The sequence below is a fragment of the Theropithecus gelada genome, chromosome 3, assembly GCF_003255815.1.
Source record: "Theropithecus gelada isolate Dixy chromosome 3, Tgel_1.0, whole genome shotgun sequence".
Lineage (NCBI taxonomy): Eukaryota > Metazoa > Chordata > Mammalia > Primates > Cercopithecidae > Theropithecus > Theropithecus gelada.
The window spans coordinates 75,047,124-75,119,212 of NC_037670.1; the positions used below are offsets into that span (position 1 = coordinate 75,047,124).

At 37.2% G+C, this 72,089-nt stretch overlaps 1 protein-coding gene across 1 annotated transcript; it reads right to left on the bottom strand.

Moving 5' to 3' along the window:
* Positions 1-4,905: 4,905 nt before the first annotated feature.
* On the bottom strand, positions 4,906-57,981 carry NME8 (NME/NM23 family member 8). The gene is made up of 18 exons (XM_025378785.1): positions 57,847-57,981; positions 57,519-57,751; positions 56,259-56,298; positions 56,123-56,180; positions 55,818-55,924; positions 49,175-49,246; positions 44,390-44,506; positions 43,189-43,255; positions 42,228-42,301; positions 41,025-41,117; positions 38,737-38,933; positions 28,997-29,172; positions 21,276-21,420; positions 20,494-20,601; positions 17,313-17,464; positions 10,657-10,801; positions 8,149-8,386; positions 4,906-5,068 (listed from the first exon to the last, which is right to left on the bottom strand). The coding sequence occupies exons 3-17, from the start codon at positions 56,289-56,291 to the stop codon at positions 8,164-8,166; spliced, it is 1,767 nt and encodes a 588-aa protein (XP_025234570.1). The 5' UTR covers positions 56,292-56,298; positions 57,519-57,751; positions 57,847-57,981; the 3' UTR covers positions 4,906-5,068; positions 8,149-8,163.
* Positions 57,982-72,089: the final 14,108 nt, after the last annotated feature.

Genomic DNA, 72,089 nt, shown 5'->3' on the forward strand with positions numbered 1-72,089 from the left:
AATAGCCTTAGTTCTTACTTTTCAGCTGTAAACCAATGCAGTCTGATCACACTTTTGGTTTCTCTCCTTGGATACCTATAAGATTGTGTATTGCATTCTTACAACAAAACCCTGGACACCTGTAAGATTGTCTATCGCATTCTTACAACAAAGCCCTTACTAGCTTGAGGGTGTTTCTGGTTGGGGTAACCAGTCCCTGAGTAAAAAAGAAGAGCACGTTTTTACTGCAAGGATGTACCTGTTATTATTACCAATTCAAAAAGCAAAAATGGTTATTTGGAATCATGCAATGAAAAGGTTGAATAAGACCTCAGAAGTCATAACCTCGCTTGTTGGAGAAAGGTTGTATAAGTTTTTCTGATTTCTTGCACATAGCTAGAGACCAATTCAGGCCCTCAAATTTCCTGAATTTTGATTTACCAGTCCAAAGTCCACTGATTTTTTGGTAACATAAATCTGGGCTGCTAGAGGGACCACATATTTATCACCATAGAAAGCAACAGGATAACGAATTTCTGCTTCTTGTTATAGTCTGATTTATGCTAATACTGACCATATTTCCTAATGGAAAATACTTTTGAAAAGCAGTTTACACTGAAAGATGTATTACATCATAGGGAGAGGCATGCCAACCAACAATACATCAGTAATTAACTGATATTATTAGCCACAATATCAGTTAATTGTCAACTGTGTGATTTAACTGATAAGGAAGCATGCCATGTTCTCCAGATGAATGAAGTACCCAAGATAGAGTAGCTACTTTAATTTAAAGCACCCCAAAGAAGATGCTGAACCCTAGGATAGCAATGGAATATCCCCCCTTATTATTCAAACAACAGAGATAAGCAAAAAAAAAAAAAAAAGAAAGAAAGAAATAAAACAAAAAGACCCAAAATGTCAAAATTAACATTTTGGTGTGAATCCTTCTGGTCTTTCTTTCTGTTTTGCTGTATCAACTTAATAAGGCAGCATGAAAACTGCTCCACATAAAGAATGCAACAGTAGGTTTATATTGGACAGTTGCATAGCTTGGATGTATCAGAGTCTATTTTACCAATAATTTGTGAAAATGGACTTTTAAATGTGGTTCAGAAGTCATGCCAGGGTAAGATAGGTGTTTGTGACACAAATAATTTTCCTTCATTATTGAATACTAAAGACCATAAAAAATGTTGCCATAAGAGAGTGCAAGGCATAGACTGGGGGCAGTGGCTCACACCTGTAATCCCAGCACTTTGGGAGGTTGATGTGGGCAGATTACAAGGTCAGGAGATCGAGACCAGACCATCCTGGCTAACACGGTAAAACCCCGTCTCTATCAAAAATACAGAAACTTAGGTGTGGTGGCAGGCGCCTGTAGTCCCAGTTACTCTGGAGGTTGAGGCAAGAGAATCTCTTGAGCTGGGGAGGCAGAGGTTGCAGTGAGCCAAGATCACGCCATTGTACTCCAGCCTGGGAAACAGAGCAAGACTCTGTCTCAAAAAAAAAAAAAAAAAGAGTGCAAGTCATAAATGTTTTCTGTATTTTGTCTAATGAACATGTATTACTTTTATAATTATCAGATGCTACAAAAATATTATTAGAGAGGGATATATAGAATGTAGTTTGGTTTAAAGACATTTAGACATGCTAGTTTGAGAACTATTCCCTTGATCATACGTGTTTTCATCTGGGTTTTCAGAGAAGCAAATGCCAAAACAGAATTAAATGTGCAAAATGCCTGTGAGAGAGAATGAGGAGGGATCTAAGTAGGGCTGGAAGAGTTGTCAGAACACAATGGATGTCCACTCTGAGTGAAGGAGAGAGGGAAGAGAGAAGAAAGGTTGAGTAGAAGCATTCCAGACTGCTGCAAAGTCTAAAGAAGGTTTGGCAAGGTTATCTGGGAGTCTGAAGCCAGTCATCTGTCAAAAGAGTCCCTCTTCTCCCAGGGATAGCTCTAAGTACCCTGTTGTGCTCAGTCACTGACTGAGAGCAACCCATCGGTAGTGTGGTCTTGCTGCAAAGGTGACAGTCAATTTCAGGGTGCAGAGCTAGAACCCTTATCATTATGGCCTCTGCAATTGGAGGTTGTGATTCACATTCTCATGCTCAGCACACTATGACAACCATAAAAATATTAGCATTTGATCACTACACTTTTCCACCAGAATCTATAAAGTAGCGTCAAGCAACAGAATGTCTCTGTCAACTTCTGTAACTAGCAGCCGTACACTATTCAATCCCTAAGCTGTGGGCTTTTGTCTTCGTGCTTTTTCATGTCTTTTTCTTTTCAAATTTATTGAAGAAAGACTATGTTGATCATCACTACAGATCTTACAGTATTTGTTTGCTTTGCTACCTGAGAGAAATTTCTATCTCCTGGGATGTAAGAAAATATTTTTAAAGAGGTAATTAATGGCAAGAACAAAGCCATGGTGTGTAATCTTGCCTTTAGAGCATAAGTCTTATATATTTAGTTGTGATATTTGTATGAGAACAATTTTATAACTAAAACATGCAACTGCAGTATCTCAGTGAGAACAATTTACAGTGGCTAATATGGCTTACTTTAATGACATATTATGAAAAGGGAAAACAGTTAAATTGTTTATTAACAATTAAATTCAGCTAACAGAGCAGGCTTATAATCAGAGGACTATTCCTAAATCTCATAAAATTATAAGAACTTGAATAATATAACCAGGTGCAAAGAACTGAAGTTAAGCAAAAAAAGATAGTATTAGGAATAAAATGTCACCATGGTACCAAAATAAATCTAAAATAATGTTGTTGATTCAAACTGATGGACTTTTAAAATTCACTAGCATTTTAATAATAATTCTAATCATTTATAATATTTATTATGTCATTGAAATATTTCAGCAGCTGAAAAATTAGGCAGGCAATTGCTGAATCATCTTTCTCGTTTTTTGAAAAGCATAAAATGTCTGGCTTTGGAGGTCATCCAAAGTAGCTTCCAATGTTTGAGCAGGTTCAGACACAGTTCAGATAGGCGTCAGTGTCAGGAATCCCTTTCAGTGTCCAGAAAGGGCACCAAGACAGTCCAGCTAGAGGGCCGCAAATAGAGGACAACATATTTTACAAAATCTGTCCATCTTCCACAGGGCATCCAGGGAAGGTACTGGAGAGCATTAGGCTCAAATCAAGAATGCTTTGGGTGTCCTGTCATGGAACTGGGCTGGATGGACTGGGTGTAGACATCAGAGAGACTCTGGCTTTAGGGTTAAGGTGCATAACTGAGCCAGTACTAGAGAATGGAGACTGTTCTGTCTGGGGGAAGTCATGTAGACACTGACCTCATGCCAGTGAAGTCATCCTCGTGTATTTGGTTGATGGGATAGAGGTGTTTTCAGCACAGATGTCCCATTGCCTACTTACTAAGCCTGTCCCTGAATTCGGACCCACATCCCCACACTCCTGGGTATCTCAGCAGCTGACAGTTCTCAGCCCCAAGCTCCAACTTTTCCCACTGATTTTTCAGGTCATACTTGCCTTAGCCACAGTGGTCCAGGTCATGCTTTTACTACCTAAAGTCCAGCCAAAATTCAAGACCAGCCCATTTGGCAGAAGCCCTGGTGACTTTCTAGCCTTTTAAAATCTTTCTCCCTTAGGTGCAAGGTGCCAAGTACTGCTAACCCCAGTCCTTACACGCCTACCTCTTGCTATTGTGTTCCACCTACTAAACACAATCCCCTCTAGACTAAGACGAACTCAACTTAAACCGTAGTTGGATAGATCTCTTTAGACATTGATTGTTAGATTTCTGGCTACTTCAGTTAGAAAGAAATGGCCTTTCTCTATATCTTGTGTATGAAATCTTTGTACAGCTTTAGTCACATATACACACAACTGAGTGTAGCTTGCCATCTGCTGGTGAAATACGATATTACTTTTAAGAGAGTTTTGTCTTGTTCCGTTTTTTTCCCAATGCATTCGAAGGTCTGGATCATCCTTGAGGTAATAGCAGTGTGCCACTCAGCACAATCATATTATGAATATCCAAATACTATTAGGCCATGGAGAGCATCAGATAATAATACTCAACCTGCGGGAGCAGGGAAGGTGAAGGAAGTGAGGAAAGTAAAGATACTGACTGTACTTATTTCTCTGCACAATCTAAAGGAAGCCATTAATTGATTTGCCTTATTTTTTAATGCATTCTGAGAAAGATTGAGAAATATCCTTACTGATAACTCCCATGTACGTAATTAGATTTTGTATAATTTAACACAGTTCACAGGCATGCTTCTCAAACGTTATGTTGGAATATGAAAGTAATGCAGTGAGTAATCTGTTTCTAATGTAGAGGGATCAAAGTTTGTGAGCGTCTTATTTTTATTAATATTAGAGTTAAGAAATTAGATTGAAAACTTAATCATTCAGCAACATGATTCTTACTCATTTGCAATCGAATATTTCCCCTGAGTGGAATGAAAAGGAGGGTGTCACGGCTAACATGCTGGGAACCACATATTACTCTGGCTATGGGCTTAAGAGCATGCCACTGCAGAAAATATCATTCAGAGTACATCGTGAGAGAGGAAAAGAAACAAAAAGAAAAACAAAATTGGCTTATTACCTTCTTGCATTTTCTTACCCTCAGGGAGTTAGGTACACTGCCTGGACTGTTGGACTGTACTACAGTTTGCAAACTATATAAATCTACATGTCATCCTTTCCTCATTTTCTGCAAGAAAATTCAGAGTCAAAACTTTGACCAATTTTAAATATACATTAGGCAGTGTGCATTTGTATTTAAGTCCACTCCTGGCTTTATTTGATCTCTCCTACTCTCTTCTTCCCCACATTCCATGTTCCTCCCTCAATTATCTAGTTGTATATTGTGTGCATTTATATACCTTAAATCTTTTCTGGAAGATCGGGTAAAAATAAACATTAAGATTTGTTTGGGGAATACATTTTTATTCTTATTATGCATAGCCATTCATTTTTGTATCTTGAGATGAGTTTTTCTCCAAAGCATGTTTTTCTTATTATTCCTCCCAGGAAGCTGTGCCAAATGGTTACATATTGATGTGAACTTGTGTATTATCTTCTCAAACTTCTAGGAAAAGAAATAATGCACTTAACAAAATAAATGACAGTGCTATACACTAATCTTTCAGCAGTTACCAATTTCCATATTGAAGTGTTGCACACAAATCACAGAACTGGGAGATGGGCCTTAACCTTTACCTATAGACAGTCTGACTGAGCAAGTAAGCAGTCATCAAACATTTACAGAGCAATGAGTTAATGAACAAACATTTGTGACAGGGTTAAAAATATTAACTTGTGCGTAAGCTTTCTACCCAACCCGTTCAAGGATTAAGAATTGCTGGTTGAACCAAAGGTTAAGAAGAGAATAGGAAGGGGCTGAGAAAAATGCCAGGACTGATTGTGCAGCGTCTTCTGAACATGATGGACAGGCTGCAGTGTAAAGGCGGGGGTTGTGGGGTGGCCTGGGAGAGCAGCTGGGCGTTCAGCAGGACTCTCAGGTCAGAGATGCCCAAGAAAGGGTTTAGGGAGTTTTGTTATTGTTATACTTTGTTTGAAACAAAATTTCCTTTATTTACTATCTGTTTAAGAACTTTATTAAAGGCTTACTTATTTTTCTTCAACTTTATTTTAAGTTCAGGGGTATGTCTACAGGATGTGCAGGTTTGTTACATAGGTAAATGTGTGCCAGGGTAGTTTGCTGCACAGATCATCCCATCACCTAGGTGTTAAGCCCAGCATCCATTAGCTATTCTTTCTGATGCTCTCCCTCCAGCCCCCACCGACAGGCTCTAGTGTGTGTTGTTCCCCCCACGTGTCCATGTGTTCTCATCATTCAGCTCCCATTTATAAGTGAGAACATGCAGTGTTTGGTTTTCTGTTCCTGCATTAGTTTGCTGAGGATAATGGCTTCCAACTCCAACCATGTCCCTGCAAAGGACATGATCTCATTCCCTTTTATGGCTGCATAGTATTCCATGCCATATATGTACCACATTTTCTTTATCCAGTCTATCATTGATGGGCATTTAGACTGATTCCATATATTTGTTATTGTAAATAGTTCTGCCATGAATATATGTGTGCATGTATCTCTATAATAGAAGGATTTATATTCCTTTGGGTATATATCCAGTAATGGGATTGCTGGGTCAAATGGTATTTCTGGTTCCAGGTCTTCGAGAAATCAGCACACTGTCTTCCACAATGGTTGAACTAATTTACACTCCCACCATAAAGGCTTACTTTTAATTAAAGATTTCGATGTTAGGATTACATGCATTTTCTTTTAAAAATGTAACACTAAATTTTATATCATTTTGGGGCGAGCGTTGAAGAGTTTTCTTGCAAGAGCTTTTTGTGCTTGTCTGAAATAATTCTTCCTTATTTCACTATTTTTGTTACTATTCTTTTATCGTGGCAATATGTCGGGGGTGTGTGTATTAAATTTGCCATTGCAACCATTTAAGTGTACAAATCAATGGTATTAATGACATTTACATGGTTTGCAAACATCACCACAAACAATTTCCAAAATATTTTGTCAACTTAAAAAAGACTCTGTACCCATTAAGCAAAAACTTACAATTTCACCCTTCCTTCAGCCCCAAGCTATAATTTACTTTTTATCTCTATAATTGCCTATTTTAGGTACCTCATATAAGTGGTAACATGCAATATGTGTTATTCTGTGTCTAACACTTCATTTAGCAAAATTTTTTTGAGATTCATCCATGTTGCAGTATGCATCAATACTTTATTCCTTTTAATAGCTAAATAATATTCCATTGTATCTTTATACCAAACTTTGTTCATTGTTCTGTTAATGGACACTTGGGTGATTTCTTCCTTTTGGCTCTTGTGAATCATTTTTCTATAAACATTACTGTACAAGTATATGTTTGAGTCCCTGTTTTCAGTTCTCTTGGGAATGCACCTAAGAATATAATTGATAGGTTAAATAATGATTCTATGTTTAACCTTTTAAGAAACTGCCAAACAATTATCCAGAAGATGCACCATTTTATATTCCTACCAGCCCAAGGTGACTGTGGGTTTTTCCATCACTGTACACTGTACAATCATTGTACACTGTACACTGAAACTTTGGCCATTCAGGTAATTACTAAAAAGTCAGGAATAATAGATGCTGGTGGGGCTGTGGAGAAATAGTAACACTTTTACACTGTTGGTGGGAATGTAAATTAGTTCAATCATTATGGAAGACAGTGTGGTGATTCCTCAAGGATCTAGAACCAGAGACACCATTTGACCCAACAATTTCATTACTGCGTATATACCCAAAGGAATATAAATCATTCTACTATAAAGACACATGCACATGTATGTTTATTGCAGCAATAGTTACACTAGCAAAGACATGGAACCAACCCAAATACCCATCAGCGATAGACTGGATAAAGAAAATTTGGTACATGAAATACTATGCAGCCATCCAAAGGATCATGTCCTTTTCAGGGACATGGATGAAACTGGAAGTCACCATCCTCAGCAAACTAACACCAGAACAGAAAACCAAGCACTACATGTTCTCACTCATAAGTGTGAGTTGAACATTGAGAATGCATGGACACAGAGAGGGGAACAACATATAGCAGGGCCTGTTGGGGGGTGGGGAGCGAGGGGAAGGATCTTAGAGGATGGGTCAATAGGTGCAGGAAACCACCATGGCACACATATACCTATGTAACAAACCTGTAATTTTTTTTTTAGAACAAATAAACATAAAAAGAAGAAACTTTGGCCATTCAAAGCGGAGAAGTGGAAAAGAGTTGAGTAGAGGGACTGCATGAGGCTTTTTATGTCATAGTAGATGACACCACAGCTCAAGACCAAGGTGTGCGAACCAATGGGTGCATTGCTTGCCCTGTTGTCTCCATCCCTGCAGCCTGGATGCAGCATCCTCCGCCTGGTTACAAGCAACCAGAATCCCCAAGGTCATCAGCATCTACAAGGCTCAGGTTTGAGGCTGTGCAGCTACTATGCAATAGAACAGTGTGTCTCACAGGAAATAAAGTTTGATTCAGGAATTTGGGAAAAGTTCTTCTCTTTTTAGGACAGGTTTGTCCTAGCCTCAGTCACTGCAACAAGCAAATAAAATAAAATAATAATTAAACAGGTACGTACTTCACAGTATATACTTTAGTTTTCCTCAGGATTCTCAAAGAGTCTATTAATAACTTCTTTTGCTTCATAGGCATTAGATGCTCCATGGACAACGTTTTTCAACTTACTTATTCCAAACCGGGCTCGGATGGAGTCAGGGGAAAGTACTTTTGCTTCTTCTGGGTCTGTGGGACCCATCAATCGTCTCCATTCGGCAACAGCATTCCACTTGGTCAGAATCATGACCATAGATGGACCTCTGCAAAGAACGGTGCTTTCAGAAGACCCAGCCTACTGAAAACTGTTGACACTGCAACAAGTTTGCAAACAAGGCTAAAGACAGACCACTGCACCCTGGGCCAGGGAGCTCCCCTTTATTCTTTGTCCTTATCAGTGCAATCATACACTTCCTTTTTTTCATTTCTCCCTCTTCTAATAGGTTTATATGCTAGGTGAGTGCTGTAATTTCATTCTACACAATATTTGTCAATGAAGTCTTATTATTTTGCTACTATGAGGTTTGTAAATAGAGACATTGTCATGGATTCAGGACTTGTTACTTTATGGTTGTCCTGCAGCCTCTGACCCCTTCAGGGATTACCTCCAGTTCAGACAGCCACCTTGCTCAGGCCACCCTCAATGCCAGGATGGCCTACCTTCAAGTAACTGAGTGATATGTGCGTACAACAGCCTGGTCATTTCAACCAATACTGGACAACTCTGATAGACCAATCTAGCTGTGGTTAGCAGAGGCTGTTGTCTGGCCTGCACTACATCTTGACTTGCCCTCATCCCCATCCTGCTTCTTTGCCCTCTCTTCTTCGTTGCATCCTTATTCAATAGCCTGAATAAGAAACTCTTCCAGTTTCCCAGAAAATGCAACCTGCAATGAGTACAAAAGTTAGTTTTCTAAGCTTTCATGGTGCAGCCTTAGGCTTCTGCTTACTATTTATATCTAAATAGCACATATATTCCATTAAGTTTTGTTAACTTTATAAATTCTGCCTTCCTAAGCTCATTGACAAATGGTCAAGAATGGAAAAAAGGGAAAATGTGCAATTAAAGAGATTTCTTATACGTATTTTATACATATGTGTGTGTGTGCATGTGTGTGTATATGTACAGTCACGTACCTCTTAATAATGGAGATACATTCTGAGAAATGTGACATTAAGTTATTTCATTGTAGTGCAAACATCATAGAATATACTTACAGAAACCTAGATAGAATAGCCTCTTACGCACCTAGGCTATCTGGTTTAGCCTATGGGTCCTGGGCTATAAACCTGTATAGCATGTTACTATACTGAATACTGTAGGCAACTGTAACACAGTGTTATTTGTGTATCTAAACATATATGAACAGAAATGGTAATGCATTGCATTACAATGATCATGATATCACTAAGGCAATAGGAATTTTTCAGCTCCATTATAATCTTATGGGACCACTGCTGTATATGTAATTCATGATTGACTGAAATATTGAACTGCAAAGCATGACTGTATAGAAAATTTTTGATGTTTAATATATATAAAATAGAAAAGACATTTAACTCACAGTAAATCGATAATGATGTTCACATAATTATGAACTCTGTGTAAACAATAGTTTTGGAAAGCAGCAGTTAAAAGCAGAGACTCCCTGGGTTCAGGACCCAGCGAAACATGAGTTTTGTGACTGTGGACAACTTCTAGCCCTGGGCCTCTGTCCTCTCAAAATCAAAGTGGAAATTCTAGTAAAACTCCTTCATAGAGTTGTTACTATAAGAGTCAAATGAAATAAAGTGTGTACAGCTCATCACAAGGCCTGGAATTAAGGAAACAATAATTGTTAGCCTTTAATTTCTATGCGGTGGTTATAAAAGTATGTGTTGTCAGGAACAGATGTATCATGTGGAAAGAAGTTTTAAAGGAGTGTATTTCTTATCGTAATCTTTATGTTATTACGATACATAGAGACAAGATATCAACACATGTAAAAGGTATCAACACATGACAAGGTATCAACACATGTAAAAAAAGATGTGAATAATCATAACTAGTGTTTATCAAGTGTTTAATATCTGTCATGCACTGTTCTAGGTACTTTCAACACATAAATTATGTAGCCCTCCCAACAAGCCTATTAGATAGATACTATTATTATCCCCAGATAAGGAAACTCAGGCAACAATTAAGTATGTTGGCAAAGCAGGGGTTTGAACTGAGCCAGCCTCTGTATATCTAATGCGAAGACCTAGAGAAACTAGAAAGAAGGAAGGAAGGAAGGGAGGGAGGGAGGGAGGGAAGGAAAGAATGAAGGAAGGAAGGAAGCAAGGGGGCGAGGAGAGACAAAAGGAGGGAGAGAAAGGAAGATAGGGAGAGAGGTAAGGAAATAGAAAAAGGATGAACCGTGAATGTTAGCAAAATGTCTTCTCATGAATGAGATTAGATGAAATGTTTCAATTAATTTTTGCATTTTTCAAAGTTTCTATAATGAACATTTACCACTTTTATGATGCAAATAATTACGTATCAGAAACTTACTCAGATAACATTTCCAGTAAATCTTTATAAAAGTCTTTTCCTGTTATTTTTGGATAAATGTTCTCTATTTGCTCAGGAGTTAGGGACATTTTCTTCACCTGTGTCAGATCAAATCCAGCCTCCTTAATCATATTCAGAATCTTCTCTAGGAAAAACAGATATTTGATAATATTGCAGATTGCTTCACTTTTCCTTCATATTCAAGTAGACTGAAATAACTACGGAAAATGATAGTTTAACTTGCATGTTGTGGTTTAACACGGCAAAACTCTGCTAAACTAAATTAAAATTCCAAAGCACCAAATTGACATTCAGAACCTTAGTATGTTAGCATAGATTTTCTAGTCTCTGAGGTTCACCTTTCCAGAAACCACCTGAAACACCTAGTAGACCACAAGAGTAGAAGGGGGAAGGGGAAGGGACATGCTCTCATGCTAAGAATAAAGATGTATTTTCACTTTCATGCTACAAATGCCAAGGAATTTCTTGCTAGATATGGATTGAAGGATAAAGCCAATCTGAACTCTTCTGCCTGAAGAATCAGAAACCTTAAGGGAATTAAACAAAGCAAATGTCAAAATCTCACCAGCAGCCTAAGTTTTGAGGGCTACATACTAGAGACACAGGTGAACCAACTGAGAAACTGGGAGCTTTCTGGTAAAACGGCCTCTTCTTTGCTCTGGATCAAAAACACACAGAGTGGTCTGGGAGCTAAAGGCAATATGATTAAAACCAACAGACAGCCTGGAGAAGGCTGGACTTCTCCTGCTGGAAGGGAGGTGGCCAGGATCTGCCCTAAGACAGGCACTGCAGAAATGAAAGGGAAGAAAACATAAACCTTTCCTCAGAGACTAATTGTCTCAACAGAGAGCAAGGCCTATAAAGATATCATGAGAAAGTGATCATTATTATAGAGTAATATATAAGGTCCCCAGGACCGCAGGTGAGAAAACATTTAACTTTCTCTGGAGAGGTCAGGCATGACTTCACAGAGACACTGACCTTTGTGTTAAGCATGGAAAAAATAAGGTGTGATCACCAAGTGGACAAGTAAGGAAAGTATATTGCAGGCAGAGTGAGTAATGTATGCCAAGGGCAGAGGGCAGGAAGAAGTGACTGGGTGAAAATATACTGGAGATGAAGTTGGCCAAGTAAGTAGAAGAAAGATTATCAATAATTATGCCCTGTGAAGAAATCTAGACTTTCCTCTAAAAACAACAAGGAACATTTAAAGCATTCTAAGCAATAACATATTCAGATCTGTGCTCTAAAATGATAATTTCCTTTGCACATGAAGAATGAATTAGTGTAGGAGTGGGTGATTGTGGCATTGCAAGCAAGGTATTTGAAGACTAATGCAGTTTTTGGAAATCAATACTTCCTGGTAAAAGGAGTCACATTGGAAAACAAAAGTCTCTTACAGTTCTTTTTTTTTTTTTTTTTCAATACTTTAAGTTCTAGGGTACATGTGCACAACATGCAGGTTTGTTACATATGTATACATGTGCCATGTCGGTGTGCTGCACCCATTAACTCATCATTTACATTAGGAATATTTCTTAATGCTATCCCTCCCCACTCCCCCCACCCCACAACAGGCCCTGGTGTGTGATGTTCCCCTTCCTCTGTCCAAGTGTTCTCATTGTTCAATTCCCACCTATGAGTGAGAACATGCGGTGTTGTTTGGTTTTCTGTCCTTGTGACAGTTTGCTGAGAATGATGGTTTCCAGCTTCATCCATGTCCCTACAAAGGACATGAACTCATGCTTTTTTATGGCTGTGTAGTATTCCATGGTGTATATGTGCCACATTTTCTTAATCCAGTCTATCATTGATGGACATTTGGGTTGGTTCCAAGTCTTTGCTATTGTGAATAGTGCCACAATAAACATACATGTGCATGTGTCTTTATAGTAGCATGATTTATAATCCTTTGGGTATATACCCAGTAATGTTCTTAGATAAAGACAGCAAGTGGCTTAGGGTAACATTCAAGATAAACAGAGAGTACTGTAGGTAGTGAGACAGATTCACCCCCTGCAAAGGCCCTACCTATTAAGAAACTACCTAATTATATTAATAAAAAACCAAGAGAAAATCTGACCTGAGAAATGAAATGAGCTAACCCAAACCTTATTAATCTTTACTGAACAATTAAAAAAGATAAAATTAAAATTACTTTTAAAATTACTATTTAAAAAATGTCTTCCCCTGCTAAAGAAAGAAATAAAAGAAAGAGAATGAAGAAGGAAGAGAGGGAGGAAGAAAGCCAGCAGAAGGATGACAAATATCCCCCAAACTGTAACACGACACCCTAATGTGAATTAAGCAGTTTGAACATTAAAAAAATCATAAATCAGAACTTCAAACTCAAAACTAGAAATGGCCAAGCAATAAGTAGATGTGAAATAAAAGCTGCACTCATGAAAGACAAAGATAAAATAACAGAAATAAACTAGGTGTCTAACTTAAAACACAGAGAAGGACATAGATAACAGAAGTAAAAACAGCCAAGTAAGGGATAGCAAAATAAAGAAAGAGAAGTCAATAGGAAAAGCGATAGATACAGAAGTTAGGCAAAGATAAGTATGTCTACACGTGTGTGTATGTAGGGGTGTGTGTGTACATATCTGTGTATATATATAATTAAATACTATACATTACTACATTTATTTAAGAAATTTGACTTCATCTTACCAAAAGAGAATACTTTTAACTAAAAACTGGGTAAGTCAATCTAACCAATCAGAAACTTCAAAAGAATCCCCTGTTAGTTCCAGTTGGTGAAATCCCTAAAGAAAAAAAGAAAAGAACCGTGGAACAGAACTAATATTTAAAACTATAAGGCAGGAAAACCATCTTGAAATAAGAGAGGATAAGAATCTAGACAGCAAAAAAGACTAACATGTATCTGGAAAAATAAACCAAGAGTGGTCAAATCTCAGACATATGTTAGTAAAACTACTAGCCTTGAGAAACAAACAAAAATTCATCCCTTCTTCTGGGAAAACACCATATTACTTACAATGAAACAAAAGTCAATATGGCACCACGCTTCTTGAAAGAAATGCAGGAAACAAGAATAGAGATACCCTGTCAAGAAACTCCAAGAAAAAAATGTGAGCCTAGGATTATTTTTATCCAGCATATATGTAAATAATATGTTTTCTAACAAAGTACATTTAACATTTAACACAAGTTCAAAAACTAGGAGAATAGCTCAAGAAAAGAGAAAGATTAAGTACCTAATTGTCACAAAGGTAAAAGGGTATCATTTAAAGCAGAGAAAACAAATATCCATCCCACATTTTTTATTGTTGCTGTGTTTTTGTTTTAGGCTTTTAGCAGCCTGAAGCCATGGTTTTTTATTTCCGTCTCTAGTGATAACCAGAAAAGAAAGATGAGGAATGGGCTTTACTGGCCCGATCGGAAACAGAAACTGAGAACCCATGACTATATTCTTTCCCTTGGACAATCCTGGCAGATATTACAATAAAAATAGCTTCCAGAACAAATAAATTTCTCAAACACAAAAGAAAATGTAAAAGACCACACAGAGAAGAACATCAGTAAATGAAAAAACAACATGTAAATATAACTTAAAATAATAAGATGTTTGAAACTAAACATATTATTAACATAAAATAAATATATTATGTGAATTTATCTCACCTACTAAATTTTTTTCCCCTGTAAGATCTAAAACAATAAAACTACTAGAAGAAAATATAGGTGAAATGCTTCATAGCATTGGTCTTGGCAGTGATTTTTTTTTATAAGACCTCAAAAGCACAGGCAACAAAAGCAAAACCAGACAAATGGTATTATATCAAACTAAATTCTACCTAGTGAAGAAAAAAACCAACAGAGTGAAGATACAACCTACAGAATTCAAGAAAATATTTTCAAGCTATGCATCTGACAAAGGGTTAATATACAGCATATATAAGGAACTCAACTCAATAGCAAACAAACAAAAGCCAGAAAAAAGGATTCTGATTTAAAAATGGGTGAAAACCTGAATGGACATTTCTCAGAAGAAATCTGTTGGACATACAATGACTAACACATATATGAAAAAAGGCTCAACGTCTCTTAAAAAATTAAAAATAGAACTACCATATATGATCCAGCAATGCCACTATGGGTATATATCCAAAGGAAATAAAATCAGTACATTGAAGAAATATCTGTACTCACATGTTTACTACAGCATTATCCACAATAGCCAAGATTTGGAACTAACCTAAGTGTTCACTGATGGAGGAATGGATGACGAAAGTGTGATATATATACATAATGGAATATTATTCAGCTATAAAAAGTAATGAAATCCTGTCATTTGTGGTAACATCGAAGAACCTAGAGGACATTATCTTAAGTGAAATAAGCAAGGCACAGAAAAGACATATACTGCATGATTTCACTCATATGTGGAACCTAAAGAAGTTCATCTCCTAGAAGTAGAGAGCAGAATGGTGCTTTCTAGAAGTGGGGAGGGTATGGGGGAGGGAGAAGTTGGGAGAGATCAGTCTATGGGTACAAGTTCTGGTGTTCTACTGCATAGTAGGGTAACTATAGTTAATAATATTGCATTGCACATTTCAAATTGGTAGAAGAGGAGATTTTGAATGTTCTCACCACAAAGAAATGATAAAGTTATGAGGCAATGGGTATGCTACATACCCTGATTTGATTATTACACAATATGTACATGTATCAAAACATCATAAGGTACCCCATGAATATGGACAATTATGTTTCAATTTAAAAAATTAAAAATACACAAGTTGTGTACTGTTTTATTACAGTAAATTTGGCTGTTTAACATATATTTTGAGAGAAAGTCATGAATACAAATCCATCTTTATGGATTTCATGTGTGAGACAAGCCTAAAAAGAAGTGATTCAAAAAGGTTAAAAATAAATAAATAGGCAAAAATATATAAGGCAAATGCAAATGATAAGAAAGCAGGGCGTGTGGTCTTGATAGCAAACAATACAGAATTCAGGCCCCAACGCATTAAATGAGACAAATAAGAGCTTTGTTTAATGCTAAAAACTAAATTTACCATGAATAGTTTTAAATATCTAGGTATCAAATAACATGGCCACCACCATTATTAATCAGAAAATACAGGAAATACAGCCAACAATATACTGAAAACAGGTGACTCACACCTCTAGTTTCTGACAGATCCTTCAAATTCAAGACAGATCAAGTTGGGAAAAAAAATAAATCAAGATGAATCAAACGGTAAGGCTGGTTTTATCTTATATTTAAACTTTTCACCATGATACCGGTGATAATATTTTTTCTCCTCATACACGTAGAATCTTCACAAAAGTTTGCCATATGGTAGTTCAACAATATCATGATAATTTCAAAAAAAATGCAAGCTTTTTCTTCTACCAGAATTAAAAAAAAATCTCTTTAAAATAAATTTATTTGTTGAATAACTCTAAGGCCCAAGGGAAAATATAAACCAAAATTACAAAATTTCAATAATTAATTATCAATAATCAATAAAGATAATGAAAACACTATGCATTAGAACCTGTGGGCTATAATTAAAGCAGTAATCATATGAAAATGTATAACTTTAAAAATTATTATCAATAAAAATTAAAAGTTGAAAATAAATAAGTTTAATATTCAACTCAAAAAACTAGAAGAAGAACATAAGAAAAAACAACTAGGAAATAGAAGGAAGAAAATCATGAAGATAAAGCCAAAAATAGTAGTTAGAAAAGAGAAAAACATAGAACTCATGAATAAATTAAATTTTTATTGTTTGAAAGAGAGCAAAATACAAAATGGTAAAGTAGAAATAATCACTGAAATGGAGCAAATATAAAATAATGATAAGAAATTACTTTACAAATTACATAGCTGGAATAGATACCTTCCTAGGAAAATGTAATTTAACTATATTTACTCAAAGGGTGATAGAAAGCTTAAATACAGCAATTTCCATAAAAGAAACAGAGAAAGTGATCAAATAATTATCCCACAAAACAAAACAGGCCCAGATTTTTTGCAGGAAAATTTTGCCACACCTCCAAATACCAATCTCAGTGCTGCTTACACTCTTTTGGAGCACTGAAAAACATGTTCACATTCCTTATGAAGTATTCCATCGATTTCTAAACCTGATAGATATCAAACCAAAAAAATGGAAAGCAGAGATCAAGCTCACTTTCAAGTCTCAATACAAAAAAATAAACAAGTGAAATATAAGCAAATAGTATCCAAAAGTATATCTAAAAATGCATCATAACTAAGCAACACCTATATAGGAATGGAGGATATAGTTCAATATTTGAAATATCATTACCATGATATTCCATATCAATATATCCATGGAAAAACTAACTCATCATTTTCATAAATTCTGAAAAGGACTTCAGCAAAATTCAATACTATTTCTGATTAAGAGAAAGACAAGGAGAAGGATGAGGGAGGGAGAGGTGAGAGAGGTAGCAAAAGAAAATATGACAAAGTTAATTGTTGAATCTAAATGAAGGATATACGTATTCATCGCAACTTTTTTGAATTTTCTGTTTCCTGTTTTGGTTTTCTGCTTGTAAATTTTTTAAGTGTTCACAAAATTTGGAGAAAATGTATACATTGACTTTTATTCTTAAATATTTACCTATTTGTTCACTTGTTGCATGAGGTTTAATCAAGCCTAAAGTGCTTTGAAGAGGAAAGAAATGCTGTATTTCCCTTTCAGCGGTTTCTAATGAATCACTGCCATACAACTGGTTGACCGGCAAACTGTCCATCGCAAATTGTGCACATAAACTTTGAAAAAGAAGTCAGATTTAAAAGCTATTGGAACAGAACAGAATAATATAACACAATTTATCTAAGTTGTTCAAAAGTTATCAAATAACAGCAAATCATTCCAGATCTTGACACTGTGCAAAAGGAAGTGAGTACATGGTGACTTAGGGCATGCTACTTCTTTTCAAGGAGGTAATGGTCATTAAGAAGAAAGGATGTGATCATTTAAATCATCATGACAATGAATATTGACAGATAACTATGAAAGAGCAATGAATGCTGATATGGTTTGGCTGTGTTCCCATCCAATTCTCATGTTGAATTGTAATCCCCAAAATCCCCACATGTCATGGGCGGGACCTAGTGGGAGCTAATTGAATCATGGGGCAGTTTTCCCCACGCTGTTCTCGTGCTAGTGACTGAGTTCTCAGAAGATCTGATGGTTTTACAAACACCTGGTATTTCCCCTGCTAGTACTCATTCTCTCTCCTGTCACCCCGTGAAGAGGTGCCTTCCGCCATGATTATAAGTTTCCTAAGGCTTCCCCAGCCATGCAGAACTGTGAGTCAATTAAACCTCTTTTCTTTATACTACCGAATCTCGGGTATTTCTTCATAGTGGCATGAAAACAGACTGACACAGATGCCCTACGCAGTGAAAAAGCTCAGAGGGTAGAATCCTTGTTGCACTATTTGCTAGCTATGTGATATTAGGGAGCTGCTTAACTTCCCTGTTCTTTAGTTGTCCCAAATATAAATATGACAATAAAACCTGTTTCAGAAGGTGATTTTGCAGATGCAATCAGATGATGCCTTTGAAATATATGGTGCGTGTATTGAACTCTAAATAAATTTTCTTTCACCATGTGATAATGCTTCATATTATCAAGCATTACATGGCATTTGACTCTAGACCAAAGATACAAAATTATAAACAATAAATCCAGAAGATACTGTAAGGGAACCCCCCAGGTGAGCAACAACAGCAATAAAAGAGAAGTAGACAGGACAGCTTTGTGGGAAGAGGCGAGAGTGAAGTTGATAATACCAGACCAACCACATTAGATTAGACAGTTTATTGTTATGCTTTCTTTCCTATAAATAAGTATGTATCTTCTGAATCAGTTGTTGCTCTTTGGTTTTTTTTTTTCAGTGGTCCTTTTTATCTGTCTTTCTATCTATCTATGCATATTTTAGTAGCAAATGATGCTCACTGCCCATTTCACCTTTTTCCCTTTAAACGGTCCAGGGCAGTCAACTCAACAAATTCTAGCTATGGTGAATAATGTTCCTTCCTGCTAACACCAATGTGGATTCTTCATATCACAGGAAACTTGGTTTTCTGTCCCCAGCTTCCAGATCCTCTTCTTTCCTCTCTGGTCTCAGTGACTCATTCAGGATTTTGTTTGTTTGTTTTTGCTTTTTTTTTTTTTTTTTTTGCCTTGTCACCTTGACGTTTCCATTCTGCCCTTGGCTGTTCCCACACCTCCGATTTGGAGATACTTTCAGCCCTAATCCCTTGGACTCTGTGATTGCCAGGGATGAGGGATTTGCACAATGATTGAATGAAACAGCCAGAGCCATCCCGAGCACTTACTCTACTCAATGCAGAGCATTCTCCTATCCCCTGTTCCGCCGTCAAACATGATTATTGGAAAATGTCAGAGGAGGAATAGTGGGATAGAGGGAGTAATGGGTAACAATGAGGGGTTGCTGTGCTTCTCTTCTATGCAAATTATCGTATTTTGGGTAAAAGAACGCCAGCATAGCATCTAATATTCAGGCACAGGAAAAGGGTGACGTTCCATTGAAAGAGTTATTCCTAAAGCAACCGTAAGTGCTGGGTGGAGCCAAGGGAAGTGGAAAAGTGGGGATCAATTGGAAAGAAAGATGAAGATTAATTGTGAACTTGTGGCAATTTTCAGTATGATAGTGGGGTGGAGATGGGGCAGTAACTGAGAGCCTCCACACTTGGTGCCATAGTGTCTAGACCAGTGTGCCTACAGACACAGGCCTTGTGTTGATAGCAATCCTTCTCTCTGGTAGCATGCATTGCACTCTATGCCACATTTTATTAAATGATTCCATGGCACTCTGCTCACACCACTTGCAGAGGTTCTATGCTTATTATCCTTCACAATCATTGGCACATAAGCAAAGACATAACTGAGTAGGGCTAAATAAGGGGCAATACATGTTCATGCAACACAAGCCAAATTTAAGTATATCCTACCCAAAAGAAAGCACTTCAGCTTTCATGTAAGTGAGGCTTCATAACTATTGCTATTTATTGTGTCAACATGTATGTCAGGTTTGCAGTGCCTTAAAGAACATCTATATTCTTACACACTTGAAGGGGGTATGAGGGGAGTCCTTTCTTTCTTTGAACTGAATCTTAGCCTAAAATCAGCACAAAGAATTCAAGGGAATTGAAATTCAATTTGCTTCCATCAGCTTCATGCCAAATATGGAGATGCATGAGACACTATTTCTATCCTGCAGATGATATTAAGCCTAGCAGGTAAGCTCAGAAAATGCAGAAAGAGTTTCCCCTATATGCCAGGTAATATGCCAGGGGTCAAGTTGATTACAAAGTTTAGCTGATTTCTAACATTAATCAATAAGCTAAGTCAATAAATGTTCCCACTAAATTGTAGAGTACATATTCAATTAGTCATCATTGTCTTAAAACTCATGATCAGTTAAAGAAGCTACAGCTGCCACCACAACCTTCCAAAGGAATTTCTCCTAAATAGCGGGTAGGGTGGATATTTCTCCCAAGAGATGACCTGTTGACTGAAATATACACCTCTTAGCTCCCGGCCCCAAGCCTAGCATCTCACAATGGTCTCTTGCAAATCCTTGGCCATCCTCAGCCTGGCACAGGGCTGGACCTCCAGTCATAAGCAGTCCACTCCTTCACCAGGAAAGGTAGCTTTCCTGAGAAGCTCCCTTGGACTAGAGCTGTGGTTCCATTACTCTACATCTAAAAAGGTGTTTAAAATGGATCCCATGAAAACAGATAGGGACCCATGGTATGAATCCTACCTGTCTGGAAAATATTCAACAGCTTCTTCAACAGTTCTTGGTCCCAGTAATTGTTTCCAGTATTGCAAGCCATTGTCTCTCAATAAAACAAGGGCTAGAGATGGACCACTATTAGAAAAGAAAACAAAGAAGAGGTAATAAGAATTGCAGTTCAGTAATTAATTATGTATAGGCAATACAAATGCATGTTGTTAAATAGATCAAAAACATGTAACATGTAAAATAATCTTTTAACAGAGGTTTGAAATTAGTTTCCACTGATAAATTTTCAAGAGCATATCTTTAAAATAGAAGCAGAGAAAGGAAGGGAAGGGGAGGGCCATGATTCTTGTAGATGTTTCTTTAATTATTCCCATGGTCCTGCTGGTTTACATGCCCTTGCAGGATTTCTGCTTCAATTGCGATTTCAGTTATTCTTCTAGCACATTTCTAGCAACTTATTCTTTCCAGAACTAGTTAACTACAAGATTACAAAAGCTCTTGAGAGTCAGTCAGTTCTCTGCTTAAACTTGATAGTGTTGTACACCCTGGACTTCTAGTGTTCAACTCAACGGGACTCCATTAACTTCCTCTGAGACCTTCCTACTATTCCAGTAACATTCCTGGAAGACTAGAGAAGGTGAGCAGAGGATTGGGATGGGAGCAGGACTGGTAGAGAAGTAAACTCAGAACGTGTTTACAGACTTGAGGAGTTTGGCAGCTTAAATAGAAACCAGACTTAGGAGAAAGTTTACATGATTCAAAAATAAATCAGACTGAGTTTTCTAAATCTTGAATTCTACCTGGTCATGTTTTCTATAAGTTTATTAAAATAGTTTTCATTTTCATATTCCTTGCACAGTGCTTGTGCTTCTTTTTCCGATAATACTAGTTGCCTTTGCTCCAGTATTTTGAAGTCTTCATCTCTAATAGTATGCAAAACATCATCTAAATAAAAACAGTCACATAATAAGTTTTAAACTGGTAGATTACTGGTTATGTACACAATACATAATATACTATCATGAGGGCATACAATGCACTTTTTTCTCATACAAAATTTTGAAAATTTGCAGAAATAGCTTCTTAGGTTTTAATTTAAGGTGAACAGTGTCTCTTAACATCTCATTATGATGCATTTCCAATTTTTCATTGCATAGGAATCATGCATACATACACATACACATATACAACACACACACACACATAGGTATCTCATTAAATCTTTTTCTTGGGTGTATGCATGTGAATATGAGTGTGTGTGTATGTGTGTGTGTGTGTAGATAGTAACCTAAATAATCAACCAACACAATTATGGAAGTCATTATAAATAATTTTTGTGTTCAATTACCATGATTTGATTTGTCCCATTTGGGGAGAAACAAGTTGATTGAATACCTGAAAGTATATCTCAACCTTCTTCTCTCTTGCCTGCTTCCCACTACAGAAACCTAGAAAATCCAATACTCATACCTCCATCCTTCCTTACAGATAGTGTGGTAGTGTGATCCAGCTATGGTCAATGATATTTATAGGAAATACACTGGGGAGTCTTCTGAGAGAGGCACTCAGGGAGAACGTCTGTCCCACACCAACTTCTGCAATTGCCATATAATATTAATAGCTTCTTGAAATGACTCATGATAAAAGCTGAGGAAAAATATTCAGGGAAGGTAAATCTGCATAAAGCTAAAGAAAGTAGATTTAATGGAAGAGTAGGTCGATTGTCGACCCTTGAGAATCCTGGTGATTGCCTTCCCTAATTTGCACTCTCTCAGTTAAGTGATCACAGACAAGTTATAAACCAGGTGTAAAGAGGGTCCTCACCATCCAACGGATAAATTGAAAAATATTAGTGAGTATGCTTTATTTGCAAGACAGCATTGAGTTTCTTTGAACTCACCACTAGAGGATTGTTTCACTCTAAATTCCATGATGAATATAATAATAAATATTTTATTTTGCTTGCACTATGCCCACGAGAATTTTCAAACATCCTTTCAAGCATTCCAGTAACACTTCCCAATGCAGTATTTGGTGACAGGTATGAACACATACAGAATTCCTGGTTCTAGATAAAGGCTTCTAGCAATTGCATAGAAGTTTCATGGAATAACCTGATGCATAAAAAATCATACTTCAAAGCCTTAAACACCTTGTTGACTTTTCTTTCTTTCTTTCTTTCTTTCTTTCTTTCTTTCTTTCTTTCTTTTTAGATGGGGTCTTGCTCTGTCACCCAGGCTGGAGTGCAGTGGCCGGATCTCAGCTCACTGCAAGCTCCGCCTCCTGGGTTCACGCCATTCTCCTGCCTCAGCCTCCCGAGTAGCTGGGACTACAGGCGCCCGCCACTTCGCCCTGCTAGTTTTTTTTTTGTATTTTTTAGTAGAGACGGGGTTTCACCGGGTTAGCCAGGATGGTCTCGATCTCCTGACCTTGTGATCCGCCCGTCTCGGCCTCCCAAAGTGCTGGGATTACAGGCTTGAGCCACCGCACCCGGCCTTCTTTCTTTCTTTCTTTCTTTCTTTCTTCCTCTTTCTTTCTTTCTCTCTTTTTCTGTCTTCTTTCTTTCTTTTTCTTTCTTCCTTCTTTCCTTTCTTTTTCTTTTTCCTCCCTCCCTCCTTTCCCTCCCTCCTTCTCTCCTCCCTCCCTCCCTCCTTTCCTTCCTTCCTTCCTTCCTTCCTTCCTTCCTTCCTTCCTTCCTTCCTTTATTTCTTTTCTTTTTCTTGACAGGATCTCACTCTGTCGCCCAGGCTAGAGTGCAGTAGCACTATCTCAGCTCACTGCAACCTCCACCTCCCAGGTTCAAGTGATTCTCCTGCCTCAGCCTCCCCAGCAGCTGGGACCACAGGCATGGGCCACCACGCCCGGCTATGTTTTCTATTTTTAGTAGAGATGAGATTTCACCATCTTGCCCAGGCTGGTCTTGATCTCCTGGGCTCAAGCAATCCGGCTGCCTGGCCTCCCAAGGTGGTGGTACTACAGGTGTGAACCACAGCACCTGGCCCACACCTTGATACCTTACTTCTCATCAATCACAGGTAAATTTCTAAGTAAGGTGCTTAATAGTTAAATAAATGTGTAAACATCAGTTCATTCTTAGATATCTATATAATTTTGAAAAACAATTGAGCAAAAATAAAGGGAAAATATTTTGCAAGTATCTAAATAAATCAAGCCACAACTACCAAGAACAAAAACGGAATTATCCACAAAGGAACAAAAACCAAGCTGACAGCAGACTCTTTCTCTGCAATACAACTTTGTGCTCACAAATTTGATAATTCAGATAAATTGACCCATTCCTTGAAATACGCTAAATATTAAATACCAAAACTCACACAATGAGAGCTAGGTAATATGATTATCCCTATATCTATTAGATAAATTGAAATAATCCTTAATAACATTCTGAAAAATACAGCACCGGGACCAGATTATATCACTAGTGAATTCTACAAAACGTTTAAGGAATAAATGACACCAATTATCTGGAAACAATTTATTTTTTTTTTCCAGAAAATAGAAGCAGAGGGAACACTTTCTAACTCATTCCATGAGGCCAGCCTTACCATAATATTCAAAAAGATATTACAAGAAAGAAAAACTACAGATCAATAGCTCTCATGAACATAGGCGCAAAAATCCTTAACAAAATATTAACCATTCAAATTTAACAATGTATAAAAAAGTTACAAACCATGACCAAGCTGGATTTATTCCAAGTACGCCAGGGTGGTTCAACATTTGAAAATCAATTAACATAATCTCCACTAACAGGTTAAAGAAGAAAAGTCATATGATTATATTAGTAGATACAGAAAAATCGTATGACAAATTTAATACCAATTCATGATAAAAATTCTTACCAGAGGAGGAATAAAGGGAAACTTTCTCAACTTACTAGAGAACATCTTCAAAAATCCTACAGTTAACACTGTCCTTAATGGAGAGAAACTAGAAGCTTTGCCTCTAAGATCGGGGAAAAAAAGCAAAGCTGCTCCCTCTCACTACTCCTCTTCAAATTCATACTGGAAATCTTAGCTAAAGAAATAACACAAGAAAAGGAAATAAAAGGTATACTGATTCAGAATGAGGAAACAAAACTATTGTTGTTCTTCACAGAGGACATGACAGTCTCTGCAGAAAATCCCAAAGAATCATCATCATCATTGCCAACAACAACAACAACACAAAACTTCAGGCACTGATAAGAGAATATTATAGCAAGAGTTCAGGTTATAATTAATGCACAAAAGTCAATTTATTTCTATATACCAGAAATGAACAATTGGAATTTGAAATTTAAAATGAAACAATCTATACTAGCACTAAAAAAGAAAATACGTGGGTAAAAATCTATCAAAACACGCAAAGAATCTAAATGAAGAAAACTACAAAACTCTGGTGAAAAAAATCAAAGATCTAAATAAATGGAGAGATATTCCATATTCATCGATAATAAGACTTAATATTAAGATGTCAGTTTTTCCCAACTTGATCTGTAGATTAAACACAATCCCAACCAAAAACCGAGCAAGTTATTTTGTGGATGTGGAAACTGACAAACTGATTCTCCAGTTTATATGAAAAGGCCAAAGATGTGACACAGTATTGAAGGAGAAGAACAAAGTTAGAGAACTGATACTACCTGACCTAGCCACATCCATTAATGGAACAGAGTAGAGAGCCCAGAAAAAGACCCACACAAATATAGTCAATTGATTCGTGACAAAGTTGCAAAGGCAATACAATGGAGGAAGGACAGTCTTGTCAACAAATGGTGCTGAAGTAGTTAGAAATACCCTCTCAAAACAATAAATCTAGACACAGACCTTATACTATTCATAAAAATAACTCAAAATGGATGATAGACCTAAATGTAAAACACAAAACTATAAACTTTCTAGAGAATAACAGAAGAAAATCTAGGTGACCTTGTGGTTAGCAATGAGTTTTTAGAGACAACACTAAAACCACAATCCAGAAAGAAATAACTAATAAGCTGGATTATATTAAAAATAAAAACTTTTCTGTGAAAGACACTTTTAAGAAACCACAGAACAAAAAACTTGGAGAAAATATTTGCAAACCACATACATGATAAAAGACTTGTATTCAAAATAAACAAAAACACTTTCTACTCAACAATGAGAAAAACAAACAACTCAATGAAGAAATGGGCAAAAATTTTAAAGAGACAACACATCATCAAAGAAGATACTGAGATGATTAGTAAGCACATGAAAAGAAGCTGTGCATAATACGTCATTAGGGAATTGTAAACAAGGACATCGGTAAGGTAATATTATTTACCTATTAATGTAACTAAACTCCCAAAAACTGACAATACCAAATCCTGGCACAGTTGTAGAGCAACAGGAACTCTGATTCATTTCTAATAAAAATGGAAAGTGATACAGCTGCTTTGGAAGACATTTTGGCAGTTTCTTACAAACGACGCATAATTTTACAGCATGATCCTATACTCATGCTCCTAGATATTTACCCAATTAAATTGAAAACATACATCCACACAAAAACCTACATATGAACACCTACAGCAATTTTCTTCATAATGGCTGAAAACTGGAAGCAACCAAGATGCCCTTCGATAGCTAACTACATCAATAAACTTAGTTGCATACATACAATGGAATATTATTCAGTGATAAGAAGAAATGAACAATCAAGCCACCAAAAGACATGGAGGAACACAAAATGCACATTGCTAAGTGAAAGAAGTCAATCTGAAAAGGCTATCCACTGGCCGGGTGCGGTGGCTCACACCTATAATCCCAGCCCTTTGGGAGGCGAGGCAGGGGGATCACTTGAGGTCAGGAGTTCTAGACTACCCTGGCCAACAGGGAGAAACCCCTCTCTACTAAAAATACAAAAATTAGCCAGCGTGGTGGCACACCTGTAATCCCAGCTACTTGGGAGACTGAGGCAGGAGAATCTCTTGAACCTGGGAGGCGGAGGTTGCAGTGATCCAAGGTTGCACCACTGCACTCTAGCCTGGGTGACAGAACGAGACTCCATCTCAAAAAATAAAAAATAAATAAAAACATATATATATATAATGAAAAGCCTATATGTGGTATGATTTCAACTCTAAGACATTCCGTAACATATCAAATAGTAAAAGGATCAGTGGTTGCCAGGGGTTAGGAGAGAGAAAGGGATTGGTATGTAAAACACAGGGGATTTTTTAGGGTGATGATTCTATTCTGTATAATACTGTAATGGGAATACCTAACATTATGCATTTGTCACAATCCATAGGATGCACAAAATAAAGAGTGAAACTTAATGTAAACTATGGACTTTAGTTAACAACATTGTAACAATATTGGTTCATTAACTGTAAAAGTGTATCACAGTAATACAAGATGTTGATAGGAGAAGCTGGGAGGGAGCAGGTATATAGGAATTCTGTAGTATTTTTCTTAATTTTTCTCAAAGTCTACAACAATTTAATTTTTTGGCTTGATTTTTCTGTAAATCTAAAACTCTTCTATAAAGTCTGTTTATTTAAAAATAACATATATTTGAAAATATTATCTTTTTTAAATATTAAAAGACATTCAAAATGGCAAAAAGACAAAAATAAAACAAAATCTTCCAAAAAAGAGAATCCCATGTCTAAATCGTTTTACTCACAAATTCCAGTAAACATTTAAGATATAACTCCAATTTTATACTGTCTCATCCATAAAATAGGAGTGATTGCTTCTCATCTCACTTTATGAACCTGCATTACTCTGACACCAAAACCAGATAAAAACATTACAAGAAAATAAATCAACACGTATCCCTTCTGAATATAGACACAGAAATTCTCAAAAGAATATTAGCAAATCAAACCCAGCAGTGTGTAAAAAGGACAATACGTGACAGCCAAGTCAGATTTTTCTGGAGAATGCAAGGCTGTTTCAACATCAAAAATCAAAATAATCCAGCATATTATCAAAATGATGGAAAAAACACAATCACATCAATAGATACCAAAAAAAAAAAAAAAATAGAGAAAAACACAACATCCATTCCTCATAAAAATTCTCACCTAACTAGGAAGAGGTGGTAATTTTCTTAATCTGATGAAGGACATACACAGCTAACACACTTAATGGTAAAAGACCAAATGCTTTTGCTGTAAGATCAGGTACAAGGCAAGGATGTCTCCTCTCATCACTCCAATTCAGCATCATGCAGGACATGTTAGCTAGCTCAACGAGGAAAGAAAAAGAAATAAAAGGCATACAGATGGAAATGAAGAGGAACAAGTATCTCACTTTGCAAACCCTATTACTGTGTATATCAGCGATTTTCAGCCAGAGAGATTTTGCTCTACAAGGGGCATCCTCCAGAGACGTTTTTGGTTGTCACAATTTGAGAGGTAGGGCAGTGGGGAAGGGGGATATGATACTGACTTTTAGTGAGTAGAGGCCAAGGATGCTGCCTCACATTTTACAATGCACATAACACAGTCAATTCTCCCCCCTGGACAAAGAATGATCTGGCCCAAAATGGAAGCAGGTCTGAGGTTGAGAAATCCTGGTCTACACAGAAACGCCAAGGAAACAATGTCAAAGCTCCTTGGAAGCTCCTGGGTAATTGGACAAGTCAGAGAATAAAAGGCCAATATAAATATTAATGGTAATTATGTTTCCATATATTAGGTATAAAAAAAGAATGAATAGTGTTAATTTATGACTCATGTTCTTGTTCTGCCATATTCACTCTGCTATAAGAATGTGGGGTGAGATGAAAAGAACTAACTCTTTATGTGCCAGGTGCTTTATTTGTGTTTTATCATTTCAATGTTCTGAATTTTACACGTGAAAAAATAAACTTGGTAAAATATCTTGTTCAAGTCACACTATCAGTTATGGTAGATCCAAGCTTTGAATTGAGGCATTTCAGACATAAAAGCTTTCAATCTTTACTATGTAATAATTCCTGCAATGTTAAAATCTACTCTAACAAATTCACAGGTTAGAAAATACCTTGTAAACTCTTCAGCTACAAATATGTTTTATTCACTATTATTAAGATATTAGTAAGTTAATACATTGATTTCTTTCTTTTTTTTTTTTTTTGAGATGGAGTCTTGCTCTATCACCCAGGCTGGAATGCAGTGGCGTGATCTCAGCTCACTGCAAGCTCCTCCTCCCGGGTTTACGCCATTCTCCTGCCTCAGCCTCCCGAGTAGCTGGGACTACAGGTGCCCGCCACCTCGCTTGGCTAGTTTTTTTTTTTTTTTTTGTATTTTTTAGTAGAGACGGGGTTTCACCATGTTAGCCAGGATGGTCTCGATCTCCTGACCTCATGATCCACCCGTCTCAGCCTCCCAAAGTGCTGGGATTACAGGCTTGAGCCACCGCGCCCGGCCAATACATTAATTTCTTAAGGTGCTTTTTCTTCAATGTTAAATTTTAAAACAATATCTTTAAATGTAATTATACTAGGGTTTATTCAAATCTCATCTATAAAATACTTAAACAATTTATGCTTGATTCCCTACCTTTCCTTTCATGAAAGAGATTTGGTCGAAGTAATGCCAATGTCTTTTCTAATTTCATGCTTTTCGTTTTTATAAAATCAGGGAAGAAAGTTTCCATGAACTTAGAAACATTAGTTGCATTCTCTTCAATGTCACAAAACTGAGCTACATGCTGTCTTTCCAGATATTCTTGTAAACTGTCAAAATCCAAAATACAATTTAAGATTATTGTAAACTGAAGTTTATAACCATGCCAACAAATTAAAACTGATAATATGTTCATAAACTACTAGAAGTTAAATAAAACAAAATTAAATTCCATATAAAGATAAATTGCATCTCCCTATTATATCCAAAAATATGATACTTAATTCAACTTTTTATTGAGCCCACTATAAAAATTACTTACATGATATCATCTATGTTTGACTTTATAAGAGAATAAACAAAGATCAAAATAAAATTTTGTGTCTTTAAGGAAAAATTTTTCTTTTCCCTATGTAGAACTTTCCAGATAGTTTTTAATTTCCTTTTTAATCTTGTCTTTGAACTAAAGGTTATCTAAAAGTGCATTTAATATTTTCAAATGAAAATTATCAGTTACTTTTTAATTGTTTATTTCCAATTTTATTGGATTATAATCAGAAAAATATGTGTGGTAAAATTTTGATTAAAAATGTGTTGAGGTATTCTTTGTATAAAAGAAAAAATTATAACGTGTAAGGTTGTATATATGTTTATGTTTCATATATTATAATTTATCTATCTATATATACATATATATATACACACACACACACACATATATGGGGGGTTTTTTTTGTTTTTTTTTTTTTTTTTTTTTTTTGAGACGGAATCTCACTCTGTCACCAGACTGTAGTGCAGTGGTGCAATCTCAGCTCACTGCTACCTCTGCCTCCCAAGTTCAAGCGATTCCCCTGCCTCAGCCTCCTGAGTAGCTGGAACTACAGGCACGCGCCACCAGCCCAGCTAATATTTTTTTTTGTATTTTCGTAGAGATGGAGTTTCACCATGTTGCCCAGGATGGTCTCGATCTCCTGACCTTGTGATCAGCCCGTATCAGCCTCCCAAAGTGCTGGGATTACAGGAGTGAGCCACCGTGCCCAGCCAATTTATTATATATTATTTATGGATTATATATTTTTAATTCCTCTACATCCTTACTTATTCTCGTCTGCTAGCAGGTATTTTTTCCAGTTCTCCTTATTTTTCCAGTAATTCCCTCCTTATGTACTTAGCTGTTATGTTGGTGGGGGCACAATTTTTTCTTTTTTTTGGTTGCTATATTGTCATAAATGTTGCCTTCTACATCATGTCTTTCTTTATCAAATTTAGCAATTTTAATGATCGATGTTAATACTTTATTTTTCCTGGCTATTTTTTGGCCATCCCTTTATTTTCATCTTTTTTTTCTAAACAGAATATAGATGAGTAAAGTTGTTTAAATTTTTTATTTTGAAAAACATTAAATTAATAGAAAAGTTGCAAGACTAGGACAAAGAACTCCCATTTATACCCTTCATCTAGGTTCACCAACTGTTAACACTGTCCCGTATTTGTTCTCTCCATCTCCTGCTTTCATCTCCCAATGTGTGTTGAGGGTTTGGGGGGCTGTGCAGATCCATTTGAGAGTAAGCTGCAGATATTTTAACAATTCACCTCTAAATACTTCAGGAAATATTACATTGCTACAAAACTATTACCTCATAAACAGTCTATATTCAATTTTCACTAATTTTCTAATATCATCTTATCTATAGTAATTTTTTATATTAATCCATGATTATATATTGCAAGCAGTTGTCCCGTCTCCTTAGTTTGCTTTTATCTCCAACAGTGACTCCACCTCTTTTGTCTTTCATGATATTGATATGTTGAAGAGTCCAGGCCAGTTGTTTGTATACTTCCCTTCATTTTGGATGGTGTCTAATTATTGGATGGCCCAGTAGTTTCCTTTTACATTCCGGTTATGAATCTTTGGTAGGAAAACTACCTTTGTGAGCCTGTGTCCTTCTTGGTCCATTACTTGCTCCATCACATAGGAGGTGTATGATATCAGTTTTTCCCATTATTGGTGATATTAATTAGTTGATATCCCCCATTGCCTCTACTGAAAAGCTACAATTATCCCCTTATAATTAATAAGTCATCTCTGAGGACATTATATGAAATTGTGTATATATTTTTCACACAATATTTTTAAACTCAATGATGATTCTTGTGCCCATCATTAATATGGTGGTTTTTAATTTAGTTTATTTTTTTAACCTTTACCTAGTAATCTCTATATGTGATGGGAAAACTAACCTTTTCATAGTTAGCCTAATAGCCATATTCTTGTCTTTATTTTTTTCATCTTACTTTATCTAGATTATTTATTTTAAATTGAGATTTCTTCTTTTTTCCCCTATTTTGCTGGTCTGAGCAAGCTGCTATTCATTTCATGTTTTTCCCTTGTGAATGTGGAAGTTCTACTATACTTATCCACTGCACTAATGTTTACTGTCTTTTTCCGGCCCCTGTTGTCAGATGCGTATGTCCCAAATATTTCTTGCGTTCTGACACACTACCTCCCAATTTTAATGCTCCAGTTATGCCCTTTCTGCAAATAAGAACCTCAAAATACAACTGTCAAAATACTACCTTCTTGATCTTTAAACCACTTTGCCACATACACCCAGAAACTTCTAGGTTTTGTTGAGATAATTTAGAATCTAGAAGAATTTTCCTCTATTTCTAGAGTCTTTCATCAGCTGTTATATTATAAAACCCAGAATTATGGACTGTATGTGTCTGTGTGTGTGTTCAGAGATTCCAAGTTTCGCTGATAAGAATTGTTTTTCTTTTTTTTTCCTCCCATATTTTTGATTTGGTTAAGTATATCCTCACATATTTTCCACAGGAGTATATAGGTGATATACTGCTAAGTATGTCCTTGAAGATCTTCATTTGCTCTACCAGGTAAATATCTTAGCTTTGTAAGAATGCAGGGGTTGCAGTCTGTTTCTTCCAGTAGTCCTAAAATGAGCCTTATGGCAGTCAGGTATTGTTCCCTTGTAACTTATTCTCAATTGCTGCCAAGTATGCAGTTGGTGGAAGAGATCCACCTAAAGTGCAAGTGCAATTTTAAACCAATAATAAAACCAATTAAAAGTCTGGTTGCTTTTTATCAGCACCATGTACCAGCACTCCTAAACATTAATGATAATGCTCCTATGTACTCTTGGAGTTCGCACATATTCATTACTTATCCTTTCGTAAGTAGTGTACTATACACGGTGCTCTACATAGAAGCAATCCCAAAACAACAAAGCTATTGGCAGTATTGCAATTTATGCAATGTACTGTAAAATGGGAATTTCACCTGTCTGTTTCTATTAAACATAGAGTGGAGATCAATTTTCAGAACATCATGGACAAATCTTCAAAAATTAAGACTTTCAAAAAGCAAAATCTGTACTTCATTTCTGTGACAGATTAATATATACAGGCATACATGTATTTTATTGATAAAAACATTACTTAAATAATCTATCACTTTTTTCCTTTGGGACATATATACTCACATATTTATATATTCAAAAAGTCCATGAAAGACTATTTTCTTTTCTTTTCTTTCCTTTTTTTTTTTTTTTTTAGACAAAGTCTCACTCAGTCACCCAGGCTGGAGTGCAGTGGCACGATTTTGGCTCACTACAATCTCCGCCTCCTGGGCTCAAGCAATTCTCCTGCCTCAGCCTCCAAAGTAGCTGGGACTATAGGCATGGGTCACCAGGCCTGGCCAATTTTTGTATTTTTAGTAGAGATGGGGTTTCACCATGTTGGCCAGGCTGGTCTCGAGCTCCTGAACTCAAATGCTGGGATTACAGGCATGAGCCACAGCATCTGGCCCATAAAAGACTATTTTCACTGTCTGTATTTTTATTCTAGCATAATTGTTTGCCTCATTCAGTAACTAGTACTTAAAAATAATTTCGTCATACAGAGGAAGAGGATGTTAGGAAGATGATCTGCTCTGGGTTTCAAACATATGAAGTATACAGTTGCTTATTCTGTCTGTCTGGAAACAGTGTGCAGTGTTTCTTCCCAGGATGTTCCTATATTTGTGTGTGGGGTGGGGGTGGGGTGGCATCAGCTGAGGGTGGACTATTGTAAGCCGTTGCAATTGGCAGACAAATGCATTTATTCTGGGAAAACATTTCCCCCATTATTTGTTGAATTACAGTTTGTCCGTCTGTTCTCTGTGTGGAGTTTCTCATTAGCACATTGGTCCCCTCAGTATATTATCCAGATTGCAGACTTCTGCTCTCATAATATCTGTCTAATTTTTTGTGTGTACTTTCAGCTATTTCTTGCATCTGACTTTCCATGTCATTAATTTGAGTCTCAAACAATGATCATACCCACTAATTATCCACTGGACTTACAATTCAAATCACAATTTGTATAATTCAAATTTGAAAGGCTGTTTAAATGTATACCTAGCAACTGAATCTCAAGCCCTATTTTTATTGCTATTTTATTTAAGGATTTTTCTGTCCCTAAGCAGATCTTTTTCACTAGACTTGTGTTGTGATTTTTGTATAGGCCTTCCTTTCTCTGGCTGCCAATCTCCCTTAGACAGGTAGTCATTTTTCCTTGTTGGCTCACGGGGGCTCAGGTCTGATTTTTGACATAAGTGTTGGAAACCCTGTAGTTGGAAGGCAAGATGACCTCTAGGCTACAAGCTTGCGCTGTAGAAGACAGTGGGTTGTTACTCTTCTGCAGGGCCAATCTGGAAAGGTACCCAGAGAGCTAGCTAGGACAAGGAATTCGGTAATTCTACTCAGTTCCATCCTGGCCCTTTAAGAGTCAGGAAGTCGGGCCGGGCGCGGTGGCTCATGCCTGTAATCCCAGCACTTTGGGAGGTCGAGGTGGGTGGAGCACAAGGTCAGGAGTTCGAGACCAGCCTGGCCAATAAGGTGAAACCCCTGTGTCTACTGAAAATACAAAAAAGTTAGCCGGGCTTGGTGGCGCATGCCTGTAATCCCAGCTAATCGGGAGGCTGAGGCAGGAGAATTGCTTGAACCCGGGAAGCGGAGGTTGCAGTAAGCCGAGATCGCGCCACTACACTCCAGCCTGGGTGACACAGCGAGACTCCGTCTCAAAAAAAAAATAGCCTAGGCCGGGCGCGGTGGCTCAAGCCTGTAATCGCAGCACTTTGGGAGGCCGAGACGGGTGGATCACGAGGTCAGGAGATCGAGACCATCCTGGCTAACACGGTGAAACCCATCTCTACTAAAAAAATACAAAAAACTAGCCGGGCGTGGTTGCAGGTACCTGTAGTCCCAGCTACCCGGGAGGCTGAGGCAGGAGAATGGCGTAAACCCGGGAGGCGGAGCTTGCAGTGAGCTGAGATCCGGCCACTACACTCCAGCCTGGGCCACAGAGCGAGACTCCATCTCAAAAAAAAAAAAAAAAAAAAAGAGTCAGGAAGTCTCAGTGAAGTCCACAAGTCTGTTATTCTCAGGTCTGTGGCTGTCTGCAGGTCCTTGTTTTCTGGGGAGCTCAGGAGCTCCTCAAACTCACAGTGGAGAAAACACCACACCACCCTCACCTTCTCCTGCCCTGGGGACCTGAACAGAGCTCCAGAATTCACTGATAGCCAGCTGCTCATCAGTTCAGCTTCCCTTTGACTCGGAGAGGAAAGAAAGCTTTGCAGATGGGAGTAGAGTCAGGGTATAGAATTCAGACTGCCCTGATCCCAGAAACACCTTTAGGGATTATTTTAGGAATTGTATCTACTATGTTTAATTTAAATGAGAATACCATAAAAGAAAAAATTAAGTTCCCTATAGCTATTACAGTTATAGGGACAAATAGAGAGGCTACTGAGAAGAGAATAGATATTTTCTAAGGACAGAGGAATACAATATAGTGGAGGTGGTTGGAAATGTCACCTTCACTCTGTCATAAAGACTTAAAACTGAAAGTGACCTCAGAGGTCATCATTTAATTCTTCCCCATCTTTGTATCTCTAGGATTTGGCATATAGTAGGACTTTAATAAATACTAGATGAATGAATCAACACATAACAGAATAAGTGAATGAATGAGAAGATTCGACCAGTTATTACGTGTGTGACTCTGAGCAATGCAGCTAATGGAACCACACCTTCCTGATCTGTAGAAAGACTGGAAAGCAAAGATAAATGACACTATCCTTTGATTTCTTAAAACAGGCTGATTAAAGAGACAGACATGTAAATAATGTAATAAAAAGCCATCATGAAGGAAGCTGGAATGTGAACGACAAACGAGGGTACCTCTGCCCTGTTTCCCTGGCTCTTCTCCATCCTTCTGCAGCCACTGGAGCAGGGAGACCATCAGTGGCATGGAGAGAGTTTCCCCACACCATGTGAATTCATAAGCTGTGAAGTGTTTGTCTCCATAGGAATAACCAGCCAACAAAGCTCTGGGGCTCTGCTGCTCTGTACACAGAGGGGTCATGTGCATGGGAGGGGTCACCAATCACTCCCAGTTCAATTGCTCTGCTTTTAACTTCTCTCCTGTCTCACCCTCTCCATCCCCACCACCCAGAGAGGAGAGTAAGCAGGCTGGGAGACAGGGGAGAGGGGGCAATAAAGAGTGAAAGTGAACAACTGAATAAATTACTCATGAGAGTTTTTTGTCCTTATTCCTTTAGATTCTGGACATACTTGAAAGATGTCACATGGAAGTGACAGTGCCTTTCAGGCCCTCCCTCCAAAACAAGAGCTGTGAAAACAAGAACAAGCACTATAAGGGCCAGGGGAAAGCTTCCCCTCTGTCCTCTCAAGTTTCGCTGAAAAACCAACAGGCATCAACAACAAAAAGTAGATTAGTTGGAGAAAAAGCAGACAAATTTGATTAACATGTACACAGGGAGAACCACAGAGTGAGTACCCACCCCCAATGAGGTTCAGAAGCTTATAAACCAAGCTTGTCCAACCTGCAGCCCGCTGGCTGCATGAGGCCCAGGAAGGCTTTGAATGTGGCTCAACACAAATCGGTAAACATTTTTTTCTTTTTTTTTTTTTGAGATAGAGTCTCACTCTGTTGCCCAGGCTGGAGTGCAATGGTGCGATCTTGGCTCACTGCAACCTCCACCTCCCGGGTTCAAGCGATTCTCCTGCCTCAGCCTCCTGAGTAGCTGGGACTACAGGCATGCACCACCACGCCTGCCTAATTTTTGTATTTTTGGTAGAGACGGGGTTTCACCATGTTGGTCAGGCTGGTCTCGATCTCCTGACCTCGTGATCCACTCGACTCAGCCTCTCAAAGTGCTAGGATTACAGGCATAAGCCACCGCACCCAGCTCAAATTGGTAAACTTTTTAAAACATTGTGATTTTTTTTTGCAAGTATTTTTTTTTTTAAGCTCATCAGCTATCGTTAGTGTTAGTGTGTTTTATGTGTGGCCCAAGACAATTCTTCTTCTTCCAGTGTGGCCCAGAGAAGCCAAAAGATTGCACACCCATTATAAACCATCTGGCAAAACAGGCAATGGGAGTGGGGAGAATTCTGCTGAGGGGCAATAAAGGATGACTAGGGAGAATGAATGGACCAACGCACAGAAATTAACTTGTACACTATCTCCGTGCAGATGTGGTTACATTCTTGGTCTTATAGGGAGGGGAAGAGAAACAGTTGTTGTCCTTGTCGGATCTGTGGATTTTAGGCAGATAAAAGAACTTCAGCTTCATCCTGTGCTTTGAGAGAGACAGCTGGCCTGGAGTGCTGGGGCAAGTCAGAGAGATTGTGAAGCTTTTTCAGTTCAGCAGGTCAAAGCGCCATATTTTGGGTATCAGTTTCTGAGCCCCAGCACACCAAACAAGCATGCTCCATGCTGTCCCATGCTGTCTGCTGTGGCCAGCTTGGGATAAACATGGGCCAAAGGCACATGGGGACTCTAAGTTTAGAAAGGAAATACTGCAGACTGTGCCAGAGCAAGATGTACACATTTCATGTACACTCTGACCTTGGCCCCTACAGTGCTTGCTCTTGTTCTGGAGGGAGAGCTGCTGGCACTTCCTTCTGACATGCCCATTAACATGCTGAAATTGTTCATGGTGTCATGTGAGTATTGAACAATGGGAGCTTCTCAAAGTTGGATGTAAAGGAGGTTTACTATCTAAACAATAGCCCCATGGAATGATGACTTTATTCATTACATTAATGAGTGCTTCATAGAATGCTTTTTGTTTTTTGAATGGCTTAAAAATTCTAGGATAAAATGTGGTATCTTTTTAAACTTGACACATCCTACCCAACAAACCTTCTCTCGGCCCACTCATTATTATTTTCCCTTAAAACCCTGAAAGTAACTGCTACTGTTTACAAAGCTCCTTGACAACAGGATTTACTTTATGAGTTCCTTTATCCTGCATACAATTTGGAACTAATGATATTAGGATCTCCCACTTCCTGAAAATATGGCATCATTGGGAGCCAACAGAGGTAGGCACCCAAGAAAAGCCACTACAATTCATTAATAAGACAAGAAGGAATAACAAGGAATATTCTGGAGATTCTCTATCAGAAAATGCAATGGAGATGGGCTGCCAAGCACAGGGAGACACATCCCAGGAAGCCTCAAGGCTCAGATACTCTAAGTATGTTCTTGCTCACCTGACTTTCTTTCCGGTGCAGCCTGACAATTGCTGTGTTACACTCTCCATTCTCTGAGTCTTCAGAGGAATAACAGGCATAAACAGCAGCACATAAAACCAACGCTCTACCAATTATTTACGTCTATTTTCTAATATTTTAAAATCCATCAACAAAAAGTATACAACCATTTTGTTCTCAGTAATTTGTAACCACAAACCATCTAAAGTAAAAGTTCATGTTTCATGTTTTTAGGGCACCGGGAAGCTGGAAGGGGAAGGTGGGGAGATGGGAGAGGAGACTGAGTTGGGAAGGATTATACATGGTTCCAATACGCCCTTCAAGCCCCAGCCCTTGTGGCCAGACTGGTGTACCCAGCTTTAGGAAAACAAACGGGGAAAAGGCCTCCCTTTCTAGTGGTCTTGACATAAACTTTCAGGGTAGTCACAGTGAGGGGAGCAAAGATCACCTGAGGGCTACCAAGCTGACTATCCAGAGGCCAAACTCCTTATGTGAGGAATTTAGAAGTAACTAGACTTCCCTATTATTTAAAGCCAGCATCTGGTACCAGGCTTAAAAAAAATTATAAGGAACTAGAATTTCTACACATCTCCGGAATGCATGTATGTTCAAACTCATTGTGCAACCCTTGCGGACATCAAGACATAAACATGTCTATAAGTGCAATTATTTGTCATGACCTGTGTGGCTAATAAGGTCCAAATTACCCTTAAGCTCCAGCTTTAAAGTCCATAAATATCCCTAAAGAAAAATCCACCAAGGCGAGCTCAGTCCTCTCTTACTGAGGAGCCCTGCTGGACTCTTCTGCAGTCCTCTTTCTACCTAACAAAAATTTCCTTTCAAACCTACACCGTCACCTCTAAATTCTTACTACCCTACAACCCACAAGCCAACTACTTTTTCCGATGCCAGGTATCTGGCACTTCACCCGGCACACAGCTCTTCTGAATATACAGTATGTTAGGTTGACTGGAAGAAATACTTATGCCTTTAACATAAAAACATTTGCCCTTAGGTATTGAGGTGCCTACATGACGCTTCATTACCCAATAACACATTGCAAGTGACACAATTCCTGGTCTTGAGCTATACCTGTCTCGTTTCTTCTTCATTATTCCAGGTGTAACCTTGGCTTCAATCTCACATTGATCCTCAGATGGTTTGTTAGGTTCCGTGTCAGGCTGTGGTTCAGTTTCTTTAGGGGGAGTATTGTGTTTACTTCCTTGAGATACAACTAGAATATAACTTAAGCCACTTGTCATAAAAGAGACAAACTCTTCGAAGTCAGGCTACAAAATAAAATGATAAACTGTTTCCTTCAGGCTCCTGAAATGGATGGACTAAAATGGTGGTCCCTACCCAAGTCAAATGAAATCTTCCCCCTCCATGGTCCCTGGGCAAGGGAATGTTACTCTTACAAATCTCTGTTAACAATACATTTTTATGTTTGGGGTTTTTTTTGGTTTTTTATTGAAAAATAATTGTATATATTCTTGGGGGACATAGTGATGTTTCAATAAAGAAAATGTATAATAACCAGAGCAGAGTAATTTTGTATCCTTCGAAAAATAAATCTCTTGGACCCCAAAATCACTAAGCCAAAGGGAAAAGTCAAGCTGGGAACTCCACTGGGCAAATCTGCCTCTCATTTTATTCCTAAATAAGATCGCTACAGAGATTTAAAAAAAAAAAAAAAAAAAGCTACATACCTCCCTCATAATTTGCCCACAAGGAAATTCCTTGTGGGCCTCAAGATCTTTACCCTAAAACAGTTCTGTTGGATTTCACCCTGGCAATGTAAATTGATAATTGATAGCTTATCTTCACAGGTGGGGGACAGAGGACAGACAGAGCCGAAAGTCATCCCTCTGCTCACCTGAGACAAATGCACATCTGATGGCTTCCTCTGCTCAGTTGTTTATGTAAAAATGCAGATTCACTAAGCGAGACTAAGGCATAAGTGACTATTCCTCTATGGCATCTCGCATGTAAATCGTGTGTTCAGCGAAAGGCTCATCAGAGACTCAGAAGAATGCAATCGTTTGTCTCTTACCTACCTATAACCTGGAAGCATCGCAGACCACAACTCTGCTTCATGTTGCCCCACCTCTCCGGAAGAACCAGTGTACATATTACACACACTGGCTGATGTCTCATGTCTCCCTAAAATGTATAAAATCAAGCTGTGCCCTGACCACCTTGGGAACATGTCATCAGGGCCTCCTGAGGCTGTGTCATGGGTGTGTCCTTAACCTTGGCAAAATAAACTTTCTAAATTGATTGCAACCTGTCTCAGATAGTTTTAGTTCACACCTTTAACAAATCTTTCCCTATTCCTTCCCAGCTACTAGTCTCCTACATTTTTAAGTGGTAGAAGTTCAAAGCTAGTTGGAATTGATCTTAAAGATAACCTAACAACATTCCCAAATTTTAGGATGTTTCCAAGTCATCTAGAGGGCTTGTTAAGACACATTCTTCTGGAGCCCAATCCTAGAGTTTTAGCATGTCTGAGGTGGGGCCCAGGAATTGGATTTTCTCAGAAGTTCACAGTTAATGTCTATGCAGTTGGCGTAATCCTTTCTTTCTACACAGGTGGAAGCTGGGGCCAACAGAAATGGCGTGAGTGGTGCAGTCAGTTCCACAAAGTATTGTCCAGTAGAACGGTCTGTGATGAGGTACATGCTCTCTGCCCTTTCCAACACAGTAGCCACATGTGGATTTGAACACTTAAAATGTGGCTAGTGCAACTGAGACTTCATATTTTTAATGTAATTTAACCTTAATGAATTTAAATTCAAATGATCACATGTATCTAGTAGCTACCATATTGGACAGTACATTTCTAGAAGTGAGGTCTCCTGACTCCCAAGCCAGTACACTTTCTAATACACAGCACTGCCTTTATTATATTACATCCCCAGACAAAAAAGTGTTGGTGGGGCAGGGAGGTGGCATGAGTGGGGCAATTAGGGTAGGGACAGCCTGAGAGAAATGCCTTTAGGTAAAGAAAAGATTAAAGCAGTCTTGTGAAGCTGATGTCAGAGCCTTCAACCCAGAATAAAAATCAATAGGAAAGGACTGGATATTCACTTCCAGAGGACTGATGCAGGGGCCTTTGAAAGACAAGACATAAAGAGGTCTTCATGTCAACAAAACACAATCAGACCATCCAGTTTTGCTTGGCAGCCTCTATTTCTACTGAAGATTTTTTCAGAGCTGCTATCATTGGCATCTCCATGATATGGACACCAACAGGGACACTAGAAGTTATTTTAGTTGTTCAGACTTACCAATTTGCTTTTCTGTAATAAAGATTTAAAGCTTATAGAGGTCACTGTATTTAAACACATAGAGGATTTTTTTCTTTTTAACTTTCATACCTGGTCTGCTATTCGACTATAGAAGTTGACAACTTGTTCTTCAGTGAACACTGTCTTATGCTCTGCTTCTATGATAAATCCTGCTGTGGTAATCTTCAATTAGAGAGTAAGGTCAAATCCAAGTGTCATGGGATCACATGTAAAACAAGTTAAGTTTGTTTTCTGGGCTTAACAAACCACCAGCTTTCAATGCATTTTCTATAAGAACCTCAGCAAAATCTATGGGACACTTGGTTTGAAGTGGCTCAAAAATATACAAACTTTAAGATTTGACTGCCCTGCTGGACTTCAGACTTGCACGGGGCCCACAGCCCCTTCATTTTGGCCAATTTCTCCCACTTGGAATGGCTCTATTGACCCAATACCTGCACCCCTACCCCTGTTGTATCTAGGAAGTAACTAACTTGCTTTTGATTTAACTGGCTCATAGGCAGAAGGGACTTGCCTTGTCTCAGATGAGATGTTGAACTGTGAACTTTTGCGTTAATGCTGAAATGAGTTAAGACTTCGGGGGACTATTGAGAAACCATGATTGGTTTTTGAAATGTGAGGACATGACATTTGGGAGGGGCCAGGAGCAGAATGATATGGTTTGGCTCTGTCCCCACCGAAATCTCATCTTGAATTTTAAACTCCTACAATTCCCATGTGTTGTAGGAGGAATCCAGTGGGAGGTGACTGAACTATGGGGGCGGGTCTTTCCTGCACTATTCTCGTGTTAGTGAATGAGTCTCATGAGATCTGATGGCTTTAAAAATGGAAGATTTCTTGCACAAGTTCTCTTTGCCTGCTGCCATCCATGTAAGATGTGACTTGCTCCTCCTTGCCTTCTGCCATGATCGTGAAGCCTCCCCAGCCATGTGGAGCTGTAAGTCCAATAAACCTCTTTCTTTTGTAAATTGCCCAGTCTCAGATACGTCTTTATCAGCAGCATGAAAACAGACTAATATACAATCTAGTGTAAGAACTATACTTTTTTAAATTTTACATAGGATGCTGGTAGAGTAGGATCATTTACAGAAGGATGCATGAATAGATCGAGCCTTGTAAAGACATAAAGAACTCAAAGCCTTCAGAGGTAACTAGCACCAGTAGTGCATTTTTGTTATATTTCACTCTAAATGATAAGTTTGTCTTCAAACTGACGATTAAGAGGTTGTTATTTTGCAATTAATTTAATCATAGTTGGAAAATATTACTTACTTTTCTTTTAATTTCTAGACCTTTTCCACTAATCACAGCATCCGGTTTGATAATAGCAATACTGAATAAGTCCTCTAGAAAAAAATTTAGAAGAAGACAGAATTTCATTTTCTTGGCACAAAGTCTGGATAATGAAGGATCTGGCAATTAGCAATGTAAGTTTCTAATGATCAGTGAATTGTTGCCCATTGATAGCTGCGTATCTTATTATGGCATTTCAACTACCAGAGGGTTCCTACTTAGAATCAAAAGGCATTTCCTATATTTGCATGCAGGAGAAACATTCATAAGAGTTTTTAATCAAGAGGAAACAAAAATTGAGTAGGTAGGCCCTGGCGGTTTGAATGCAATTCCCATGTGTAAGAAGCACACACAGGATCCATCCAGCACAGTACCACCAGTGAGTGAAGTTTTAACTGTGAATCATGCAAGTAAACATCACCAACTGATTCATCTATGAATGTACCGACATTCTTATAATGAACTTTTAGTGTAAGATAACTCATTTGGTTGTGGCTGTTTGCCTCTGCTCCCTCCAGAATATGAAGACATACACCTCGCTACCCCAACGCAGATCATCTAGTGAAGGCGTGAAATTGTTAACTGCAAAGTAAACCAAGAGTATGGGTCATCAAGGAAGAAATTATCATCACACATTTTTGGAAGATGGTAAAGGATGAAGTAGGAAGCTGCTGTCCAGATTAGTAACAGGAGACAGGAATCCATTGTCCTGGGTAACCTCTGAAAGGCTCCAGGCCCAGAACCAAAGGTAAAGCGAGTGAGGAAAAGAGAGTGCTTTTTAATAGCTGAGTCTTGCAAGGCACAAAATCATCATTTATCTGAATAATTCCTCATTAATAAACATGGATTTTGTTACCAGTGTTTAGCTGGAACAAGTGATGCTCTGATGACCACCCATGTACAGAAAACCCTTGGATTAATTTGAAGTAAATTTACTTACGAACACTGTCATATGCTGTTTCCTCACTAACTTCTGAATCTGAGTCTACTAATGGAATTTCAGGATGCTATGAAAAAGAAATACAATGCAAAGAGAACACAGTTATGTTTTAAAATGATAGTGAGTGGGTTTTTAGAAATTTTGTGTCTAGTAAATATTTATAATTTACTAAATAGAAAGTAAAGTGGAAGAGTTCCTGAACTTATCTGACATTACTGTCTCCAGCTTTCCACTGAAATAAAATAAGGGATGTTTTCAAATGGAAGGGGCAGGAATAATGCATATGTGCAGTATGAAAAGGGTAGCAAACCTTAAATTTTTTATATTTTATTTATTTATTTTTTGAGTAGGAGGCTTGCTCTGTCGCCCAAGCTGGAGCACAGTGGTGCTATTTTGGCTCACTGCAATCTCTGCTCCTGGGTTCAAGCAATTCTCCTGCCTCAGTCTCCCGAATAGCTGCGATTACAGGCACCCGCCACCATGCCAGGCTAATTTTTGTATTTTTAGTAGAGACGGGGTTTCACCATGTTGGCCAGGCTGGTCTCGATCTCCTGACCTCAAGTGATCCACCCACCTCGGCCTCCCAAAGTGCTGGGATTCTAGGCATGAGCTACCGCACCCAGCCAAACCTTAAAATTTAATAAGAGCATGGGAGATAAAATAAGAACAAATCAGAAATTAATAAATAAGAAAACTGTAAACATATGATTATCATGTTAATGATCAAAGGAGCATTTGATAAGTGTGAAGATCTATTCTTGACCATTACTATCAGCAAATTTGGAACAAAAGGATATTTCCTTAACTTAAACAAAATCTTTCTAAACCAATAATCAATATCCTAATAAAGAGCAAAATACCAGAAGGACACAGGTTCCTAACTTACAGGGAAGCCATGAATATGCTTCTGTGATTCTGTGAACTACCCGAAAGGTTTCATTTTTATGTATATAAATATATATACACATGCATTGCCAAAATGCCTCCCAGAAAGGTTGCACCATTTACACACCTAGAGAGTTACAAAATTAGGTTAAATAATTTAGGAAAACATCAAATAAAAGGTAAAGTACTTTTTAAAAATTAAAAGACATAAAGTACTCAAAGCCTTTAGAGGTACCTAGCACCAGTAGTGCATTTTGTTCTATTTCACTCTAAATGAAAAGCTTGTCTTCAAACTGTTGTTAATCCAAAGTATTACCTGAGGTCGAGCCATTTCACCTGCTGCAATTTTTCTCTCCTCATTGATCAAATCAATAACTTTTTTATTAACAAGTGGTGCATTTGCACCCTGAATCTTTGCGATAATTTTGCCATTCTATAAGGGAAATGAAAAAAGGAGGGGAACTTTCATTGCAGAACACATCAAGAAGTAACACTTAAACTAGACTAAGTCATCCCTCCCTTCTACCCTAGTCTCATCCTCATGAATCCTCTTTGAGCTATGGTAATTAACCATTTTATAGTAAGGTCTTAATAATGTGAATGTTCTTGAGTTGATAAACTCAGCTCTTTGAGTTCTACCTCCAATTTGCATGTCCTCCAGCACCTTGCAGCAAATCATCCCCCTGCAGGAGCTCTCACCTGATGCAATCTCTCCTGAGGCATCCTTGCTTTAAAGTTGAACAATTCTGTATAGGCCTCCCAATGACATCCTCCCTAGTTATTTCTGACACCATGCCCCTTACACTCACCTTTCAACACCTGTTACTAAGCGTCTGTTTACTGGTGCTGTACCAGGCATAATGGTATAAAATAATAGATCTGGTACCTGATCTAATTAGATTTTAAAAAGTTAAAAAGCCCTAGTAAACACAAACACATGAAACAGCAACTTTAGTAGGTGCCACCAAGAGTGGTGCAAAGCCCTTGGAGCACCTATAAGGATGGGTTTTGGTCAAAGAGATCAGGGAAGGTGCTTCACAATGTCAGGAAATGATTCTTGGTTTAAAATATGAAAGATGGGTAAGAGCTAATTGGACAAAAAGGAGAAGGAAGAGCAAAAGGAATAACAGATACAAGGGTTCTAAAGCTGGAAGGAAAGATGGCAAGTGATGAGGCCAGGTGACGAAGTGAGGGGGAGCCTGGTGTGAGTTGAAACCCAGCACCCAGGGTGCTGTGCCACACTGTGCACAGTGTGGTGGGCCAGAGATTCAGTCTTCATCCTAAGTGCAGTCAGAATGTTTAAGCAGAGGCCATGGCCACTATTAAAATTGTTTGTAAAAATTATTTCACCTACTGTGTGGAAAAAAAATGCTGGGAGGTGCAAAAGAAAATATTTGCAGACAAGTTAGGAATCACGCTAGAAGTGGAGGTGGAGAAATGATGGTAGTGGAGATGGAAAGGATGGAAATAGGTAGATGAGTGTGACAGAAACTTGGGCAGTAAAATTGACAGGTCCAAGGTATGACTTGGATAGAATGTGATGTAAAGAGATGTCACCAAGGTGACTCTTCTGTTTCTCACTTGAAAACTGGATAAATTTTAAATTATCATGTTATATGCCAAATTCTGAGACAATAGAAGAGAACTGTGTTTTGTGGGGAGGAAGACCTGGTATTGAATGAGTTTGCTGTGAGATGCTTTTTGAGAACGCCAATAGGAGACGCCAAGACACCAACTGGAAAGATGAGTGGAAAGCATAGGATTCAGTTGAAGATGTAAATGTGATTTATTGATATACATATGGTGATGATTGAAACTGTGCGTAGACAAAATTTTCAAAGGAGAGTGTATTGCCTGATAAAGTCAATATTTAATCATGGAATAAAGAAGGGTGAATTTCTCAAAGGGACAGAGGGAAGTGGCATCCAGGAAGGTGAAAGAAAAACCAAGTCACATAAGCCAAAAGAAGCAAATATTTTAAAAAGGAGAGCATGGTCACCATATTCAATCCATTTAAGAGGTACAAATGATGACTACCTAACAATATCCATTGTACTTAGCACAGGCTGGTACTTGAATACATTAGCAACAGCAATTTTGATGGAATAATCAGAACTCAGGTCAAATGGATTAAGGAGTTAATGGGATGGAAAGAAAATAAGTAAAATTAAATATGAAAAGTCTCCTGACCAATTTAGCTATGAGATGAAGACAAGAAAATGATGAAGGCTAGAGAGGGATATGCTATCAGAAAGAAGTATTATATATTTTTTAAATTGAAAAGACTTAATCATATTCAAAAGCCAATGAGAAGGATCCAGTTGAATAAGGTTTAAATGAAATCTGAAACTCTAGTTACTCTTTCCAACTAAAAAGTATCTTTCAACAATTCTGTGAACTATCTAATATCTCTTGAGGAAGGCTTCTGCTGAGACTAGCTGGAATGAATCTGTTGTCAGCTAAAAATGCTGACCCGTACAAAGGGACATTAAGGGAATATCTGAATAAAATGAGCATTGGGCTTGATGGTGTTTTTGTGATTACAGAATTCTATTCTTAAATTAATGATTATGAATGTGGAGCAATGGGCAGTCTGAGACATGATTGTAGAAGTGATTGGATGAAGTTTATTGGAAGAAAAGTTTATTAGCAGCCAGGAGGTCAAGAATTGAAAGGCCAGGTTATTGGGTGGGTTGTCAATGTGGATACTAAAGTCCTCAAGGTGATGGCAAGACTCAGGCTTGAGAGTAGACTTTGAACCACATGCCAAAGACTTCAGTCATCAATAGACCTGATTTGAAGGTCAGCAAATGACAAGAGTGAGATAGGGGAACAGGAGATTTAGTCATGTGAAACAGACCTCTAGTAATAACAAAGAAAAGAAGGTTATTGAAGAACTAAGAAGTAAGGGAAATACCAAATGTATTCCACATTTTGAAATAAACAGTTATCACTTCTGGGCTGTGGAGAGAGTGTCCAAAGGAAGAAGGTAGAATTAAGGCAAGCCAAGGAAGTAAGACAAAAGCTCAGAGCCATGGTCAAAAATCTTAGGAAGTCATTTTAATTCCAGATGTCATAGAGTGGAAAGGTTTGGGAAGCAGGGGAAGAGTTGGAGAACTGGGTGTGACAAAGAAGCATTAGAAGGATGGATGAAACATGGCTACAAAGAAGGGTGGACTTAAACTCTGGGCACTGATTGCAGGGATTAGAGAACATGGATTGGATGATCCACTTAAGGAGAGTGGGGCTGGGTCTACTGGCCAGACTGGACTAGCTGTCGGGGTGATGGCCCGATTAGTCTGTTTTGCGTTGTTATCAAGGAGTTCATGAACCTGGGAACTTTATTTAAAAAAGTTTATTTGGCTCAAACTTTTGCAGACTGTACAAACATGGCACCAGCATCTGCTTCTGGTAAGGCCTCAGGAAGCTTGTTCTCATGGAGGAAGGGAAAAGGAGATAGCATGTCACATGGAGACAGAGGGAGCAAGAGAAAGGTGAGACAGTGCCAAGCTCTTTAAATAACCAGCTCCTGCATGAACTAATAGAGGGAGAACTCACTCATTACTGCAGGGAGGGCACCAAGTCATTTATGAGGCATCCGCCCCAATGAGCCAAACACCTCCCACTAGGCCCCACCTCCAACGTTGGAGGTCACATTTCTGCATGAGATTTGGAGGAAACAAATACCCAAACTATATTATCAACTATCCCAGAGCTCCAGACTCTACAATGTGACCCACCTGCCCAATCTTTTCTCCTCAGTCCCATGCTCCTACCCACTACATGCAGCTAAAGCCTCCTCATTGTTCCATGAGCCCCCGAAACCCATTCTGCCTCTGTGTTGTTATTCATTCTGGTCCCCTCATGAGTGTAATGACATCTAGTTTAGGAGTCAGCAAACCTTGGCCCAGTCCAGAGACTGAATCTTAATCATGCTGAAAATATTCACTCTCTGGCCCTTTACAAAAAACAAAACAAACAACAACAAAAACAACGTTGGCTGACCCCTCACCTAAGTCATTGAATTCTAAACATCCAATTTAGAGGTGACCTACAATGCATTTTTTACCATTCAATGCATTTTTTTATCGTTAACCCAGCAATTCAACTCTTTGAAAGGGTTGCAAGAGTATTGTTTAATAGCAGAAAAAAGCTATATCCAAGATGTGTTTTTTAATGAGTATTTCTAATATCAAAAATAAATATGCCACAGTGGAGAAACAGTCCAAGTCCTATCTATCTCCTCCGTGAAGGCTTTCTTCTGTCCCAGTTCTCGAACTCTGGAGCAGCTATACTCCGTGTCACACAATTTAGCACTAACTGTACACTCTGCTTTTAGAAAATAGCACTTTTTATATCTTTCTAATTATTCATTTATATTTTATACTTATTTTATTATTACTTATATTTAAAAATAGGGTTGTGGTCTTCCTATGTTGGCCAGGTTGATCTTGAATTCCTGGCCTCAAGCAATCCTCCCACCTCAGCATCCCAAAGTGCTGAGATTACACGCGTTAGCCACTATGCCTGGCCCCTGTTTGATTATTAAAGTTGTGTATTCCTCACAGAATATGTGGACAATATAGAATAGTATGAATAATAAAACTCAAATTAGTCACCTGTTCCTCACACAGAGAAGACTATGATAACATTTTGGTGAATCCACTTGCTTTCTTCTTTGTAAATATAGAGATAAGAGTAATATGTATTACAAAAGACTGATATACAGATGCTCCCTTGTATGGATATGCATGAATGTTTATAACCAATTCTCTGCTGCTAGGTATCTAAGAAATTTCCAAGTTGTTACTCCTGTAAATAATTTATTGTGCAAATCTCCAATCATTTCCTTAGTAAAGGTAAACACCATATTACTTTTCCTTTCCCTGATCAACCCAGTGTGTCATCATCTAATCCCTTCAATCCATTATAAGCTCCTAGCGGCCAAATTACAAAATTTATAAATAGTCAAGAAAAGATAAGGCAAACATTGTATAATTACTGTCACTGGCAAACAATTTCATGGTAATTTTACAATGTTACTTGTTCTTAACTGCAAACTGGAATCTGATAATGCAATTGAGAAAGTCAATATACTTACAACACTAAAGAGAAAAACAGGTTCACATTTATCTCTAAATGGCTGCAAAGTCACAATGTTGTCAGCTTCTGCCTGAAAAAGTAAATATTTCATATAACAATAAATAAAACTATATTCAAGTAATTTGATATACTATGTTGAAACAATGCAGAGATACATATAATTTTTATGTTTACTGCAACATTGTGTATGCCCTAGTGGTTTTAGGGATCAAACTGCACATACTGGCGATTCAAGCCCTACATCATTTGGCCTTAAGCTTTCCTCACCATTTCCCTTTACATTAACCAACCTTTAGCCAAACTTATTTACTCATCTTTTCCTCCCTGGTCCTGCCCTTCTTTTACTGTCCCTGTTCAGCTATCCTTCCTCTAATTCTGTCTCACATCCTTTTGCTGTAAATCATCTCTTGTTCTGCACAACATGTTACTGTCCCTCTCCCAAGGCAGCTATGTCCCTTTCCATATTCTGCTACAGGCACCTGTGGGCCTGCTGCACATGCTCTGTTAGAAGGAGAGTTGTGTGCACAGATAGAGTATGTTTCCTATCCACGTTTGTATCTCATCTCCCTCTGTCAGTCATAGGGTCATACGTTAAAAGAGGCTTACTAAACATTCCTTGAATAAATTAGTAGTCAACTTTTAAAGATTTTGAATTTTATGTCTGTAATCTTCTAAATATTTTCTCATAAATTTCAAGTTGTTCCAAATTAATTATGAACAACTATACATTCAATAATAGTGTCTTCTTCCATATTAACGTAGTATCCATTGGTCCAGCTGCCAGAATGAGATTGTTTGGTAGGGTCTTCTGTAAGAGTTGGTGTCTTAATCAGTTTGGACTGCAATAGCAAATTGCTGTTGACTGGGTGACTGAAAAACAAACATTTATTTCTCATAGTTCTGGAGGCTGGAAGTCCCAGATTAGGGTGCCAACACAGTCTGGGTGCCAGAAGTGAAGGCCTTCTTCTCCATTAATGTCCTCACCTGGAAGAAATCACATGTCTCTTCCCTTATTTAAATAAAGGCTTTGATCTTATTCTAATTACCTTCTAAAGTCCCCATCTCCAAATATCATCACATTGGGGATTATGATTTTAATATATGAAATTTGATAGCAAACATTCAGTTTGTAGCAGTTGGTTTTTGTAATCTAAGGCAATGCTTTTCAAAGTCGGATTTTCATTGTGTTTAGTGCAATGCCATAAACCTTGACTAACACCCTGGGATCCAGACAAAGTGCTACTAGGGATGTTGGAAGTGCTCCTGAAAAGCTGAGAAAAATCATGACATTACAAGAAAGAGCTGACTTGCCTGATAGGTACCCTAGATTGAGGTCTGCGGCTGCGGTTGCACACCATTTCAAGATAAAAGAATCCAGCCTAAGAGTAATTGTTTTTTTCTTTTAAAAGAAGTTCATGAAGCCATCACTGCAGCTATGTCAGTAGGCATATAAATCTTGCACTTTTTTTTGAAATATCTTTTTATCTTACATTGAAAATGCAGCTTTTATGCAGGGGCAGGATTACTATAAGACAGGCATGCATATAGACTCTAATACGATTCCAAAAAAAGAAAAGTCATCATATGGCAACTTAAAGCAAAAGGAAGTGAAGGACCTAAAGATGGAGAATTTAATGCCTGCAAAGGATGGTTTGATAATTTTTGAAAAGGCTAAAAAATATTAACATATCAGGAGAAGCAGTTGCTGCTGACCAAGAGACAGCAGAAAAGTTTCCAGATGCCTTTAAGAAAATAATTAAGAGGAAAAGATGTCTACCCGAACAGGTTTTTAATGCAGGTGAAAGTGCCCTAAACTTGAGTTTTGGTGGGGGGAGGGGAATGCCACAAAGGTCGTTATTTAGTAAGGAAGAGAAGTGAGCACCAAGACTTAAGGAAGAAGAGATAGGCTAACTCAACTGTTTTATGCAGTCGCAGTCGGGTTTATGATCAGGGCTGTCTTTCTCAATAAAACTGCTAACCCCCAATCCTTGAAGAGAAAAGATAACACCAGCTGCCAGTCTTTCAGTTGTACAACAGAAATCCTGGACAATGAGAATCTTTTTTTCTGGATTGGTTCCATCAATGATTTGTCCATGGTGTCAGGAAGTACCGTGCCAGTGAGAGACTGTTTTTAAAGTTCTTTGATTTTGGACAATGCCCCTGGTCACCAAGAATCCCATGAGGTCAACACCAATGGTGTCAAAATGGTCTGCTCGCCCCCAAACACAACATCTATAATTCAGCCTCTAGATCAGGGGCTCATAAGGACCTGGAAGGCTCATTACATGTGGTCCTCTATGGAAAAAAATGTCAGTGCTATGGAAGAGAACCCTGATAGAACATCATGAAAGTCTGGAAGAATTGCACCATTGAAGATGCCATCATTGTTACAGAAAAACTTGCAAAAGCTACCAAGCACTTTAATAAATTCCTACTGGAGAAAATTGTGTCCAGATGTTGTGCATGACTTCATGGGATTTATGACAGAGCCAATTAAGGAAGTCATAAAAGAGATTGTGTATATGGCAAAAAGGTGGGGGGTGAAAGGTTTCAAGATATGGATGTTGGAGAAATCCAAGAGCTGAGAGACACCACACCAGATGAATTAACAGAAGACAAATTGATAGAGATGAGTGCCTCTAAACCAGTGCCAGATGATGAGGGAGAAGATGTAGAAGAGCCAGTGCCAGAAAACAAGGTGACACTAGAACATCTGGCAGAAGAATTCCAGTTATTCAAGACTGCTTTTGACTTCATTTATGACATGAACCCTTCAATGATATGGGCACTGAAACCAAAGCAAATGGTGGAAGAAGGATTGGTACCATATAGAAACGTTTTTAGAGAAATGAAAAAGCAAAAATGTCAGACAGAAATTACCATGTATTTTCATAAAATTACATCCACTATGCCTGCTTCTCCTGCCTCCCCTTCCACTTCCTCCACCTTTTCTGCCTCTGCCACCCCTGAGACATCAAGACCAACTCCTCTTCCTTCTTCTGCTCCTCAGCCTACTCAATGTTAAGATGATGAGGATGAAGACTTTTATGGCAATCCACTTCCACTTAAGGCATAGTAAATATATTTGGTTTTCCTTATAATTTTCTTAATACTATTTTCTTTTCTCTAGCTTACTTTATTGTAAGAATATAGTATATAGTACACATAACATACAGAATATATGTTAATCGACTGTTTATGTTACCCATAAGGTTTCCAGTCAACAGTAGGTTATTAGTAGTTAAGTTTCAGTGGAGTCAAAAGTCATACATGAATTTTTTACTTCACAGGGGGGTTAGCACCCCTAACTCCAGCATTGCTGAGGGTCAACTGTATTTAGAAGTAATTCAGGTATTACAATTACAATGTTTATATTATAATACATAAATTATTAAGGATTAAGTAATTTAATAGTAATATAACAGTAACTATAATAAACACCATTTACTAAATTTTTATATGCCTATATATATATACACACAAAATATTTAATGTTCCTCTTTTAAAAAGGCACACAGTAGAAAAAAATTGTATACTGACCATTCAGCTCAGGGTAATTTTAATAGGTAATCAACCTCATACATTTTAATTTTGGACCTACATGTTCAAGTTCAGAGTGTCTCTCTTCCTTGATTAACAGCAGAAAACAACGTGTCCAGCAGAGGGCATCCCTCCATTACTGCTCACAATGGAGGTTTGGAGATACAATTTTCTTGCACCTTTATGGGCTGGTCACCAGAATCCAGAACTCCTAGTCTAGGTGAATGTCTACTCCTACCACTTTTGAACAAAGTTTCCTAATGCCAACTGCCAGGATTCACAAGAATTTCCTGATCCTCAATTTCCTGTGATCTATCTGTCAGCTGTTAGACACCTGTGACACTGTCTTTTAACTTCTATCAACCCCTTTCCAACTGCATGTGGCAATCTCCTTTAGGCCCTATTCTCTGCTCTTCTAACTTGATTTTTCTTCCTTGTGAAGAATCGAGTCTGGAATAACTTCCTAGCTCCTTTCTGGTGGTTCTGATTCTTCAGAGTGAAACAGGTTGTTACAGAATCTTGTCTTTAAAAAAACTACAATGACAAGAGAATGAAAAAACAAGCCACAGACTGGGACAAACTATTTGCAAAAGTAATACCTGATAAAGGACTGTTATTCAAAATACACAGAATGCTTGAAACTCAACAATAAGAGAACAAACAACCCAATTAAAAAATAAGCCAAAATCCTTAGCAGACACCTCCTCAAAGAAGACATACAGATGGCAAATAAGTGTATATAAAGATGCTCCACATCACATAATCTTGGGAAATGCAAACTAAAACTACAATGTGATTCCACTACACACCTATTAGGATGACCAAAATCCAGCGAATGGCTGCTGGTGAGGATGTGGAGCAACAGGAACTCTCATTCATTGTTGGTAAGAATGCAAAATGGTACAGCTGCTTAGGAAGAAGATTTGGTGGTTTCTTACAAAATAAAACATATCATTACCACATGATCCAGCAATCTTGCTCCTGGGTATTTACCCAAATGAGTTGAAAATGTATGTTCATGCAAAAACCTAAGCATGGCTGTTTATAGCAGCCTTTTCCTAACTGCTGAAAGTTGGAAGCAACCAAGATATTCTTCAGCAGGTGAATGGATAAGTAAACCCTGGAACATCCAGATAATGAAGTACTATTTGACGCTAAAAAGAAATGAGCTGTCAAATCATTAAAATACATGGAGCATATCACTAAGTAAAAGAAGCCAATCTGAAAAGGCTCTACACTATGTGATTCTAACTATATGACATTCTGGAAAAGGCAAAACTATGGAGGTAGTCAAAAGATTGGTGATTGCCAGAGGTTATGGGATAGGGAGAGATGAACAGATTACAGAGGATTTTGCAGGGAATGAAACTATGCTATATGATGCCATAATATAATAAGTACATGTCATTATACATTTGTTAAAGTCCCTAAACTATACAACACCAAAAATGAACTTTAATGTAGACTATGGATTTTGGTAAATAATGATGTGCCAGTGTAGGCTCATCTGTTGTAACAATGTACCACTCTGATACGGGATTGATGGTGGAAAAGGCTATGAGAGTGTGGGGATAGGGGATATATGAGAACTCTTTACTTTCTGGTAAATTTTGCTATGAGCCTAAAACTGCTCTAAAAATAACATCTATGTAAAGACATTTTCTTTTTTTAATTAAAGGAACGAAAACCTTACAAAGTCCTTATTTCAGAAGACAAAAAAAAAAAGTCAATTCCTTCACCAGAACAACAGGATTTAACTACTGTAGACAGCCACTTACTTTCTTGAATAGAAAAATAATAAGAGGTGAGTGTCTAGGCTTTAAACTGCTTATTCATTATCTTGAACTAAGGAAAATAAGTCCTATGGAAAATGCATTTAAAGAAGGGGATGGATAGTGAAATACAAGGTCAGTAGGCAAACCCATTCCAATGTTTGGGTTGAAAGCGGGGCCATGAAAGACCTGTAACTGGGAGAACATGAGTGGGTTGTGGTTGCATGTCTGCATTAGGGACTACGTATTTCAGAGATAAGGAGTAAAGATCTGTTATCATCTGTTACCTGCTCCTGTATCTTAAGCCTAGTTGGTTTGGGTGCTTTTCTATATAATATAAATATATTATGTAAGCCACACATATAAATTCTCTAGTAGCCACATTTAAAAACAAAAAAAGGTGAAAATAATGTGATAATAAATTTTACTTAACCCGATACATCCAAAAGATTATCATTTCAACATGTAATCAATGTATAAAATTATTAATGGCATATTTCACTTTCTTTTTCCATCTTAAATCTTTAAAATTTAATGAGTCTCTTACACTTAAGAACACATCTTAATTCATATGCTAAATGTTAATCAGAAATAATTAATCCTTAATTAGCTTTAATAAAATTTACAGTTAAATAGTAGATCCACATACTCAAGTTATCACAGATTTTAAAGGTTTTACAATAACTCAATTGAGTGTCAGTTTTAAAATTCAGATTTAAATCATTAAAATTAAAAATTCAGTTCCTCAGTTGGACCAGCTACATTTCAAGAGCTCCATAGTCACTTATGCCTAGTAGCTACCATGTTGGACCACAAAATCCCAATTAGTTGATCATTTTATGTGAATACATTGAATAAACGGTACGATTAAGTAAAATGTGTTTGGCTATAATATTTCAATCCCTTACTGCAAGTAGGTAGCAAATAAATGAGGAAGAATATCATTGCCGCTGGAAAATATGGTAACTGAGTTAATGCCAGAGCATTACTCAGTGATACCCAGTAAACAGCTTTTGCAGCCCTTATTCTAAAGGACACGCACTGAACATGTGGTCAGGTGAAAGGAAACAGAACAATAGACATATCCATTATTACCCTTTTCTAACTTTCACAGTCATGGTAAATAGCCTCAATGTTATAAGAATGGGATAAAAATCATGTTCATTCTCAGATCTAGTAGAATTAAATATATAGTAAAACTGCCAAGTAAAGACTATTTTGAAGAAATGACAAGTTGTTTAAATTAAGACAATACTTAAACATATTAGAGGATACTTAAACACTTAATATAACGTGAAAATAGTGGTTTAATTAAAACAAAATTCTTACGACAGCAAAATGCAGAATTTCATCTTCGTTCAGCTCGTTTTTCAATTTTCTGAATAAAGGTTGCATTGCTTTGCAAGGTCCACACCAGGCTTGGTAAACATCAATCACTAGAAGATGATGATATTTATGAAATAACTAGTCTACCAATCTAGGATAGCAGTTATCCCAATTTGGAGCCATGGCCAGGGCAAAGGCACTGCAGGATTTCTTGATCAAAGTGGGGAGTGGCACTCTAGAGGGGCAGGGTGCCAGGAGGTGCCCTAGGTCAAATCCCAGGTGGCCAGACAACTGGGGAGCCCTTATACCTGTTAAGCCTTTGTTCTGCAACATCTCATCCCACAGGCTTTGATTATTGATGACTGCCTGCAAAGAGGAAGGCACTGTAAAGGGTATTCAAGCACCAGTGCACCAGATAAAGAATTGTTGATATGTCAGACCCACCTGTAACTGGACTTCTCGTTTTTTGCTTGCCATTTATCTACTATCATAGGAAAAAGAAAGAAAAATTTTTAAGTCAGAAATTTAAATAATATCTTCTTAATGCATGCGAATAACATCTTTTAAAACAATTTTTATTTTTAACTTTTGTGGGTACATAGTAAGTGTATATATTTATGTATCTCTGTATTTACGTACTTAAATATTTGTGTATTTAAATCTGAGATATTTTGGCACAGGTATGCAATGCATAATAATCACATAAGGGTAAATGGGGTAACCATCTCCTCAAGCATTTATCCTTTGTGTTACAAACAATCCAGTCACACTCTTTTAATTATTTTAAAATGTACAATCTAGATTTTTTTGACTGCAATCACCTGTTTGTGCTAGCAAATACTAGGTCTTATTCTTTTTTTTTTTTTTTTTTTTTCTTTTTGAGACACAGTCTCACTCTGTTGCCCAGACTGGAGTGCAGTGGCACAATCTCAGCTCACTGCAATCTCCGTCTCCTGGGTTCAAGCGATTCTCCTGCCTCAGCCTCCAGATTACCTGTGACTACAGGTGCCCGCCATCATGCCCGGCTAACTTTTTGTATTTTTAGTAGAGACAGAGTTTCACCGTGTTAACCAGGAGAGTCTCAATCTCCTGACCTTGTGATCTTCCCACCTCGGCCTCCCAGAGTGCTGGGATTACAGTATTAATTATTCCTAACTGCAAATAACATCTTAATATAGTAGTGAAATTTTTCCCCACTGTATATTGGATTATGCAGTCTCATCTTTGCTGGGGAGAGAGAAGCAAATGTCATGGAAGGACTCTTGTATGCTAGGCTCTATGCTAAATGCTTATAGCGGCCACGCTATCTTATCCTCCCAACAGTCCTGTAGCAAGGTAAGAATGTTAGGAGTTACACGTTGTCTGGTTTTTTTTTTTTTTTTAAGTTTTGTTTTCCTGAAATATTAGAAAGTGTTTCCTATATTATCAATTGCAAACATATTGTCTGTGAACATGCCCGTGGATCCTTCTGGGGTCCCTCTTCAGATCTGGCTGCTCTAAGGATATTTAACCCTGAGAACAAGGCCACTAGTGTTTTCTGGGGAACAACATAAACTTCCCAAACTCCCTATTCAGTGGTATCGGGGCGGTGTAGAACAGGAGTCCCAGCGTGTGGGCGATACTGGACACTAGCATACAAGAAAGGAAAGGCCACATGCAAGCCCGTATCCCAGGAAAGGTTCTGGTTGCTCCGGCAAGCCTTACACAAAACAGGCCCTCCTCTAAGTTAGACTGGGACGTTTAAAGAAAAGGAAGGAACAGGCCCAGAGGATCTAAATCAGCTGGCTCGTTGTGGCCGTTTGAGCGGTGACCTCGGTGAAGTTCCATTCCAGTACCTAAGGCCCTGCTAGGGCCCGAGGCTGAGGCTGGCCGACCTCTTGCTCGGTTTTCTTCTCCAGCTGATTCACCAAAAGGAAGAAGGGGGATTCCCTGCCTGTCTGGGAAGAAGAACGGGGGCAACGTTTTGTCCAACCCATCTGCCCATGAGGCTTGAGCGGCGTCTCGAGGCCCCTGCTCCAGCCAGCAGCTATACTTGGGCAGCAGGGACAAGACCAGGGGGCGCCTAAAATCCTCCACCTCTTCTGCCCACACAATGAAGGAACAACGAAGTCCTGATTCCACCATCACAAGACTCTCTCTGTTCTTCAGCTGCCTCATCCCCAAACTCGCATCCCCTATCCTCCCATCCTCCCATTCCCCTATCCCCCAGATGTGCACCAAGGTGCGCTTTCCCAAGTGCAGATTTGATCATCTCTCTCCTTGGCTTTGAATCCTCCCATGACTGGCCACACTTTACAGCATAAAATGCATACTCCTCAAATTGGAGCAGAAGGCTGTCTGCCAGCAACAGCCTTTTCTTTCTTTTTAACTTTGTCTTCATTTACCCTGGTTCGTTCTTTCTTTCTTTCTTTCTTTCTTTCTTTCTTTCTTTCTTTCTTTCTTTCTTTCTTTCTTTCTTTCTTTCTTTCTTTCTTTCTTTCTTTCTTTCTTCCTTTCTTTTCTTTTCTTTTCTTTCTCTTTCTTTCTTTCTCTCTCTCTTCTTTTTTCTTTCTCTTTCTTTCTTTGTCTCTTTTTTTTTCTCTTCACTTTCCTTCCTCCCACGTGCAGCATCTGGAAATAATTTTTAACAACAGTTTCTGATTAATCCGCAGGCTGAGATACAGAAAGCAACCATAGAGTAGAGGGACACAATGAACCTTTGTAGGGATCCTCATCCCTGGAGTGGATCTACAAAAAAATAGATGAGAGGGCTACCTGTAGAAGGATCTTTGACCAGGATCATATCCTATCAAGACAGGACACGTAGTACTCCTTCACTTCACCATCTGCAATTTTCTTTCTTTTTTTTTTTTTTTTTTAATTATACTTTAAGTTCTGTGATACATGTGCAGAAAGTGCAGGTTTGTTACATAGATATACACATGCCATGGTGGCTTGCTGCAGCCATCAACCTGTCATCTACATTAGGCATTTCCCCTAATGCTATCTCTCCCCTAACCCCCCACCCCCTGACAGGCCCCAGTGTGTGACGTTCCCCTGCCTGGTCCATGTATTCTCATTATTCAACTCCCACTTATGAGTGAGAACATGCGGTGTTTGGTTTTCTGTTCTTGTGTTAGTTTGCTGAGAATGATGGTTTCCAGCTTCATCCATGTCCCTGCAAAGGACATGAGTTCATCATTTTTTATGGCTGCATAGTATTCCATGGTGTATATGTGCCATGTTTTCTTCATCCAGTCTATCATTGATGGGCATTTGAGTTGGTTCCAAGTCTTTGCTATTGTGAATAGTGCCGCAATAAACATACATGTGCATGTGTCTTTATAATAGAATGATTTATAATCCTTTGGGTATACACCCAGTACTAGGATTGCTGGGTCAAATGGTAACAAAAGCCAAAATTGACAAATGTGATCTAATTAAACTAAAGAGCTTCTGCACAGCAAAATAAACTACCATCAAAGTGAACAAGCAACCTACAGAATGGGGGAAAAATTTTGCAATCTATCTATCTCACAAAGGGCTAATATCCAGAATCTACAAGGAACTTAAACAAATTTACAAGAAAAAAACAAATAACCCCATCAAAAAGTGGGCAAAGGATAGGAGCAGACACTTCTCAAAAGAAGACATTTGTGAGGCCAACAAACATATAAACAAAAGCTTTTCAACATTGATCATTAGAGAAATGCAAATCAAAACCACAATGAGATACCATCTCACACCAGTTAGAATGGCAATCATTAAAAAATCAGGAAACAGGTGCTGGAGAGGATGTGGAGAAATAGGAACACTTTTACAGTGTTGATGGGAGTGTGTAATTATTTCAACCATTGTGGAAGACAGTGTGGTGATTCCTCAAGGATCTAAAACCATCTGCTATTTTCAAATAAGTTTTATGTATTTCCTATAATTGCTATTTCACCAGAGTCAGACTGCTAGCAAATTGACTTTTGATTCTTCTTTGATTCAACATAATAGTTCACATGGAGAAATGTTATGCAAATATTTCAGGCTAGTTCTTCATATAACACTTTGATGCAAGAAGAAGTTTCAATGTATTCTCAAATTAGAACAAACATTTACCAGTGGCCAATACATGGAAGAAAGGTGTAATTAAGTTTTTTTTTTCCTACATCATTACTACTAATTGCAAAAAATTTGAATGTTGAAGTTTTAAAACAGAAATCTGAAGAGCTTTTGACTTGGGTCTGCCCAGAATTGACTTTAAGGGCAAATTCTCTGAAAATGTTGGTTACAAGACAATGTATATTTTATTATAGGAGAGTATAAGCTATAAATGCCAAAAAGCCTATGAGACATGTTACTTCTGAAGGGACCTAATAGTTTGTTTTGCTCCTTGCATATATTTGACTTTATCTTTCAATATTCAGTAAAGGTACTCTCCTACATTGACTTGCCTTTTCTTACCCTCACACAGCACTATGTATAATGCTTAATTTGCTTCCTTGGGGCACAAGTTTATTAGTGCCTGATTATTTCATTTGTGTGTTCTCATGACTTCTAAATATATATGAAGACCCAGAAAAGAAGAACTGGATTGTAGAATTGTTTTCACTTTGCTCTCTTCCTCTCGAAATCCTCTCTGGCACCTAGCATCACCATTTATACATAAATACTTTAAAATTAGGTAGCAAGCTAGTGCATTTGGAAGTAGCAGATATTCTTGACACATTTATGTACTCTTTTTTTTTTTTTTTTGAGACGGAGTCTCGCTCTGTCGCCCAGGCTGGAGTACAGTGGCCGGATCTCAGCTCACTGCAAGCTCCGCCTCCCGGGTTTATGCCATTCTCCTGCCTCAGCCTCCCGAGTAGCTGGGACTACAGGCGCCTGCCACCTCGCCCAGCTAGTTTTTTGTATTTTTTTAGTAGAGACGGGGTTTCACCGTGTTAGCCAGGATGGTCTCGATCTCCTGACCGCATGATCCGCCCGTCTCGGCCTCCCAAAGTGCTGAGATTACAGGCTTGAGCCACCGCGCCCGGCCATTTATGTACTCTTTAATGAGGATAAATAAAATTCTTAATTTTTGAATTCAAGAAATCTGCCTGGTGATTTCTCAAAGAACTTAAAACAGAGAGCTACAATTTGACCCAGCAATCTTATTGGATATACACCCAAAGGAAAATAAATTATTCTACCAAAAAGACTATGCATTCATATGTTCATCACTGAGCTATTCACAATATAAAGACATGGAATTAACCCAGGTGCTCATCAGTGGTACACTGGATAAAGAAAATGTGTATATAAACATATACACCATGGAATATGACACAGCCATTAAAAAGAATGAAATCATGTCCTTTGCAGCAACATGGATGCAATTGGAGGTTATAATCCTAAATGAATTAATGTGGGAACAGAAAACCAAATACTGCATGTTGTCACTTGTAAGTGGAAGCTAAACACTGAGCACACATGGACATAAATATTGAAACAATAGATACTGCAGATTACTATAAAAGGGAGACAAGGAGGGAGACGTGGGTTGAAAAACTACTTATCAGGTACTATGCTCATTACCTGAGTGATGGGATTTGTACCCCAAACCTCGGCATCATGCAATATTCCCATGCAATAAATCTGCACATGTACTCCTTATTTCTAAAATAAAAGTTGAAATTTTTTTTAAGTTTAATAAAATAAAGACACAATGCTTAAAAAAAGAAGAAATGTGATCCAGGTAATTAAGTAGACTACAAAGAAAATAAATGGTATAGGGACTTCCTTTAATTTTATCACTTCAGCTAGAGATAGAAGTAAGCTAGTCATCTATCCAGGAGAACTTTATATAACTTTATTTTATTTTATTTTATTTTTATTTTATTATTATTATACTTTAAGTTCTAGGGTACATGTGCATAACGTGCAGGCTTGTTACATATGTATACTTGTGCCATGTTGGTGTGCTGCACCCATCAACTCGTCAGCACCCATCAACTCATCATTTACATCAGGTATAACTCCCAATGCAATCCCTCCCCTCTCCCCGCTCCCCATGATAGGCCCCGGTTTGTGATGTCCCCCTTCCCGAGTCCAGGTGATCTCATTGTTCAGTTCCCACCTATGAGTGAGAACATGCGGTGTTTGGTTTTCTGTTCTTGTGATAGTTTGCTAAGAATGATGGTTTCCAGCTGCATCCATGTCCCTGCAAAGGACATGAACTCATCCTTTTTTATGACTGCATAGTATTCCATGGTGTATATGTGCCACATTTTCTTAATCCAGTCTGTCACTGATGGACATTTGGGTTGATTCCAAGTCTTTGCTAAAAATTTCTCCTATCTCCACTAGATCAAAATGGCAGATTCTGAATTCCAATTTTAAAAGTCACCTGCAAAATAATACTAAATTAGATATTCTCTTTTCCCATTGTATATGAAATTAAGGCACTGAGAATAATAAAAACTCATAATAATAAAACAGAATGAGTGAACCTATTACAACTGCAACCTATCGGGAACTGCAAGATTGATGGGTTTGGAATGAAATAAAAATTTTGTGCAGTTTCTATATCCAAGCAAATCTGCCAGCCTGAAACTAATCAGAAAGAGGTTTTGGACCTCCCTGTCTGCTTTCTGTCCCAGAGACTCAGAGAGTTGCAATAAACCAAAACAGTAGCCATCCCTCTGCAGTCCAGGCACTGATTCGTAATGCAATTTATGTACTATTTTCTACCTTTTACTACCTTATTTGCTGTATTTATGGAAGATCACAATTCTTTCTAAATAAGAAAAGAAAGGGTGAGAAAATGGAAGAATTAATCTGTGATATCCTGAGAGTCATAATCAGTAATACGCTGGTAAATGTTAATAACCAGTTCTCTTGGAAAAAAAATGTATACAACGAAGTATTACAAATTTAATTGTTAAAATGATGTTTCACATTTTTAATATATATTATAAAATATACAGTACTCTTTATTGCAAATCCCATATAGTCAATTGATTTTTACAAAAGTGTTTTTCTTTAATTTTCGCCAAACTTGTGTTTCCATAGCCAATTCATGGTTGCAATTTGTTCAGAAGATGAATAAATACTTGTTTACTATATGATTCAGCAAAGAAATTAGTCATGTCATCAATGAATGTGTGTAGTTCCAGTAAGAATGTTGGTCAACATTTCAACATACATTAATGAGTTCGGCGAAGTGAAACAATGAAGATATGTTAGAATTTCACCCATTCATCAATGAAATAAATGACTTCTTGCTGAATATGGTAATGGTTTGCAAATACTGGAAGATTATTTCTCAAATATTGGGTGCTTTTTAGAATATAACAACTACAGATGCAACATACTTTAACATTTAATCTGCATTAACAATCAACAAATCAATAAAGTGCTAATTTGTGGCATTTGCAGATTTCCATGGTGTAAATATTCCCACCATGTTCAGTTTCAAGTTACTAGCATGATGCCACGGGACACAAAAGATATGCACTAACACTTCATTACATGGTTGGTGTTTTTACCTAAAGATACAATATATACAAGTAATTTTAAGAGCACAGAAAATAGTAAAATGTGATAAAGTGATAAGGAAGTGATGAGAAATTTGAGAAATTTATTACTTATTTTTTAAATATAAATAATTTGTTACTTTATATATTTTTTGTAATGGCTGTGATTAACGATCATCTCACAGAATTCCTGAAACCTAACAATTTGTTCTCATTAACTAGTATAAGGTGGCTCCAAGACTCTGCTGGATAACAATTTTAAATGACGTCTTACATTGGGACAGAGATAGGAAAAGAAGGAGTGGAAATGTAGGATGAGTACAGTATATGAATTCAGAATATTAGAGAAGGAAACAATGGGAAAAGGAGACTATCTGACTTCTGACAAGAAGAGCAGCACCAGATGTCTGCCATTTCATTAGACCTAGTTTTCAAAGTGCATTCAATCAACAACTATGTGTAGGTGAGTAAAACCAAGAAAACCTGGCACCTTGCTATTAGGCATATGACAGATATTTATATGAGTGAAGATATATATTTCAATGAAATAGTTAAGAATAGCAACAAAAACAAAAACAACATGAGGCTTATGAACAAAGTAATAAAAATTAGTTAACATAATTTTCAAAATTAAAGGGTTCTTTACCTGTATAAAATGTTTAAGGTATAAAGTTTGAAGAACTGCCGTATTAATTGCATCCTATAAATTTCGACACATTGTGTTTTTAAAATCACCATTCATTTATAAATATTTTCTAATTTACTTTGTGTTTTTTTTTTTTTTTTTTTTCTTTTACCTGTGGGTTGGTTATTTACATATGAGTTGGTTGATTTCCAGACAGGACTTTTCTAGGTATTTTATCATTGCTGATTTCCAATTTAATTCTGTTGTGGTCAGAGAACATATTCTGTAAGATTTCAGTCTTTCGAAATCTACTACGATTTGTTTAATGGCCCAGTTTATAGTCTACCCTGTTAAGCCTTACATATGCACTTGAAAATAGGCTGGGTGCTGTGGCGCACGCCTGTAATCCCAGCACTTTGGGAGGCCAAGGCGGGGAGATCACGAGGTCAAGAGACACAGACCATCCTGGTGAACATGGTGAAACCCTGTCTCTATTAAAAATACAAAAATTAGCTGGGCATGGTGGTGCGTGCCTGTAATCCCAGCTACTTGGAAGGTTGAGGCAGGAGAATTGCTTGAACTCGGGAGGTTGAGGGTGCAGTGAGCTGAGATTGTGCCACTGCACTCCAGCCTGGCGACAGAGCAAAACTCCATCTCAAAAAAAGAAAAAAAAAAAGAAAATAATGTGTATCATGGAGTCGTTGGAGGCAGTGTTCTACAAATCTCATTTGAGTTAAAGCCACTGACATTGTCGTTCAGATTCTTACAGACTTTTTTTGGTGTAGTTGTTCTAACAATTACTTAAAAAATCTGACAGACCACAATAAGATACCATCTCACGCCAGTTAGAATGGCGATCATTAAAAAGTCAGGAAACAACAGATGCTGGAGAGGATGTGGAGAAATAGCAACGCTTTTACACTGCTGGTGGGAGTGTAAATTAGTTCAACCATTGTGGAAGACAGTGTGGCGAATCCTCAAGGGTCTACAACTAGAAATACCATTTGACCCAGGCATCCCATTACTGGGTATATACCCAAAGGATTGTAAATCATGCTGCTATAAAGATACATGTACACATGTGTTTATTGCAGCACTATTCACAATAGCAAAGACTTGGAACCAGCCCAAATGTAAATCAATGATAGACTGGATTAAGAAAATGTGGCACATATACACCATGGAATACTATGCAGCCATAAAAAAGGATGAGTTCATGTCCTTTGCAGGGACATGGATGAAGCTGAAAACCATTATTCTGAGCAAACTATCACAAGAACAGAAAACCACACACCGCATGTTCTCACTCACAGGTGGGAATTGAACAATGAGATCACTTGGACACAAGGTGGGAAACATTACACACCAGGGCCTGTCGTGGGGTCGGGGGAGGGAGGAGGGATAGCATTAGGAGAAATACCTAAATGACGAGTTAATGGGCGCAGCACACCAACTTGGCACATGTATAACTATGTAACAAACCTGCACATTGTGCACATGTAACTTAAAGTATTAAAAAAAAACTAGGAGCAAATTATTCTCAGTAAGAGATCAAAACTGTTTTATTAATTCCCAATCTCATCAAACAATCAAACATTTACAGAGACCCTATTAGATATGGCATCATTATTATTATGAAAACAATCCCTTTCATTCATTTATTATTTAATTGTTTGAATACTTATTTATCTCTTCTAGTGTCAGGCACTGCTATTAGCTAAAAATTCAAGATTAATAAGATACAGTGCTGCACTCCAAGAACACACACTCCAGAGATTTACATCCTGAATTATTAGCTTACCTCTGCCCAAGAAAAGAGGGAGGAGAATGTGATAGAAAGGTGGGACTTCAGGTGTATTTGTAATGTTTTATTCCTTTATAAAACCTAATATTAAGAATATTAACATTTGGAAAATCTAAATGGCAAAAAAAAGTCTGATAGAGTCTCCAACTATGATTGTGGGAATTGTGCATGACTTCTTTTAGTTCTGTCAATTTCCTGTATATATTTTGAAGTTCATTTATTAGGCTCATATGTTTGCAGTTGTTTTCTTTTGAACTGTCTCTTTATCATTACAAAATGTCCCTCTGTCTCTAGTTAGTATCATTGTCTTAAATTTCATGTTGGCTGATATTAGTATAGCTACTCCACTTTATTATGTTTACCATTTTCCATCCTTTTACTTTCAATTTAGTTGTGTTTTTATATTTAAAGTGCATTATTTTGTGGATGGCATACTGATGGTTCTTACTTTTTTACACAGTTTGAAAAATCTTGATTGTTGCCTTTTTATTGAAGTATCTAGTCCACATACATTTAATGTAATTATTGATATGGTTGTACTGAGGTCTCCCATTTTTCTATTTGTCTTATCTGTTTTTGTCTTTTGGTCCTTAGATGCCTTGTTTTAACTGAATATTTTTAAGCATTCCACTTTAATGCCTTTTTTAGTTTTCTAACTACATGTTTTGAAATTATTTTTAACTCATTGCTTTAGAATGTAAAATATACACCTATAACTTATCTGTACCTACTTGGAATTAGTATTTTTTTTAGGTAAAATATAGAAAACTTGCAACAGTATATTTCTAGTCATCTCTCCCCCATCCTTAATGTTATTATCATCTTAGGCATTGTATTTATATATCTTGTAAACTCATCAAGAAAGTGCTATAATTTTTGTTTTAAAATGTCATGATTTTTTGAAAATAACAGATATACAACATATGTGGTGAGGGGAGACAGAGAGAGAGAGAGAGAGAGAGATGGAGAGAGAGAGAGAGAGGAGTTCTTCTGTTAACTTGCTAACTCACATACTTACCATCATTTTTGGTTCTCTTCATTTCTTCTATGTATCAGAATTGCCATCTGGTTTCATCTCTCTTCAGCCTGGAGAACACTATAGGATTACTTGTAATGCAAGTCTTCTAGTGACAAATGCTCTCAGTTCTGTTTATCTGAAAATGTATTAATTTTTCCTTCGTTTTTAAAAAAGTTTTATGGATACAGAATTCTTGCTTGACATGTTTTTTATTCCCTCTCTTCAGCACTTTGAATATATCTTTCTGAAGTATGATGACTTCCGTGGTTTCTGATGAGACATCAGTCTTTAACATTATCATTGTTCTCCTGTATGCAATATGTCATTATTCTCTGCGTATCAAGATTTTCTCATTAATTTGACTTTCAACAAAATGACTATGATATGCCTAGTGGTGGTTTTCTTTGCATTTATTCTGCATGTGTTTTGTGAGTTTCGCAGACTCCTATGTTAATATTTTCCATCAAACTTCAAAAGTTTTAGATCATATTCCTTGTAATATTTTCTTGCCTTCTTTCTCTATTCTCAACCTCATATTCCAATTGCATGTATGTGACAGTGTGGTGTTGCCCCACAGGTCTCTGTAACTCTGCTTAGTTTTGTTCTTTTAATTCATTCTTTGGGTGCAGATAACATATTTTGATTTATTTTCAAGTTTTTTTTTTGTCATTTATTATTTGTTGAGCTCATCTAGTGAATCTTTTTTATTTCAGTTATTGTACTTTCCACCTTTAGAATTTACATTTCTCATAGTTTGCATTTCTCTATTGAGATTTTCTGTCTAGTCTATTAATTAACGTAATTTTTTATTTAATTCTTGAATTTTTTTGAATTTATTCAACATATTTTTAACAACCGCTTTGAAATCTGTGTCTACTAATTATAACATTTGGGCCCATTCAGTCAATTTCTAATGACTGCCCTTTTTTGAGCATAGGTCATACTTTTCCATCTCTTTATATATCTAGTAAATTTTAGTAATAAAACTGGACATTGTAGGTAATGAAGTCAGCTTTGTAACAATTCTGAGTTCTGTTGTGTTGTTTTAAACATTTCTATTTTATTATTCTAGTAGGCAATTGACATACATTTCTATACTCAAAATGCAAAATTAGAATACCCATGATATATAGCATCTGGCAAAAGGACATGCTTTTTCAACTAAAGATATATATGAGTTGAAAGTCAAAAATGGAAAAAATATAATGTAAAAAGTAAGAATGCTGACATGACCATGTTAATATCAGACAAAGTAGATTTCAGTACAAGGAATATTTTCACAGATAATAAATATTTCCTAATGATGAAAAGGTTCATTAGGGAGACATAAGTATTTTAAATGTGTGTATATTTAAGAACAGAGATTCAAAAATATATGAAACAAGAATTTCCTAAATTAAATGAAAAATAGATAACTCATTACATCTCAATAATTGATATAAGTATATAAAATCAGTAACATTATTGAAGATCTGAACAACCTGTCAATCATCTGGACCTAATTGACACTTACTGAATAACTGCAGAATATACTTTCTTTTGAAATGCACATTGAATATTTACTTTAATAAATCATAAGCCAGACAATAAAATCACAATAAGCTTCAAATATTTACATCTTTCACTATATTGTCTCTGGTCACAATAGAAATAAGTTACAAATTAAAAACAATTCCATAATAGTAAAGTCTGAAATACCTGAAAGTTAACAATATACTACCAAATAATCCATGAGTTAAACAAGAAATAAAAAGGGAAATTAGAACGTATTTTATTTATTTATTTATTTAGTTAGTTAGTTAGTTATTTTTGAGACAGGGTCCCATTCTGTTGCCTAGGCTGGAGTGCAGTGGTGTTATATTTGCTCACTGCAACCTCTGTCTCCCAGGTTCAAGCGATTCTTGTGCCTCAGCTTCCCATGTAGCTGAAATTACAGGCATGAGCCATTAACACCCAGCTAATTTTGTATTTTTTTGTAGAGACAGGATTTTGCCATGGTGCCCAGGCTGGTCTCAAACTCCTGAGCTCAAAGCGATCCACCCCCTCAGCCTCCCAAAGTGCTGGAATTACAGGGATGAGCCACCAAGCCCGGCCTAGAAAATATTTTAAATTGAACGATAATTAAAACATACCATATCAAAGTTTGTTGGATGTTGCTAATGCAGTTCTTAGTGGGAAACTATAAATGCTTATATTAGAGAATACAACATGTTTAAAATAAGGATGAAATTACAACTTATGAGCTGAAATAAATGACTTATTTTTCAAAGTGAATTGAGAGAAGAAACTAACAAAAGTTAGAAAATTAATTAAATAGAAAATAAAAAAATGGAAGTTGACAAAAATACAAGGTTTTTTTGTAAAGATTAAAAAAAAAAGACAAACCCAAAGCTAGACTACATAAGGAAAATAAGCTATATGCAAATTTTCAGTATTGTAAATGAAAAAGGGCATATCACTAAAGACCTCGTAACAATGAAGTTACAAGGATGGAATATTATAACAACTTTATGCCATAAGATTTTAAAACTTAGATGAAATGAAAATTACTTGAAAAATACAATTTAGCAAAGGGTCACAAGGAACTGAATTACCATGTATCTGTTACTTACATTGAGTTCATAATTAAAATATTTTTATAAAGGAAATTTTATGCCCAAATAAGAAAAAAAATTTAATACTATATAAACTATTTTATAAAATAGAGAAAGAGGAATATACCCTGACATGTGTCTGCTTCCAGACCAGCATAACCCTTATCGACCAATATACCTCATGCACATAGATGTAAGTATATGTAACATATTTACAGATCGATTCTAATAATACATGAAAAAGATCATCTATCATGACCAAATGAGGTTTATCTATCAATGCAAGCTTGAAAATTAAGCAGTTATTCACCATATTAGCATAAAACAAGAGAAAAACTATATCATCATCTAAATAAATGAAGAAAATAATGTGATAAGCCTTATATTCATTCTTGATAAGCACACACACAATCCCTTAGCAGACTTCTCCAATCTGATATAGGGTATCTATAAAACACCTTCAGCTAACATTATATGTAATGGTCAATTATTAAACACTTTCCCGTAAGACCATGAACAAGTCAAGAATGTCTACTTTCCACACTTCTATTAAATGTTATATTGAAGTGCTAGCTAGTGCAATACAAGAGGAATATAAATAATAGGTGTAAAGATTGAAAAACATATGTGTATATATAGGCAAAGGCATGATTTTGTATCCTAAGGAATCTTGAGGAAAAAATCAACCTACTAGAACTAATAGATGATTAATCAAAGTTGCACAATACAAGGTAAATATATAAAATTAATTGTATACCATAAACTAGCATCGAAGGTTTGGAAAATAAAATTAACTTTAAAATTTGCAATACCATCAAAGAAGACAAAATATTTTCTAAATTTAAAAAGAAAAATCTATCTTATTGCTGAAAACAATGAAGTATTGCTGAAAAAATTAAAGAAACAAATAAATAAAAAAGTGTATCATATTCATTAATTAGAAGACTAATTGCTAAGATGTCACTTTTTTGGTTTCTTTTTTTTTTTGAGACAGAGTCTCGCTGTGTTGCCCAGGCTGGAATGCAGTGGCGCGATGCAATCTTGCCTCACTGCAACCTCCACCTCCCAGGTTCAAACGATTCTCCTGCCTCAGCCTTCCATGTAGCTGGGACTACAAGCACCTGTCACCATGCCCGGCTATTTTTTTTTTTTTTTTGTATTTTTAGCAGAGACGGGGTTTCACTATGTTGGCCAGGCTGGTCTTGAACTCCTGACCTCATGATCTGCCCACCTTGGCCTTCCAAAGTGCTGGGATTACAGGTGTGAGCCACCGCACCCGGCCCAAGATGTCACTTTTAACCAAAATTATTCTATAGATTCAATGCAATCATAATAAAAATACCAACCATTTTTTGTTGCACTTGACAATCTGATTCTAAAATTGATTTGGAAATGTCAAGTACCCAGAATAGTCAGAAAGAAAAAAGGTAGAAAACATGCACTTTACTATTAAACTACGGCAATTAAAATGGTGTGGTAATGCCATGTATAGATCAATGAAAAAAAAATACAAAGTTCAGAAAGAGTCCCATACATACCGTCAATTTATTTTTTTTCCAAAGACATCAAGATAGTTCAACAGGGAAAGGAAAATCTTTCAAATAAATGATGCTGGAAAAATTTAAACTCCATATGGAAAATAATGAACCTTCACCTTCTCTTCATAAAATATGCAGTGTAGTTCAAGATGGATTGCAGACTTATACATAAAAGTTTACAACTATAAAGGTTTTCCAAAAGTATAGAATAATATTTTTATAATCTTGGAATGGTAATCAAATATTTCTATTTTAGTATATGTGCTGCCGAAGCGAGCACGTAATCAAATATTTCTTAGAACACAAAGAGTCATCATAAAATTTTAAAAGTAATAATTGTACTTAATCAAAGTTAAAAACCAAGTCTATGCCAAAAATGATTAACTTTCATTAATAATAATTTTAGAAAGTTCTGAACAAACTAAGAGTTGAGAAATAATTCCGTCTGAAACTCAGAGCTAACATTGTATGTAAAATCAAAACATTACAAACATTCTAATTAAGCTAAAACCATGCAAGAATATTCACAAAATCCCATGTTCATGGATTAGAAGACTTAATATTCTTGAAATAATCATACTATTCAAAGTGATCTACAGTTTAAATACAATTTCTATCAAAATCCCAATGGCATTTTTTACAGACATAATAAAAACAATCCTAAGATTCATATTAAACTATAAAAGATCCAGAAGAACCAAAACAATCTCTAGGAAAAAAAGAAAGCTGGAGGCATCATAGTTCCTGATTTCAAAATATATTACGAAGCTACTGCAATTAAAACTGTATTGTATTGGCTTAAAGGCAAACATATAAATCAATGGAATAGAATAGAGAGTGCAGAAATAAACACACACACATATGATTAATTGATCTTTGACAAAGATGCTAAGAATACACAGTAGTTTCTTCAACAAATGTTAGGAAAACTGGATATTTACATGTGTATATTATACCACACTTAACAATCAACTCAAAATAGATCAATGACTTAAATGTAAGACCTGGCCAGGCTTCATGGCTCACACCTGTAATCCCAGCTCTTTAGGAGGGCGAGGTGGAAGGATCACCTGAGTTCAAGAGTTCAAGATCAGCGCGGGAAATATAGAGAAACCCTGTCTCCACAAAAAAATAGCCTGGTGTGGTGCACACTTGTAGCTACCTGCAGTTACTTGGGAGGCTGAGATGGGAGGATCACTTGAGCCCAGGAGG

Coding starts and splice junctions, on each gene's coding strand:
- NME8 (XM_025378785.1), bottom strand. CDS start 56,291: ATGGCAAGCAAAAAACGAGAAGTCCAGTTACAG. Junction 56,181..56,258: donor AACGAGAAGTCCAGTTACAG/GTGGGTCTGACA, acceptor TCCTCTTTGCAG/GCAGTCATCAATAATCAAAG. Junction 43,256..44,389: donor GTGAAATGGCTCGACCTCAG/GTAATACTTTGG, acceptor TCTTTTTCATAG/CATCCTGAAATTCCATTAGT.